Here is a 72,089-nt window from a genome sequence, read left to right as displayed (position 1 = left end):
TTACTACCTCCCATCAAAGATACAGCTGAGGAGGGGTAGGCTGCTCATTCAGGTCCATCACACAGGAACTTTTCTTTCCCTGAGCACACAACTGGTAATCAAATGGTTCTTTGCAATGTTTGGAGTGCAGTTGTCATAAAGCTGGCAGATTACTGCTTCTCCTCTGGGCAGACATACTAGGAAAAAAACCCATAGAAATGTAATGATCACTGTGAGTCAAAAATGTCCCTTAAACACAGGGATTGTAACTTTTATATCTTTGGTTCACCATCTAGCCTCCCTGTAAGACTAGAGTGAAAAGCACAGGTATAAAGTGGTTAAGAATGAACCATTTTTTGACGTAAGATAATTTTTTCATAATTTTGTGGAGAATTCCTCAGATTTTGTAAAGCTCCACAGGATTTTACTATTTACCACACATTATTTTAGTCCATTTCTTTTAAATTCCTTTTTAGCAGTAAAATCCCCCCAACAATAGGTCCCAAATGACCTAGTTCTGTCTGAGTTCCTGACCAACTACCTCCAAATTCTTCTAAGTGTCCGTGCTTGCAAGTTCTCTCATGCCTACAGACATACTACGCATTAGATGGCTGTACAACAGTTGCCATAAGATATGTATTTGGAAAATATTTTTAGACACAGCTTGTTACTAGTCACTAGTTGTTAATCCTATATAAATTATTTATAATTCAAGTAATTTTCAAGGATGCACAGGTTTTACAACATACCATCAATAGGTGAATTTACCAGAACAGATGTTACAAAGTCTCTGTGTCAGAGTTGTATTGCAAGTTATTTGGAAGTTTATGGATCAAACCAGTGGTCAATCTAACCCAGTACTTTGTCTTTGACAGTGCACTTTACTGGTTGTAAGTGCAAAATGCAAGAGGACTTTTTTCTGTCTTGTCCATTACTCAGCTGTTCGTTTATGCTGTGCTATCACATACTCTGTGCATGGGGTCAGACTACCTGCTTTCATCTAATTTAGGAAGCCTACATACTGGTTTTCCTAAGTGCAACTAAGAAAAAGCATTGCAGCAAAGAGGGTGAAAATACAATGGCCACAACCCCCTTTCACTGATTTATAAACTGCTGGCTACCTGAAAGTAAGAGGACTGTTTTCCATTTGCAGCCCTGATTTGACATATAAGAAGAGGAATCTCCTCTATGTTCCCACCTTTCTGCTCCAGCACTGCATCAATATCAGCCACCGACTTTGCTGCTAAAATAAAGCCCAGTCCTTAACAAGAATTATGAGAGGTGAGGTGTTTGGTTTTGTTTTTTTTTCTATCGTGAAAAGTTATGAGACTTTTTTCCCAAGATGACCAGCTCTCTGCAGGAGACTCAAATATTCTGAGTGCTCATCTAAGACAAATAATATTCTTATCTAAAATTGTGCCCTACTACAGGAATTGTACCTTTTTACAGAAAATAATAGATTTATTTTAATGAAAATGTTACAAATAATAATTCTAGTTACAAAATATTTTGTGGATAATAATACTGTTTTCAATACAAAAGCTGCCTTTTGCACTATTCTGGTCTTTAAGGTATTCAGTGGCTCCCCAAGTCCGTGGGCACAACATACCTAAATGTTTAACTGGTTCTGAGGCAAAACACATAAAACTGATTGCACATGCTTATCAAGCAACATCTTACTAATAAATAGAATTCTCTTTAGGAAAAAAATAATTGAATTAGGACTTTAATCAACTGGTCTAACACTATTTATAAAGAAAATAGATGATAGCCATGAAAGCAGTTTGTAACCCTTGAAGGCAATTTGCCATATATCCTTTCCTGAACTGAAGTTACCAGCACATTTAAGACCTAGATCCATTTGCTGCTAAGGCAGAATAATTCCTTGCAGTGTCATCTCCAGCAGTCCCTGCAATCTAGCTATTAACTGTTTGTTTATTTATTTGTTTGTTTGTTTATTCATAATATCGTTTCAGACTATATGAGAAATTATGGCCCCTTTTTCAATAGGAAAATTTAGAGGTTTATTATAACATGGTCATAATTTATAGGAGTTTTCCCCTTTCTATTTTGTGTGTTCATGGGGAATTGTTTCTTTCTGATAAGGCTTAATGAAGAAAATCAAAGCCAAATCCATGGAAGTTAAACATGATGTGACAAATAATCAATAAGTGGTGAACACAAAACCAGGGATAATTACATCAGCTGGAACCTTTAGATGGCTAAATGTTCCTAATGAAAAAGTCCAAAATTATTTTTTTTTCTTTAATTATAGTTATATTAAATTCTGATGTGTGGTACACAAACCAAACCAAATTAATTATGTCTGAAAAATAAAGTCTGAACACAACTGGTCTTGAAAAAAGAGAGCGAGATATCAAAAAAGGATTCATTCTTGTTCAAGTAATGAGAAAGGTCTTTTAAGTGCTTATCAATATAGAAGTTAATTTAGACAGCATATTATCTGCCAAAAATCAGAATATGATTCAAACAAAGGGTTTTGTCTTTAAATAATAGACTTTTAAACATCTTTTTGTGGAAAACTTAATTTTGCAGGGGGGTTTCTTTTTTTGTATTTCAGGAAGGATTCTCAGCTGGTGTACATTAGCTTCATACTATTAATATGAGAGGATCTAAGATGGTTTCCACAGCTTTGAAGAAGAGATTGATCCATACATCTAGGTGAGAAAGTTGATGTTTTTCATCATAATATTCACATACAAACATGCCCTACTTCACATATTATTTTAAAACATTTTTTGCTCTGTAATTTTCCCCAGACCTCCCTGAGACTTTTGCTTCCATCAAAAGAACTGGAGCAGAATGTTAGCACTCCTGAATCAGTATCACCCTACAATGATGTTTAAAGATATAAAGATCAGAGCTTTCTTAGGCACCTTAAATTCCATTAGAAGTCAATAAGAATTTGGAAATTTTCAGCATATTAACAAGAAAACTCAGCACTGCAGAACCTGAACTGAAATGCAGAAACTTTGTCACTGTTATTTATTTTGTATTATTATTATTATTATCTTTTAGAGATTCCACTGTTTCTAAACCAGGGGTGGCATCACACAATTAGATTTATAGTTGTACCAAGTAAAAAGCAGAAAGCAGAACAAATTACCCCTTTTTATGCTTACAAGAATCCTCAAAAATATCAGCTGGGTTACAATGCTCCCATATCTTACCATTTTTCTCTACATTGCTATCAAAATAGATAAAATAAGTTAACCTTATCTTACAGAAAACTTCAAAAATGGGAGTGAAAAAAAGTCAAACCCATTTGTCAGTCTAAAACATCAGGCCTGAGCAACAGGAATCATGACACAGGAAGAAAGCCAGAAGTTCAGAGCCTAAAAATATCTTTCCTTTTCCACTTTGCTGTGGTCCTATTATAACTTAAGCAACAAGCACTGTATTTTTTCCTCTATAGCCTTTAGCTTAATAGCTGTCTGTAAAGGCTTCCTTTAAATGCAAATATACTCTTTACAGTAAAAGTCATGACCCTATACTGTATTACACACTGTAAATCCAGAAGAAAGCTATCAAAACCTATGAAATTTTGTCCGTAAAAAGGTACGGTAAATAAATGAAAAATCCGGCCCAGTATATCTGTAAACTGAGTAATATTTTAATGGTTTACATTTTGCACTATTAATAAAGTGGTAAACACAAAAAATAAAGGTGTTTTTATTCTTCAGTGAAGTCTTAAAAGTTGTGTCAAATTATTGCAATCTCATTGGGAAAGAAAATTTATTTCTTTCTGGTTTCATTTGTCACTGGAGGTATGTGGCAGAGACTACAAACTTTACACAATGCCTAACTTTTTCAGAGGATCTAGTATAACTGAAAAAATGAATTTCTCCTTTACTTATCAGATTTTAAGGATCTGTTTTACTGTGCAGATCTGTAACATGCTTGCAGATTGCTTTGCATGCAGAGATAAATTACAATGTAAACAAAGTAAGCATGGAAGTACCCGCAGAGGTATCCACAGCTGGATATAGTTAGTGGATAGATTTGAAGGGGACATGACTAGGATATAGGAGCATCCTGGACTTCCCCAGTTGTCAGTAGCCTGTAGCTTTTGCTGGCATGAAGCAAAAATGTAAATCCCCCTTTATGTCAAACACAGAGGTAACACAGTGCAAAGGTTATAATTTCTTGTGCTACACATGCCGTTCTCCAGTTACGTTAAATCCTGCTCAGCTGTCATTAACTGTTTGTCCACAGCTGACTCACGTTGAGAAAGAAGGCAGGATAAGTGAAAGCACAAGAGCAACTACAATTTAAACTAAGTATAAGAAAGATGAGTCAAACTACTGTACTTCAGCTGTACTAGTGTGAAAAACATTCTCCTTATTATAATGGGTTTCTGTCAATCCCAAATAAATGGAGCCCCTAATTTCGATTTTTCAAGTCTTAAGTGCAGAGAAAGGGATTAGGCCGTAAATATTCCATTTGGTTGCTTTCAAAATGGGATTTAAAAACAAGGTACAGGCATACAGAGATATGGAAAAGACAATTTTTCAGGCTTAGTAACTCAGTGAGGCTTTCTGAAAGCACAGTGGCCACAATCAGGAGAATTACTGTGGTCTCTCAGATCCCATAAACATCCTGTGAGACTTTCCTCACCCCTTCCCCTGGAATTCATACAGAATTTGAATGCTGAGAAGGTCACATACCTGAGCAGATGCTGCAGTGCTGCATGGCCTGGGCACAGTTGCTGTCCATACTTGCTGCCTCCCAGGAGCTGCATATTTGCTTGCAGAGACAAATACGATGGCTAGCTTGTGGGTTTTCTGCCTCATGCATAGGATGCCTCATAAAAACACATGGTCTTCCCACCAAGTGCTACATTTTCTTTCCATTATGATTACTGTGCATAAGCAATCTAGGAGGTTCCTGTAATTCATTAATAATTAATTAATAACTCATTCTCCAAGTGATAGAGGAGCCAATGAGGAGGTGGACCTCGTTCTCACCAACAAGCAGGGGCTGGTGGTGAGTGTGAAGCTCAAGGGCAGCCTTGGCTGCAGAGATCATGAAATGGTGGAGTTCAAGATCCTTAAGGCAGTGAGGAGGACATGCAGCAAGCTTGCTACCCTGGAGTTCAGGAGAGCAGACTTTGCCCTCTGCAGGGATTTGCTTGGCAGAATAACATGGGATAAAGCCCTGAAGGGAAGAGGAGCCCAAGAAAGCTGGTTGATATTCAAGGATCACCTCCTCCAAGCTCAGGAGTGATACATCCCAACAAAGAGGAAGTCAGGTAAGACCACCAGGAGGCCTGCATGGATGAACAAGATGCTTCTGGACAAGCTCAAACATAAAAAGGAAGCCTACAGATGGTAGAAGCAAGAACAGATAGCCTGGGAGGAATACACAGAAACTGTTGGAGCAGTCAGGGATCAGGTTAGGAAAGCCAAAGCCCTGATAGAATTAAATCTGGCAGGGGACATCAAGGACAACAAAAAAAGTTTTTGCAGGTACATCAGTGATAAAAGGAAGACTAGAGAAAATGTGGACCTTTTCCGGAAAGAAAACTTGGTCACCTGACATATGGAGAAGGCTGAGGTACCTGATGACTTTTTTGCCTCAGTCTTCATTGGCAAGTGCTCCAGCCACACCACCCAAGTCGCAGAAGGCAAGGCAGAGACTAGAAGGAAGAAGCATCCACTGTAAGTGAAGATCAGGTTCAAGAACACCTAAGGAATCTGAAGGTGCACAAGACCATGGGACCTGATGATGTGCATCTATGGGTCCTGAGGGAACTGGTGGATGAAGTGGCTAAGCCACTATCCATCATATTTGAGAAGTCATGGCAGTCTGGAGAAGTTCTCACCGACAGGAAAAGGGGAAATATAGTCCCCATTTTTACAAAAGGGAGGAAAGGAAGACCTGGGGAACTACAAGCAAGTCACCTCTGTGCCCATTAAGATCATGGAGCAGATCCTCCTGGAAAATATGCTAGGGCACATGGAAAATAAGGTGGTGATTTGTGACAGCCAACAAGGCTTCACTAAGGGTAAACCGTGCCTGATAAATTTGGTGGCTTTCTATAACAGGGTTACATTGTTAGTAAACAAGGGAAGAGCAACTGACAGCATCGGCCTGGACTTTCGCAAAACATGTGGCACCGTCCCTCACAACATCCTTGTCCCTAAATTGGAGAGACATGGATTTGATGGAAGGACCACACTGTCGCACTTAGAGTTGCAGTTTATGTCCAAATGGAGAGCAGTGACCAGTGGCATTCCTCAGGGGTCAGTGTTGGGGCCAGGGATGTTTAATATCTTTGCCAGCAACATGGACAGTGGGATTGAGTGCATCCTCAGCAAGTTTGCCAACACCAAGCAGTTGACATGCTGGAGGGAAGGGATGACATCCAGAGAGACCTGGACAGGCTTGAGTGGTGGGCCCCTGAGAACCTCATGAAGTTTAACAAGGTCAAGTGCAAGGTCCTGCACATGGGTCAAGGCAATCCCAAGCACAAACACAGGCTGGGTGATAAGTGGATTGAAAACAGCCCTGCGGAGAAGGATTTGGGAGTACTAGTGGACAGAAATCTGGCTACGAGCCAGCAGTGTGCACTTGCAGCCCAGAAAGCCAGCTGTATCATGGACCGCATCAAGTGTGAGCAGCAGGTAAAGAGAGGTGATTCTCCCCCTCTACTCTGCTCTTGTGAGACCACATCTGCACTACTGCATCCAGCTCTGGGGTCCCCAACATAAGAAAGACATGGACCTGTTGGAGTGGGTCCAGAAGAGGACCACAAAGATGATCAGGATGTTGGAACACCCTCCTTATGAGGACAGGCTGAGAGAGTTGGGATTGTTCAGCCTGGAGAAGAGAAGGCTTCGGGGAGACCTTATAGCAGCCTTCCAGTACTTAAAGGGGGCTACAGAAAAGATGGGGAGGGACTCTTTATCAGGGAGTGTAGGGATAGGACGAGGGGTAATGGATTTAAATTGAAAGAGGGTGGATTTAGATTAGATTTAAGGAAGAAATTCTTCACTGTGAGGGTGGTGAGGCGCTGGCCCAGGGTGCCCAGAGCAGCTGTGGCTGCCCCCTCCCTGGAAGGGTTCCAGGCCAGGTAGGACGGGGCTGGGAGCCCCCTGGGCTGGGGGAAGGGGGCCCTGCCCGGGGCAGGGGGGGTGGAACTAGGTGGTCTTTAAGGTCCCTTCCAACCCAAACCATTCTGTGATTCTATGATTTTTGCACAAGGAGTTATGGCAGCTACACAGCTACAAGAAAAGGGAATCTAAAAGAAAAACGGTTTATTTCTCTTGGTTTTGTGGGGTTTTTTTGCTTTGTTTTTTACAATCCTAAGTAAATCTTTGTCTTTACTGGATGGCAGTGAGGAAAGACTTTGTCAAAATGAACTAGACTAGGAGTTCTACCTGGCCACTAAAGCAACTCAGTCATTATCTTTAACCTTATCAATATCCTGAATGTCAGTTGAACAAGGCAGCTAGAAAATTTTAGTAAACAGAACAGGGAACAACAGGAAGGATGTGGTAATCTAAATCAGAAATCAATCATCCAAGAAGCTTTTTCAAATGGAAAAGAAAAAAAAAAAAAAAAAAAAGATGCAATCAACTGCCAGCCATTCTCCCCCCCATCAAAAAAAAAAGGGGTTTTTTCTGTGTCTCTTTCATGTGCACCACAGTGTTTCTGCAAACAAAAATAATAAGGGCTCTCGGGTCCATCAAACAAAGTGAAACATAATCCCTTCACAGAGAGTGCATCAATAAATGAATGGAGTTCCTCAGTCTGTTTGGAAGAGCAGTATCAGCTATGCTTGGGGATCTTAATAATACTCTTATTAAGAACCAGAGCAGTGGAGTTGATTTGTTTTTCCTGTTACACCTGAAGCAACAGAAGTCCAGTGAGAGGACAAGAAGTGGTTTTTCTTATGTCAGACTTTGAAAATCATTTTCTTTCCTTGGCAGTGCCCTGTCAGTCAAACTCCACAGGAGAGGAAAGGGTCGGCTTGCCAATGTATTTTCTGAGAGGAAAGAAGTGGAGCTGCATGTTACAGAGAAATTAATATGCCATTGAGAGCAACCTTGAAGGAAAAAATAAAATCTTATTAGTTTCTGAAATTACCTTTTTATGATGGGAATTTAATTTTCTTAACAAAGCTACAGCCTGTACTCTATTGGGTGTAAAATCCAGATGCTTGTTTTCTGTATTTTTTAAATCTTTCTTGCTTATCTAGATGTACAGATTTTTAAGGCAGGGATGTTATATAACCAATTGTTTTGAGCTGTTTTCACACAACTGGTATTTTATCGAGCCAACAGACATTCATGCAGTATAAAAACACAGACCAGGCCTCTAGATGATTAAACAAACACATTCATTAAAAACAATTGGTCCTCACTTATATTTAACAGCTAAACAACAGGATCTTGATTTTCCAAACACTGAAAATTATGGTTTTATTAATATCTTCTTCTTTATTTTATTATAGGTAAATTATAATACAAGTTTGTATCTATTTCCAAGCTCCATTCCTTCACAAGTACTTATTTAGACTCAGAGCCCAAGTCCAGTCTTTCACTACAAAATAGTTACACATCAGACCAAATAAACTGGGGAAATCTTACTGCTTGGCATCAGCTCTTGAAAAATGCAAAATCTTGGAAACTGGCTGTAACCTACAGTCAAAAAATATTTGGAAATCTAACTAACTCCTAGAAACTTAAAGGCAATGCTTTAATACCAAGCCATTCAACCCCCCAATAATGTTCCCTCACTCTTCACATATTCTTTCAGTCACTCAACTACTTCAAATATTAGTGCTGCAAATTCAATGTTGAATTAATGCTGATTAAAGGTGTGTCTCTTAGCAAGCAATTCATTGCAATAGAAGCAGGTCAGTAGATCAAACGCATTGTTGAGGCCTCTCCATCTACTCGAGGGATTTATTTCAGATCAGCCTAGTCCTCTGGACTCAATATCCCAATATAATTCAAAGATGTCCAAAAGAGTGATCATTGGTCTAAAATCCTACATCCTATTCAGGATTTGGAAAACACAGGTAGAGCACAAACTAGTGTCTCTTGTTCAGTCTCTTTAAATATGTGCAATATGTAGACTGCTAACAAATTATTTATCTTTCCCTATACTGCAAAATCAACTACTTTATTTTAACATTTGTAAACTGTGGGTTATTTATAAAGATACCTTGATTCAGCCACAAGTGCATGTTATACCTCTGCATGCACAGGTTTCTTTTCCTCCAACAGCTTTGTAAAATCTGAATCTTCACAGCTTGTTCCCAATAGCTTCTTATGCCACTGCTTCACCAGACTGGGGTGATCTGAAGTTTCCAATTCAAGGAGCAATAATTCTGTAAAAGTTATCTGCAATTTGGGTAGTGTGTATAAAGTTATGGTATGCAAGTGTGGAGATCCCATCTGTTTTTTAGTAAATTATTTTCCGAGAAGTTAATTCCCAAAACTACAATTTCCTGAAAGCAATAGATAGACCTCTTCCACAGTCACAGGTAACTCAAGATAACTCTACGCCTATGGTCAGTTTGAAAATCTGCAATGTAATATGTTTCCACAAATAACCGTTTGTCATTATCAATTCAACACTGATAAAGAGGACATCATTAAGATCTAGCTGCTGTTTACTCATCACTGCTACAGCATACATCACTTTTTTTTTAGATTGCAGCTGAGAGTAAATAAGGAAAGCAATAAAATTGGGATGATGTTCATTTTTTTGGAGTAGGTATTTTATGAGTTGCAGTTTGTGAGATCAGTCAGAGAATAAAAGTCAGAGGCAGTTTGGGGAATTTTTTTTATTTTGATTCTTAAATTTCAGAGGAATAAAAAAGAGATTTGGACTTTGATTAAAAACACACCACTCAAATTATTTTAGCAGATAAACTTAGCATAATACCCCCAGACAAAACAACTCTCTTTTACATAAAAATCCTATAAAACCCTCCCAAGCATTTCTATTAAAATAAAAAAGATATAACATAATTCTTATCAATGAGCATTGACAGACATAATTATAGTACAGCACATCTAGCCTTTGGTATATCTGAGAAATCTCACTTAAATTAATGAAATTACATGGATCTCAATTACCACAGAATGTATTCTGTATTTTATATCAGTTGTGCTTTCAGTCCTAAGTTGCTCACCACCACTTGCAAAATTAACAACCAGTTAAAATGTTTGACTCTGAGAAGCTATGGGTCATGAGCATGGTAAATTTTTATCCATGAAGTCTTTGAAAAGAAATCATCACTTAATATAAGTATGCTATATCTTCAGTGAAAACTTGACATCCAAAAAGCCTGTAGCAGTGATATTGCTAAAGGAAAGAAGTTATACACTTATTAATACCTGTCCTACTTTTCTAACGCTATCATTTTGAGCTCTACCAATTGTATATTACAAATTTAACAAGTGAAGAAATCTGCACCACCCTTAGTGTAACTCTTTAGGAATACTTTATACTTTGGTAAGTATACATTATTTCTCAAGCCATCTGTGTCAGCAACACTAAATCTTCTATAATTAGTAGGTTAATTTTGAGTCCAGAGATGTAGTATTTGATTGAGGCATTCCTTCAGTTTATCCATCATTTATGGTTTAATCACATTGCTTCCTCGTTTTGCCGTATGCACACAATGGGCCATAATGTAAAATTAAAAGGCAAGACAAGAACTGCTAATCCAGTAGTAAAATTTGTTCTTCTTTGCATTCCCCACACACGGCCATATGGACACACAAAAGCCTGAAGCAAAAATGATCAACTGCTATTGAAGATCTAACGCTGATTGCTAGCAATAAAAGCACTCCCTGGACAGACAGCAATAATAAAAACAGGCCACCATTCAGGGTCCATCTAGCTATTGCTTTTAAAGGTAATTGCTGCATCTGCTTCTTGAAGTAGTTTAAAACCAGTGTAAAGATCTTGCTTCTCTCCCACTGAATGGCAAGCAGCACTGAGTAAAGAGTGAAAGGGTTTTGAACACAGCTATACTGGAGTGCACTGCCAGGTCAGAAGTGAAGGCAGAAACAGCTGCTTTTTCAATAGACTCATCAGAGCTTCTCCATGCTTTCTGCACTTGCCCACAAGACTCCAGCACAGACTATTGTGTTGTATTTTTTTTGCTGTGGGAACTTCACTCTTAAGAAGCAAATGGACTGGCTTAACTATTAAGTGTCAATCAAATTGACTATAAGGGCGGAGGGGGGAAAAATTTTAAAAATTTGATTAGCTTTCATCCTATCATCGTTGTATGCATTTGCATGGTTCAGATTGCCTCACTTAAGTCAATAAATTCTGATTAGCAGGGGAGATGTATTTTTCCACCTTAGCACCTTATTTATATATTGTAGCAACACTAATAATCTCTGCTTTTGCATGAAGATTTATAGTCTTCTGACAACATCTCCTATATAGAAGGTGATAACTGTTATAATCTGCTGTGCTATATCCATATCCACTGATTTTACATCAAACTACTTGTTCAGAGACTGGATGAAACAATTCTTTCCTTTTTTGTTCAACAATACCAATATTCAGTAACAATAAGAATATAGATCATTGGATAAATAAGAATATAGAACATTGGGTAGTCCTTCATTTTGCCTCTATTATTAAGACAGTAATATTGGTCTTAAATACTTTCTGCTCTGTGTTTATCTCCTTACCTTAATGCTCTGGGAATAAGATTGCCTTACCCAGAGATAGAGGGAACATCCAGGATTCTCACCTATCCATGGAACCTATTTCACATTTCATTGGTTGCGTGAATGAGCTTTGAAAATTGCTTCCTGTTTCTCTAAAGTATCAGGACAGTGGTTTGAATGGGAGAGATTTATTTTGGTTACATGAAATAACACTCATCCACTGAGTTCATTTCAAAGTCTTAAAACTACCATGCTCCTTGTTAAGTTTGAATAAATCTTTTCTGCCCTGTGAATAACTGCTCCAAAATCAGAGATATTTCAGTTATCTCTGGTTTACAGCAAGCTATCTATATAAAGAAAGAAAGATTAATTAAAAAAAAAAAAAAAAAAAAAAAACAAACAACAAAAACCCCCCAAAACCAAACCAAATATAAACAAAAGATTAAAAAACAAACAAACAAACAAGCAAACAAATCAACCAAAACAAAACAGAACCCCCCAAAACCCACAAAACACAACAGGAAAACACACGGCATTATTCTTTTCTGATAAGTGTAGTCCTGGCTTTCCAAAGTTGAGAGGAAGCTGCTTTCAGTGTATCAGGGGACACCCAAACAAGGATAGTGTATTTTAGTAAGAAGCTGGTTTTGTCTAATATTAAGCACACAGAAAAAAAATAGCTTAAATAACAGTGGTGAGAGCCTAATTTTGAAACCTAAGTTAAGCATTTCTCATCCTTTTCTCTACTAACATCCTTCCACCTCACTGAGATATTAATCAGATTTGAAAGCATCAAATAAGCCTGAGAATTTTAAAAACCCTTGAAATGTAAAAGCACAGATTCTATTTAAGTCCATGAAACGGTATCTGTTTCCACTAATACTGGGGTAGATATGGACTGTGTATTTACCTGAGAGTACTGAGGTTCAGGACTTTCAAATTGCTATAAAAAAAAATGAAAACAAAATTTCTTCAAAATAGAGGGTTCGGTTCTGTACAGCTGAGTGTTTGAGAGCAGTGAGATTTGGGAAAATATTTATAGGGAGACCTAGGTTCAATTTAATCCCATAAAAGCCAAAAGAATTCAAAGTAACTGTGAATCTAGTCCTACCTTCAGAAGTGTGTGTGCAGCCCTGAATGACCAAAGCCATACCTGTGGTACGCCTGCAAATCAGTATATACTGTAGCAGCCTTAATGTCTTCTATCTAACTTTAGTTCTGAGCGGATTACTTTTTACTTTATCAGGTGGGTTTGTTGTGGCATTTTTTTTTCCCTGTTGAAGACCAGTTGGTTTTATTTTTGAACAGAATACATTACAGGAAGGAAAGTAAGTGCCAAAATGGTTCATCCTTGTTGGTTATTTTATAGTCTGAGAGAGGGCAAGATAGGTAGAGGAATAATGCTGGAATAACCTTTCCACAGATGAATGTCAGAAATTCTGTAGTTCAGGCTTTGAACTCCTGAACCCTGTAATTTACAATAAAAAGCAGGGGACATCTGAACAATCTGTATCAAAAAAAAAGTTACACCATCTCTCCATGATATGTCACATTGTCAGGAGAGGCTCTAGTTAAAAAGGGAAGAGGAATTTTATTCTATGTCAAATATGAAATTCTGCATCAGAGACAACGTGAATAACAAAACTGTGTTTGAATGTTTTAACCTAATACTGAACAAACTAATGTCTTAACCAATGGGTTAACCAATAATTGGCTGGAAAAAAATCTCAGCTCTACAAAATTAAATTATGGGGTTGAATTTTTTTTTGACCATTCTACCTATCCTTAATTGTCAGTGAGGCACAAATTCTGTGTTTTGATAAATATTTGCCCACTTTTTTCTTCCTTCTTTGTAAACCTAGTTAGAAAAAAACCACTTAAAATACAATAATGATAGGATTCATATTTTTAATAGTAAGAATGAAGGCAATCTGTACATTATACAGGAAGAAAGTAGAGCTTTCGTCTCATGCTACCTAGATCAGCTTTTCCTTGGCATAAAGCCTGGTGCTCATCATCTCAATAGAGCATCGGGAACTAGAGCTAACTTGACTTCAGCCAATTTCCAAACAAAACACCTACCATTATATGCAGTAAAGTTTAGCAACTCAATAACGTTTGACTTTAAGCCTAAAGATCCAATTCTTCAAATGCAACCCATCAAGGAGAAGCTTCCAAAGGAAGGTCTTCCAAAGGTGGCTACTGCAGGAAATGGTCCTGTGAGTAAATCTAATAATAGAGCCAAAAAGTAACATGCTGCTAGTTGCGTGTCTGTAACTGAAAGAGAGAGAGAGATCATGAAGTGCAAGTGTTAGGGAGTGGGAAGGTATTACTCTATTTCTTTAACCGAGGAAAGGAAATCCAACACTCCAATTCTCCAGTGAACAGAGCTCATTTGACTCTAGTGGAAACAACTGAAATTTCAGCAGAGCTACTATTTTTCTTTCATAATTGCTGAGAATATCTAGCAGTGAATAACTCTTAATCAGACTTGTTTATTCATATTAAAAGTCAGTGCAGGTCACATTGTTTGCTTGGTGCCATTTGGTCTGCGCTTAGTCCTTCCTGAACAGGAAGTCCTTAAGATTAAAGATTGTATTTTTATGGTCCCATGCCTGCCTACTCCTAGCTATTACCTGAAGAGCAACGTAACCAGGACTCAGTTTCTATAAAGGATATTAACAACCGTTAGTGTGTGTGTATGTCAGGATGAAAAATAGGAGGAAATCAAAGTAGAGCAACATGGTGAAAGCAAAATTGTAAGAAACAGCAAAGTGATTGTTCGCAATATTGGGAATAAGGTGTACTCAGACAGAGGTATTTTCTATCCAGAGGTCAGCAGAGTGCTAGATCACTAGAATGCATTTAAATTCAAGCATCAAATATGATTTAAATACCCCAAAGCTATTTGCCACTGGACATATATTTACGTACATTTTATAAGGTATGAGAGATGTAAAGTACTTGTTCAGAAAAGCTAGGATTTTTCCCCAACATTGCAGAAATCATGTAGTGGCACAAGAATGAGAAAGAAAACTAAGCAGAGTGGATGGTGTGTCTAGAAAGGTTAGGAAGACTGCTTGCTTTCATAAACTAATCATTCTGTCAGCTCTATTGTTATATGGATGTTCACATTTCAATTTTATAGTTCTCCTTTACTCTCTATAACTTATTCAAAGAGTTAACTTGACAAGATCTTAAAAAAAAAAAAAATGGAATTAGCATTTGAAAGTAAAACAGCTATATACTATTTCAGCAAGAACGTGTTTTGCCATTATACTTTAGGAACAAAATCCAAATTATCTTTCTGAGGAATGATTTTGTGACAAATATTTGCATAAGCACACTGAACTTTAATACCTATGTTCTGTATTGAATCTGTGTATCAGGTGCCATTAACAGACTATCTGAATCAATGGGGCTCTAGAGCAACAGCCTGAGATGCCTAGACAGAACTGCAGGCTGGATGCTTAGCTCTTCTGATGTCTGGTGCGTGCAGTGGGACAGAGGTCACTGCCAGACTGCAGCTCCTGATCTCTGAGCACACTGACTACAAAAAAAGTCTGAGGCTGCAAAATCACCTGTACCAGCCCTGTGCACTGCCAGGTCACATACTGTCTCAGTTTGCCTAGATCAGGGGCAGTTATATGAACTCGCTTCTGTTAAATTAGCTAGCGTATGTTAATACAGAGTCTTATTACACCAGATTTGCTGTGGGAGGACTGCCAGTGTTCAACAAAGAATAAAGCTACATTGTAATTCAACTATCAGTTTCAGCCAGCATTTCCACTGAATTAAGTAGTCCCCACTTCCCATCACCACGGTCACCATTTCTCATTCCCACGCTGTCTTCTTCCTTGTGGTAACACCATGTTTATTCAAGACCCACAGTAAGTCCCAGGTTAAATTGACCTTTCTTTTATTTCTTTCTTTTCTTTCTTTTCTTTCTTTTCTTTCCTTTCTTTTTTTTTTTCTTTCTTTCTTTCTTTTTTTCTTTCTTTCCTTCTTTCTTTTTCTTTCTTTTCTTTCTTTCCTTCCTTCTTTCCTTCTTTCTTTTTCTTTCTTTTCTTTCTTTCTTTCCTTCTTTCTTTTTCTTTCTTTCTTTCTTCTTTCTTTTTCCTTCCTTCCTTCCTCCCTTCCTCCCTCCTTTCTGCTGTACTGTTTTTTACCTAGGCATGTCCTAATGCTCCTGCTTAGAGAAGGGAGAGTGTAGAGGAGGGGATGAGCATCTGTGGAGTGCAAGGCCAACTACTCTGTGAGTGTGGAGCAACCCCAGTTGAGTGGTTCAGGCAGACAACTCATTTAACATGAAATCTGCTGGTATGGAGATGAACTATTGATGAGAAACAAACTGTGTTTGTTGGAAAACTCTGCATGGCAGAGAAATTCTCTGCTAAGATGATCAGGTGGTCTTTTTCCATGTGCTTTTGGAATAGTGCAAATGATAAGAAACAGAATGATTTAGTACTGCTGTATTCGTTTTTTTACAAGCATCTTTCAAAATAATTTCTATTATGGTCCACATTTCAGCTATTAAAATCTCTCTGAAGACAGAACTTAATGCTTTGATGAGTACTGGATTCCCATATTCACATATTAAGAGTATGAATAGGGAAGTCCAGGGGCAAGGTTAAAAATCCCAGTCTTCCCCAGAGAAGACAACATGCTAGGAATAGCAAATAATTTTTCATATATTATGTAGGAATAATCTCCAGCTCCAGTAGTGCCACAGAAATATTACAGACCAAGAGAGAAGAATCCTATCTTTTCTTTAAACATCTCATAAACATCCATTTCAAAACCTTGTTCTTAAATAGATGTAATGGTTTTTTTGCTACAGATATTTACGTGCACTTAAGGATCTCAGACTCCCATTTCTATCAAACTTTTGCAAAGAAATGGTTTCACTAAGTAAATGGACAAGATGAAATGTTAATAAATTAAACTAGCCCGAAATAAAAGGGTGATTTAACTGCAGTAGTTGTTTATGAGGAATAAAAGGTTTTAATCTAACTTGCCATCAACATTTTCAAAAGGAAAAATCATTTTTCAGTTGTGGCTTGGTCAAATTCTTTGAAGTATTACTGTAACCCTGAGAAACTGACTATTCGTCTCAACCAATTGCTAGACATTAGACACAACAAAAACAGGAAAAGTTCAAGAGTCTCTGTTGACTTTCCGCTTGATTGTAACAAACTACTCACTTTTGGGGGTTTCTTTTTTGAAGTGGAACTTTATACAGCAAGGCCAGGCTTTGTTTTGTTGTTTTTTTTTTCTTGATACACAAATTTCCCACCAACCTGTGCTCTCTGTTTTAGTTCAAGCAAGAAGGACTTCTGTTTGTATTTAATTTGCACACTGCCAATTCTTTTAATTCAAAGACACCACTCCAATGTACCTGAAAGGAAAACCTGGAACATCAGTGCATGGGGCAGAAGCAAATCTGGCTAGTAATTACAAGATGTTATGAAATATCATGGCAATTAAATAGTGTCTACCTATTTAGAGACAGAAAAGTAATTTTTATTGTGCAGTACATTGGTGAATGTAAGCACCTAGATAGCCTTAAATAAGGAGCACTCAGATAGCCTTTTCCATTATTGCCAGGGAAAAAAGAGCTGAATAAAATATTGTCCCATACATCTAGAAATGCTAGGGGATAAACCACTAATGTCAGTAATCTTCCACTGAAGAACAGAGAAAAAGGAAGAGAGATGCATTAGCACAAGGGTATTCCATGCTGAGGCAGTCTGACTAAGAAACAACATCCCATAAAGCAGACACACACTTCACACAATATTCATATACTTAGAGGAGTGTTCTTTTATGAGTGCTTTAATACTCTGGGATTATGTGTGTTGTTTTAGAGTTGCATTAGTCACACCCCAGGGAAATGTGAGCTTCCACGCCTGCCCATTCCAGTGCTGTGCTAGCTTGACCCACAGAGTTTATCACATTAAGAGGGGATTTAAATCTTGATTATTTTCACCTGTTCACTTTCGATCTTTTTTTTTTCACCAAAGAGGCCTGCCCTCTTAGCATGGTACAGTTCATAAAACTGGTGACCTTTGTCTGGCTTCTTGATTTAAGCGGAACAGGGGAGCAAAGGGACTGTCATGCACTGGTAAGAGCCTAAAAATATAAAGCAAAACTGTTGGCCGTTCCTATTCAGGTGAAAGGGTTGAGAAAAGCTCTTTCTTTTCCATTCTAAATACGAGGGTGGGCACAACTGTTTCCCATGCTTTCCTGCACCATGCAGCTCCCCACTCCACTCCTGAGAGCTGGTGGAACCAGCCCCCTGCTTGGTCATGCCAGCCTGTTAGGTTTAGGGGTTTGTAGCGAATCTGTGCTGCCCTGCATATTAGAGAAATTTAAGATGTTCCCCTGTTTTCTGTCCAGACACAGAGAAAGGAAACAGAAAAAAACAAACATCTGTTCTACATTTTTGTTCCTAAATGAAACCACCCCTACATTTTCAAGAATGCTTAAAGCTTCAGACAGTTATTTGGGAGAGAAAGTTCATCATCACATCCCACAGAGATCTCCCCAAATCCCTTTGTTATAACTGCATGGTAGGAAAAACTCTGTAGTTCAATTCTGGGAGTAGCTCAATCCACTTGCAACCGTGTAAGATCTGGATTCTGAGCCTTGTAACCTACCAAAAGGTGATACATCACTTCATTTATGTTGGCAGGGAAAACCGAGAGGACATGGAAAAAGAGAAAAGATGTAAAAATAATAGAAGATAAAATAATAAAAATGTGTTAAATTCTTTATCTTAGAAAATTTATCACATTTTCCTGTGACTTTTTCCCTCAACTTTTTTTATTCCTATCAAAATAGTATACATAATTTAAAAAAAAAAAAGTACAACCTTTCTCATTGTTTCCAAACCATATCACCACCACAAAATACAATTTATAATGACTCAAGAACTTTTGAAGATTCACTAACACGAAATGTTCAGGTTCATTATTCACCACCTGACACCGAGAAGAGGTTTAGTGAAATTCAGTCAAAATTAGATCAGGTAGAAATAAACAGGGAAGGAGATTTTGGCAGTAGAAAAGACAGTGAAGTCAGTGGAGAAGGTGAAGGTCAGTGGTCAGAGTAGAGGAGGGTTGGTAATATGAGAGCACAGTAAAGGACAGGATAAATGGTCCTGCTGCAGTGAGGCTGATAATGATGTAGTTAGTGGAAATGGGGAGAGGATATTTAACAATCAGCAGAAATGAATAGATTTTGGAGGGTAATCAAGAATGCAATTGAATTGGGAGGAGTATGAGAGGAAGACAGAAGCCTTAAAGGTTTTGGAGAAGATTTATTTGAACTGAAACTTGAGCTGATTTACATCTCAAGAGGGAACTATAGCTTAATAATTCAAAATATGCCTCTTCTTTAATATTGCAGAATACAGTGACAAATGTTCTTACACAAACTTCTCCTTAAATAACTATCCCAAGATATCTTTAATGTCATTCACAATATTAGATTATCTACATTAAGCAATCATATCCCCAGCTCAGGCCTGTGGTAATGTACAGTGGTAGTCTTCCATTTGAGATCTGTTGGACCTCTGTAATTCAGAACCTATAAGGCAAACAAGTAGTACAAGAGATTTTCTACAACCTTCTTTCTGTTTTTTAACCAAAATAAAGCATCAGCTGTTAAATACAGATATTCAACTAATTTTCTTTTCTTTTTAACCTCTGAAGCGGTGTCTTGACTAAATATGTAATACGGGTTTAACTGAGCATGATACTGTATTCTTTCTATGCCCAACACTTCTTTTTTCTTCTAATGATCTGCTTTTCTCTTTTCATAACTGTTCCCATTTCTTCTTGATGTCATTGCCACTAATGTTATTCTCTCAAGCAAATTTTTATTATTTCTGCTCTCCCAGCTGTCCTTGCTATTGGTCTCCTCCCCCTTGTATTGCTGTCCTGTATCTTATGACCTTATTACTGTGCTACTCCTAACCTTTTCTTCTAGCAACCATTTCCAGGAAGGACATGAAGGTATTGAGCTGACCAGCAATGAGCTAAATGTCTTAACTCTCATTACTGACAGCTGGTGCCTGAACTGTAGGATTTTTATGGTAGAAATGAGGGACAAGCAAGTACAGTAAACAAAGCCTAATGATAAATGACAATGTGTTAGCCTGTAGAGACCTGGCCAGTGGTTTCCTGCAGGGATCACTGTTACACTGAGTTTTATTTAAGGTTTTAAATTATGACCCAGAAGATGACATGCTTATTTCAGCTCACAGATGTAGCATACAGGCTGCCTGAGAATTACTAGACAAGAATGGGATCAAGGTATACCGAAGTCTGATAGCATCAGTGAAGCTGAATGAGAATATGGAGAGAGAATGGAGCCAGACAAGAAAGACAAATAGGTAAGGAAAAAAATAAAGACAGAAAGATTTTGTCTGAAATGTCTTCTCACAGAATTTCCTACAAGCGATAAAGGGTAAACAAAGCACCAAAACAACATTCTCTGTTCTGTTCCATTGGTAGCTCCTTCCTGCTTTTGTGATTTTTGGACAAGTTGTTTCACTCCTGTGGTCCAGAGTCCCTTCAAAACCATGATTCTGTCCCTGGTTAGGAACCATATCACTGAACTCTATCTATTCTGTGATGGCAGAGGAGTAAAACAGGATCTGCAAAATTACGGTCTTTAGAAAGACCATGCCATACACTCCTCTCTAGCAGGCTAAAACAGAAGCTGCTCTGAGAAAGATTTGATTAAATGTAAAAGTGCATAGATAAAGGATCATCTACCCATAGCTGTCATCTACCTTGTAAACGCAAAGTAAAAGTTACTCTGTTTCCTTCTGTATATAAAGGCTTCAGACATGCAGATAGTCCCCTAAATCATGTATTATTTCCAAAAATTTGGAGTCTACATTCAGTACTGGACTCCATATACATAGCAATGGGAAGTGGTAAGTCAACAGGCAGAACTTGTGGTAAAGTACATACCTATACTGCAACGCAAAGATGATGCTGCAATTCACGCAGGCTTAGCTGAAACGGTTCTAAACAAGCTGGGTTGACGAGTAATAAAGGTGGACCAGCATCAGCAATGTTCCAAGGTTGGCACAGAGTCCTGAGTGAGTTTTGCAGATGTTGCCAAAACCCAGGCTTAACAACTACAAACTCAAGCTTTCACAAATAGATTTCTATGACTCACAATCACATCTCTGAGTTTCAAGATGGGCATAGCTGTTTGGGTGAGTATTTATTGAAGAGATGAAAAATGAACAAAACTGATAAAAAGTCCACAGTCTGGACAAATAACAGAAACTTACTCTAGAGAAAACAGCATCTCTTCAGTGGAAACCTATGAGAACAGTAATTTCAGCAATTTTGTGGGTAATGAGGCTTTTTCTTCTTGCACTGTTGTCATGGTTGCATGCTTACACATTCATTAGTTTGTCCTTTGCTAAAAATCACTGATAAAAGACAGAAAATACTCTCCCATCTCGAGAAGGCCTTCAGTCTTTCTTAGACTCGCTTCCTCCTCCCATCAAAAAAAAAAAAAACCCAAACCCATTGGGTTAACCTTGAAGTCACTGAAGTCTAATAAGAAATAAAGAAAAAAAAAAAATCTGTATTTGTTTATTGTTATATTACCCACTTTAATATTCTGATGTTGTTCTATAACAAGTGCACAATTTTATTTCATTCGATTGGTTCATTTAGATTAAGGAAAGTTAGAAAAATCTTTTTGGTAATTATTGCTCAGGCATTTTGCCAAGTCCACTAGCAGTGGCAAAGACAGTTGGGCATCAGGTCCTACATGAAGATAGGGTATTTAGCCTAATTTTTAAAGTTTTTTTTGCTTTGTTTTGTGGTTTGGTTTTTGTGTGTGGGTTTTTTTGGTTTGTTTTTTTTTTTTTTGGTTTTTTTTTTTTAATGGCTACCCTACCATATCACCTTTGGTTGTTTCAGAGCAATGAAGTCTGCTCTTGGAAATCAGTTCAGTGTTTCTCAGTCCAGTGCTGAATGCCCAAGTTATCTGTAACATTCCCAAGCAGGACCCTGAGAGTAATCCAGAATCTAAAGCAAAAGGTCAAAACCCCCTGCTATATAGAGCTGTTTTAAAGTACCCAAGAAGGCAGATCCTGAGTAATTCATAGATGAAGGAAAAAGGTAGTTTTCTGTTGTCATTTGAGCCTACTCATTATCTAAACACCCCGCAGCCGCTCACCCCCCCCCCCCCCCACTCGGGAACGGGGAGGGAATGGGAGGGGCAAAGGGAGACTCAAGGGTTGAGATAAAAACAGTTTAATAACAGTGACAGAACAACACGCTGACAGCAGGATCAGCAGGCAATGTACAATACAGCTGCTCACCTCCCAGCCAGCAATCCCCAACACAAAGGCCCCACAACCACACTCCCGGAAGTGAGAGCCCCTCCTGGCCCACTCCTGCCTTTATATAGTGAGTGCAATGTCACGTGACATGGGATATCGGCCAATCGGGGCCCAGCCCTCCAGCTGTGCTCCCCCCGCCCCCGCACACAGGTGAGGGCACTGGGACCTGGGGAGCCCCTGGGGTCTCAACCAGGACATTTTCACTGGGAAAAGAAGCTGTAGGATAGAGTAAAAAGTAGAAGGAAGGAAGGAAGTGTGAAGGCTTTGAAGTTGAGCCACAACTCAGCAAATGTTGATTTATACACACAGTCTTTCTTACTCTTTCCCACAATAAATCACTATTGCATGACAGGTTCTGGTATCTAATGGCTGCACAAGAGGAATTATCATGCCATTTTGCTTTTGCAATAGGTAAGCCTCCCTTCTAACTCCTCCTTTCCAAATTCCCAGAATTTTGAATCTATATGCAAAGTCTGCAGGCACAAAACAGGCTACAAAAATCCACTCGGAAATACCTCTGCAGAGTGATACTCTGAGTATTACCTCCAGATTATATTTTCTACTTTATTTGCTGAATCAGATCCTTAGCTAGTATACAATTGCCATATTTTAGTTATATTTTAAGGTCTAACTTACCATGTCAATATAGAAAACATAGCCTAGTACCTATTTTGATAGCAGGAACGTAGGGATAAACATCAGTAACTGTAGTTTTGAAGACTTGAAGCCTAAAACAAATATTCAGAGATTATGAGAATCTCCTGCATTCACTGAAATTACTGTAAATTTCTCCACACTGCCAAAAATCAGGCACTCAGAACAGAGTAAATTCAGTAAATAATCACTCTTGTATATGTAACCTGAAAAAATGCTATAATTCAGAACTGAGGCTTGAGGGTATATAGAACATTTGAAGAGTCTTGCTGTCATACACAAACTATTTGATTTTGCTAAATCTTATGTACCACCAGTTACAAGCATTCACTCTCTATAGTAGTTAAGTTAATTTACCTGGGAAATATTGCATTAGGTGAGGTGATTCAACCACAAACTATGTGAAGCCAGCGGTGCGATAGAAGGATCTGAGTGAGACTGTGGAGGAAAGTGTAGCAGTATCAAAAGTGAAAGCTCACTGAGGCAATATCACAACATCTCTGCTTTGCATGTGGGGTATCTGGATTGCTTACAATGCTGTGTTAAGAACCATGTTAGGAAACTCATCTTGTGTCACCTAAACTGTCCCAGAAAGTTTATAGAAATGCACAGGAGCAATTAGACATGAGGGATAAGACACTAGACACTGAAATCCTGAAATCAATAAATTTTCCAGGCAGTCAGGCAAGGATAGAAACAAGATAACCTGACTACTCAGTCCAGTGTTTAATATCAGACAAATAGCCTAGGAAAGCAATCTTTCACTAAAGAAAAAATTTACAATGCTCTTGTCATTGTCAGCCTAGGAGCTAATGATTGCCACAAGTTGGATGTTAAAAAAGTGAAACATCTGATAGCACAAAGAAGCAAAGTGCTTGTGACAGGGAAAACAGTGGGAGAAGATGGTTTATGATACTCTACATACATTTGAGATATCTTTTATCTAGCCACCTGGATAAGTGAGACTCCAAGGGCAGTGTAGGAGAATATGATCTTCTATCAATTTGAGATTTGTTTTCCTAAGTGTGGAAGAACAGTTCAACAAAAACAAAATTAAAGTACAGTTGATCACATATATCTTTTTATATATGCATGTGAGTGTATATATACATAAATGTAGGCAGAGTTTAAATATAGGCAGTTAAATATAGGCACAGCTAGTGTCACTACACTTAGGCTTCACCTATCAAACCCCACAGCATTTCTGATGACTGCAATGCCAAATCCTTCCCCAAACTGGAACAAAAATGCTCATACTTCTTTTTGCTTCTAAGCCTTTCCTCCAACGTTATGACACTTTCATGGGGGTGCCTGCACATTTGGGTAACACTTGCCGTATTCCACCGTACAGACCATTAGTGTAAGTAATGTGACAAGCACAGGCAGCGGCAGCAGCCGGTCACTGCATATGGAGACACTGGTAACGTCCTCAGCTGCAGCCCAGGAGAGAACACAAACTGGGACTTCTCCCTTCCCACATCACCCACGCAGACCGCTGAGCAGGGATGGGCTTCTGCACCAGTTGTTGCTCTGCAGTAACCTAGCTCAGTTCAAATCCTGTCATTCCCTTTCTCATTGTTACTGGTACCTGCAGCAGACACAGGGAAACAAAGAACTTGCTTCAGATGCCTTCTATTAACAGAATTTATTGATTTCCATAGATGATATACTTGTCTTATTTAAAAAAATCTGCACCACTGAAGAATCAATCCCAGCTCTCACTAGCTCTTGCTAGGCATACACAAAAAGTTAGTCCAGATTCACATTATTGCAGTCTTTTGGGGGTAGAGAGGGTCATCGCTCTGGATCCTGCTCCTGTTCACTGGAGGAGATGCTTTCTTTTTGGTCCCATAATGGCTTATTACAGCAGTGAAAATTCAGTGATAAAATCATTGTATTATTTCAATTTAAGATAGGTGAATCAGTTGAATCATAGTAAATCATTACATATTCTCATCTCAGAAATCTGATAAAACATGTTCACTTAGGTTTGTTATCTGAACTTTAAAATAATATTTTCTCTTATTTTGCCTTGGAAGCCACAAATATTTATTCATAAGGCTAAGTCCTTAGTACATAGTCGCATCATGAAAGAATGCACAGCACTCAACATCTTACAAAAATGTACTCATACATGGTGTGAGTAGTATCTTAAAATGCTGTACCTCTACGTAATCAGCACTGCTGCTGATGTAGGTGTGTGCATGGTTTGGACATGATTCTCAACAAAAAGCATTTACTAGGTGTTAGCACATCTGACAAAAGTAAAAGAAAAGTTGTTTTTGTGGAGACAGCACTGCTCTGGAACACCAGGCCTAGTTTTAGTACCCTGGATCAACCACAGAGATTCCCACAGAGTTCCCATTTGACTTCAGGCGAACTACCCTGTGATTCAGTTCCCCAGGCACAAAATAAAGACATTTTCTTATCTCACTGGGATGCTATAATGACAAAACTGAGTAACTGTGATATTCTTACATGTTAGAGCAGACAGCCACGGAAGTACTTAGACTGACAGTAAGACATACAACCCAAAAGTTTAACTCAAATTATCTGATACATTCTAAAGGCTCTTATCTTTAAAGGGAAGCCTTTCCATAAGCAAACCAAATGATCTAGTCTCAAACTAACTAGGCTAAGTGGGATCTTTCTTCTTTCCTTTGAACAGGTTTCAAAGTAAAACAAGATAAGCAGAAGCTCCTCAGAGGACCTCTCTTCACAGAGAGCTGGGATGTGACAAGAAGCTCAAAGTATCTCTAATTTCAGGAGCAAAAGCTTTAGTTTGGAAGGGTGAGATGTAGTGTTTACACCCACAATAGATAAAAGAAAGAAATTCCCCAGTCCTCAGGGGATGTGCCATAGGGAATGCTTTTCCCTTTGTTTTTCCCTTTGTTTTAAGTGTAGACAGATGCCAATCAATGAAATATGTATCCTGCAGGAATTTACTGAAGGATTTCCCTAAGGGACTAAAACATACACCTTTGCTTTCTCTTCAGAGATGGATCCATTCATGCATAATTTATAGCTGCCTTGGAAATGATTTTTTATTAATCAGTTAGCACTAAAAATATACTGCTAGTAAGTTTTTACAAGAGTTGTTTTGACTGAAAAGTGATATTTATTATTCTAATTTAAATGCCTGTCATGGTTTTTTGACAAAATAATGACAATATTGTGAAAACACATTTCTACAAAAAGTATTTTATAAAGTCGGGATTTCTATCATGTTCTTAAATATGACTACTATTTTGTTCAATAATAACCTCATCCTACTCTCCAATAAGTAATGCATGGCTTAACATATGTTTATGCACATTTTCTTTAGAGGCAGATAAACAATTTTCTCAGTAAATTTAGCAAGTTTTTCTGTTCTGAGAATGACTGCAAACTGATTATTCTTTCCTAAAGAAAGGCATTTTCCTTCACTGTAGACTGAGTCTTAATGGTTCTCTCTAAGTATTTGATACTCGATAGCAAGGTAGTTCCCCATCCCAACCAATATTACGTACACCTTCTTCTCTGCAATGACACACAATAATTGAGTGTGTGCTCAAACTCCTGCCTCAGTCAATTAATCATTTTGGTACCAAGGCTCTCTGGAGAGACTTATAGCACCTGCCAGTAGTCCTCTCTATAAAAGCAAACTAATAGCCATCATTGTTCTTCAGCCCACACTGAAGCAAAATAGTTATAACTTAACAGGTCAGACACATTTGTATGTTATCTCACAAGTTCATGTCCCATCAGTACCAACTGTGAATCAGCCTCATTTTCTGACATATTTACTGTTCTGCAGGTACTGATAGGTTGGTTGGTATGTCAACCTACTTCTGCTTTGCCATTTGAGTGGATCTGAAGGGCATCTTTTGAGGTCACAGATCTATTGTCCCAGAACAACAGCATGAAGCAGATTATTCTGATGTAGATGTATTATTAAGACAGGAAGAAATTTCAGCAAGGGATGATACAGTCCAAGTTACAGTGAGTGATGCTGCTTTCTGCTGTTCCTCTTTTTTTTGGAGGGGATGGGGGGCAGGGCAGAGGTGTCAGAGAACCCATTTGCATCAGTATGTTTTGGTAAGATGCTCAGCATCTTTCAGTCTCAAAAAAAAGCTCAACTCTATCTCTGCCCAAAAATTCCAAAAAAAATAATACAGTAGTTGTATAATAGAACATAATGACAATAAAAACATCATCATTTGTAGAATTTAAGTACCTAATCTTGACATACTAAAATAGGAGCATTAGTCTAAATCTGGAATAAAATTTTGCCCAGAATTTACCAAGATCTATAAGTTGTGATACCTCCTGCATTTACCATTTGCAGTGAGGAACATGATATGCAGCACTTGGCTGGTCCAACAATGTGAAAGTTAAACAAACATCAGTATGGTCCAACAGAACTCAGTAATATAACTAAGTAACTCTGATTTAGCATGTGTTATTTAGGAACACTATTACACACTGAATAACATAAATAGGGAATAACATAAAGGGAAAAATATGCTATATCTTTCTTTGTCTATCATTAACACCCTCAGATATCCATATATAAGCGGGGGGGGGGGGGGGTGGTGGTGGTGTGTGTGGTGTGAAACACAAAAAGCCCAAAGAATATTTATTGCAACTGTAAATCTCTTAATTTAATCTCCTAGCATGATTATGCTATCTAAAAATAAATAGGGAAAAGTTCCCTCCACTCTTCCTTCTCTCACATTGCCTGATTATCCTGAAGCAAAAAAATCTCTACTAAAAGACACAGCTTTTCAGATAAATCCTTAGAAATACAGACATTTCTTATAAAATATTTAAATTTAGAGTTCAATAGGGAGCTTTATCCCAGCTATCTAAAACTTCTAAAACTCTGGAGAAAAGTTGCCCTCTCTATTAAAATCTATTAAATTAATTTAAACATAAAACTCCTGTAAATGAATTGCGTCTGCTCTTTTGAGACATTCCCCCCTCTGTCAGGCCGGTGGCCAGAGACATGGGAGTTCAACCAGCTCAGCTTGAATCTACTGCAGAACCTCCTGTAAAAGTGACAGCTGGTAGTGATAGGCCTGACATCCAGGAGGAAATTAGCATCGCCTAAACTGAGTTAGTCTAATGAAACATGATGTAACAATCGCAGGAACGTTTTTTCCGAGGCTGACAAAGTAAGACCCTGAGCTCCTCCACCTTCTCTCACCCCCTAATTGAGCGCCGGTAATGAATATACATGTTAACCAGCTCCATTCTTCCTCCTGGGTTTCGTGGTGGAGCTGCCTGTGGCCTATGCGCCATTGTTTAACGGGAGGGTTCAGGACATAGACTGAAGGATTGCTACCCAGATGTTTCAAGCCACCCACAGAAAGTGATTCAATGGGCTATAAATTTGTGAGGGAAGAGCAAGATTTGCAAAAGAATTGGAGGCAACCACAGGGAGAAGCTTGAATAAAAGGAGCTCTGCTGGTGGTATGGTACCAGTAGATGGACAGGCTGAGGGCTTTCCTGTGGCAGTCTGTTCCCTGCTAGCCATGAATTTTAACCAGCTGTGCGCGAAGTGATTGCTTTACTTGTTTGGACTTCTCACTTTATTGACACACAGCCTTGTAGTTAAACAAAGGTCAGAATTACCGAAATACCATAAACTGCCTACACACAACCATTGAGAAAAGGAAGCGGCTGGCTTTCCGGCATGGGGGGATTTTTAAATCCTTGTGCAATCGTGTTGGGGATTTTCTTTTATTTTATTTTATTTTTTCTTTAAATTCCATATGGTGTTAACTTTCATTAGTGATTACATTTCTCTCTTTACGTAAATAATACATGCTGTATTTTTTACATTTTTTTTTTAGGTATAAATTACCAAGAAGGAGACAATTCTAGTCCTAGACAATTTAGGGGAAAAAAAAAAAAAATTAAGTTCCTGATTCCACCATTTTTCCTCATACTGACTAATAACGCTTTCCCCAACAAAGTTCAGACTGTAGGCTCTCAAATACAAGAAAGGGCAAACACTTTTATTTCATTATAAACCAACCATGGTTAGACTGTACCAGCAAGAGCCACATGTATGTGGATGCCATTGCATCTTGCACCAGCAGAACTAAGATGTCTTCCTTTCCTCAGGCCTCTCAGATCCTCATACTACCTAATTGCCTCCCACTGCAGTCCAGTTTCTCATCTGGGTTATGTTATACATACCCATTAATTATCCACTGATTTCCTATCACTTTTATAGGCAGCAACAATGGGGCAGGAGAAGATCGTTGCTGCCATTTCCTCTGGAGTTGCCTTGAAAAAGGTGAGGCGTGTTCCTGAGCTTATAGTCAAAGCAGGAATAGCCACGCCTGACTCCAATTTTCCTTAGATTTTCTCTAGGGGATTTATTAGATAAGAACAGAGTCTCTCTGGATTTTACTCTGGTGCATCACTTTTCTGTGTATCATATTGCAAGAAACTGTTGCAAAGGAATTTGTCACCAGGATTATCTTTCTGGGGCTTTTCACGCAGAAGATGGCCCTTAGGTTTTAATTTTTAACTCAAGAATCTTGAAAATCATCTGAAACTAAAATCAAGAAAAATCAGCGTGATATTAAAGCTTAAGAAAGTTCCAATATATGAACTAAAATTTTAAATATAATACAATGTATATCAAAGGAAATTACACTGAGAGACAAACCCCTTCCTGCTATAATGTTCTCCAAATGATCAATAAAAGCAAGGTGTTGTATCACAGAAGTTTGACCAAGGTAGTTGCAGAGGAGGCCTGCACAGTTCATAATAAAAGCCCTTTGGGCACAGACATCCTTGTTTCTAAACAGTGTTATTTAGCATCAGAAAGGCAAAAACCTCTTATGAAACACAGTATCTGACATTAGGGCGTATGCATATGCACAAGACTGAAATATCTTAAAACACCTGACTTAAAACTAAGGAAATGCATATTAGAAGTGTTTGTTTAATTTACAAAAAAGAACACAGATTGTTCACTTCATATGAGGTCTCACCCTGAAGCTGCCATACAAGATGACATGACTGCATGACAGAGCACACATGTCATGCCAACAACCAGTGCCCTTTGGCCATAATACTTATAATATGATCAGAAGGTTCATGGCCAAGATGAACATAACCGAAAATCCCAGTTGTATCAGATAAACACACGCTCTTTGAATTTTACAAAGCATCAAGTTAGCTGATATTTAAAGTCAGAAAAGCACAGTCAGCAGTGGCTATGTAAGGTTTACTTTCCTTCTTCAGGGCTAAAAGTCCTTTCATATATGAAACTGAATGTAAACAAACAGACAATGAACAAACCGTTAGACTGGACCTTGAGGACAAGGAATTTATAGTATTTCTGGTCTTCAAGACCAGGACACTGTGATTGTGCTTGATGTTCTCTATCCCATTACATGCGTTCTATAAGCAAATTCAATGGCTGAGGTTGAGTTTTCAGGTTATTTTTAAAACCTGCATTATGCATTCAGGGTAAGATTTTTAAGGACAAGACATTTTGAAGTACATTACATCTGACTCAAGCTAACAATTAATTTCTCTGTGGTCTTAGTGGATGAAAAGGATGTCTTGGGTGAATCTGTTCTCTTTAATCACAGTGAAATAATACTCTTTGATTTTCAGTGCATGTCATTCACAGTTATTTATAGGACAATGCTGTAAGTCAAAACAGTCATCAGGGGTTAGTAGATATTAGACTTAACATCATACGTTTTCATTAATGGGCTTAAATGAACGAGTAAAGAAATACTCCAGTGATTAAGGCTATTAGAAAACTAGTCACTCATATCAGCCACCAAATACAAGTCTCAAATTTCCATTAAAAAAGTATTTTCTGTCTTAATGAATGATTATTCGGTCACAATATGATTTTCTGAAAACAGCTAAATTATGATGCATCACTAAGTACTGATGGCTCAAAAATTTAATTGCCTGTGTCAGACTCTTTTCCTAAAATCAGGCACTAGAATCCAAGCAGCTAAAACTATTATTTCTACAAATATAGCTGGTTTTAAGCAACATTACAGTCTTTTAAAAGCCCATTGCCATCTGCTCTGTCAAAGTAATAAATGAAGAAGTTGGATTTACATGTGGCACACTGTTAAATGAGGTAAAGTTCAGGACAGAGTTTCACTTCCCAGCAGATGGGGATCTCCCAGCAGGGATGGAAGTCAACAAAGAGGGTAGCAGGGGGTTTCCATAAATTCATGTGATCCCTGGGCAGAACTAAATGGATTAAATAACAAGGACTCTAGGAGTTAAGCTGTATCTTGTTATACTAAGATGTCTTTGCATATTAGGTACACAACAGTTATTCAACCTTTCTTGATACAGTAGAGAAAGCATGTTATCCTTTTTCTTTGAATTTTGAGCTTCTTTTGCCTTGTGTCTTCTTTTGGAACTGCAAAGCACAAGACAAACTATAAATCTCTTCTACACAACAAGAAGATACTGAAAAGTCTATATTATCGTAGAAAAAGGCAAAAAGTAACTGTGAGTACTATTCAATAGTTTCACTCAAGTGTCCTAAAACTGCTACAATTCACTGTTCATTGATATTTTCGACACAGGGACTCATTGTTAGAAGTTGTTAAGTCTTTCTCTTATTATTTATCTTTTTCACTGTAAAAGTGGGCTATTTTGCTACAGAAGTTTCCCTTGTTTTGCAGACTTCTATTTATCACCCAGATTCATTGCACTCAAGGAATTTAGTAATTAAACAGTAGTTTTTAAAGAAGGAAAATATACACAGGAAAATGCTTGGATAAGTACCATATATAACCTTAAAGTTATTTCATATGCACGTGGGCAATGAAAACCCTATTAAGAGTTTGGGGTTTTGTTTTAGGACCATTGAGCTTGAACAAAAAAACTGAATAGCCAGTATTATAATGCATTACAGTGAACAGATATGTTTGCCTTTGAATAGACTTTCGTGTTTGCTTTTGACAACATGCCAAAATGTCTCTTGAATTTTTTATGCTTTCTCTGACATGATTTCTGACATTCCTTGTAACAAACACCTGATATGGTGTAAGACTTTTGAGTTTGGGTTGTTTGTTTGTTTGTTTAAATTTACTTTGACTGAAATAATTCAGTTATTTTCATCGTGGGGCTGTATTATCAAGATCATGGTTTCTTTTACAACAGTATGGTACAGCTGGTTTTTTTTTGTTGTTGTTTCATGACACTGTATTTTCAGCAGATAAAAAACAAAATTTGCCTGTTTATGGTTTCTGTAGGTCATATAAACTGGGTATTTGCAGTGCAGCTGATTTGGGATGTTGTATTTCACTTAATTCCATCTCAGACAAACACAAAATAAGAAAAGGTGTTTGCTCCTGTAGCAGAAGTAACAGATGTTTGTTTAGTCTGAATCGTATTTTAATTAAGTAAAATGATTTAAAATTATACTTGGTGTTTATATAGAAAGGTGTATGGATTTAGGCATAATACAGATGCATGCACATCCACACAGATGTATACCTGTACATGAATTTCAGATGGCTTTAATTATAGACATCACTACAGGGCCTATGTCACCTGATTGCCTGACTGCTGAAAAATATTTTTTTCAGTTAGGAATGTTGATTAAATAATATAAAATAATTAATATGAATATTGCAGATATTGAAACATGATTGTTTATGTACTTTTCTGTTATAACAGTCTTTTGTATATTTTCTGAGTCAGAACCTCATGCAGGAGAAACCCTTTCCCAAGGAGGGAACATGTTTCCAAAAGTCTTCTGTTAAGAGGACAGGCTGGTAATTCTACCTCCATTAGCTGTGTTTTTCCTGTATTGTCAAGTCTTAGCATGTAAATGAAGTTTGGGGGAAGGATCTCTTTGTCCAAACGAGTTAACTTCATCATAATCTCAACTAAAATTCTGGCACAAATTTATTTTCATGTTTCCTCTAAAAGTATATGACAATTTGAACAGATGTTAACTTTGAGCTGACTGGCTTTGGGTCTCCTCAGAAGAAAAAAACCATATCCAACAGAAGAGTGTAAACTGATAGAAATAGATTGCCCGGTCTCTGCAGCAGTAGGACAAATTTCCTACTGCAGAAAAACTGTGAGCTGTTCAGTTCCCAAACACACGGTGGGATGATACCGCTAGTTGATTTGTCAATAAGCATCTAAAAACAAAATAATGGTGAGGTGGGTGTAGAGTCAAGCTACAAGCTCTGCACCTCTTGTACATTTTTATTTTCACACTCAGCTGGGTTGTCTTTTATATCTGTCTCCCTGCTTCCTAGCATTGCCCTGGTTATGAGCAGATGCAACAGCAAGTACAGTTTGGTCACTGAAATACATCCTTCTACTCCTATTTTGTTTGCAATATGCATATGTATTTCAAATAACATTTTTGAAGGTCTCAATTTTTTTTTTTTTTTTAAGAAAGCTGTAACAATAGAGATGGGTCTTTCATTTGCTTCCCCTGCAGTCAGCATCCAGCTTCTATTGTTTTCAAAAATGAAGGATCAAGTTCATGACATGTTTACAAGACAGTACAAAGGGAAGGCAAAAAACATAACAAAAGTATAAATATCTCTATACACCTATCTATATATAAAAGTTAAAACTTTTAAAGCAGTCTGTTTGTTCCTATTTCAATAAATACACAAATGGTCCTATTAACATTTGAATACACTGTATGGCCTTGTGTGACTGAAAGGGGAGGGAAAAAAAAGCAACAGAAAGTATGAGAGCACTTGAAAAGTATGATACAAGACTGCGCAGTGCTAGAGAAGGGAATACTGAAAACAGGCTTGAATCCCGAAGTCATTTTGTGAAAGGCTTTTTGTGCGGACTTCTTCAGAGAGCGTGGGGCTGTCTCAGAGCATCTCCCTGACTTCAGAGCATATCTGAGCTGCAGATCTTCACAGGAGCCACAGACATAAACTCACAGAGCAGCTTAATCCCTGCTTGCACTTAAGAGAATACATGTTGAGATCTGTCCAGTTACTTTTTGGAATGTCTTCCTAGTCTGATTGTAACTTTTAGCAGTGTCTTGCTTTTATTAGTCTCAAAACCCCATGCTCCACGATCATGTGATACTCACTGGCATGGACTATTTTGAAGTGACTACCAATTTGTCAAATCTCCATGAGTGCCTGTGGCTGTCAAAAGTGCAAGGAAGTTTAGTTCATGTCTGAGTGTCATAGCATTTACCTCTTCAGGCCCCCTTCTATCTTTTGTAGTTTCTTAGCCCTCACCATATATCATCCAAATGTGTGTTACAGCTCAGAAAAAGAGCAGCCATGGGTTATAGTTGATAGTCCTGGTATTTTTATGCTGCAATGCAGAAAAATTTTACTCTGTCATTTTCCCCTTGGAATAACCACTGATATCATAAGTAAGGACTTCGGCAGTTACTGACTCTCATTTCATCATAACAAAACCTGGTATTTTGTCTAAAAATTATTGAATATTAATAGTGCAATCTAATTATTTTTGTTCAGAAAATAATCCATTTAAATTCTACCTCCTTTATGGAAAAGGGAGAGTTCCAGCTGCATGGAAAAATAGGTTTTGTTTTTATTTTAATCAAGCTATTTTTAAGTGCCTTAGGTTAGACTCAGACAAGGACTCAGGCAATGGTGAGAAATGCAGGTCACATCTTCTAGACACCTTGCCTCTTATTAGGACCCACTGCCCTGAGCCAAATTAAATTAGATGTCTTGTACAGCATACATGCACAAAACATAGTTTCTAAGGAGCCTCCAGAAAAAACTTAGTCATGAGGCTATAGATTACTCAGAGGTGACAGAGTTTGGGAATTAAGCTAGTCGTTTAGATGTTAGGCATCATCAAGACTTAGGTAAATACATTCACAGACACGGGCAGGGCTTCAAGAAGCATCACAGACAGATGCCTACCTATTTTGCTCCCTCAGGCACTGAGACACAGAAAACATATTCTTAAGGTTCTTAAAAGCTTGTGTTAGACCTCCAAATTAGTCAGCAAGGCCTAAAATCTGTCCTAGTCTTTTAACAGAATTAACCTTAAATTGCTTCAAATGTCAATTGTTACTTGAACAGAGGTGAACTGTGCAAACTGATCCAAATACTGCCATTTTAAGGTGGAAGGCTGCTTCAATATTATTTCCAACAGAAGGATTGAAACAAAAAAATCCCACTTTTTAAAGACAGCAGCTACCCAAACAGTTCTTTGGTAGGTTAATTATCCCTTATGATTTTTCCTTAGGGTTAAATTTCCTTTATATAGTACGTAAAGAACTACATTGAGTTTGCTGACAAATGCTATATGCAATGTGACAAAGCTGCAAAACAAAGGAGCTAATGTGATCTTAAATGAGATGTTCATGGAAGACCTTTTACTTTTTAGTTGGCAGATTCCATTGCTTTGACTCAGTGCAAATCTGTAAAACAAGTTTCAGATGTAACCTACATTATGTTGTCAGGTTAGAATAAAAATATCTTATCCAAAACTGTGTGAAGAAAACAATATTTTCCCTCATCTGGCTACTTATGAGCAAGGTGCTGAAAAGTAGAATTATCACTTCCTGGGAGAATCTATTTTTAAATTAGTTTCTAATTCCATGGTGAAATAAAAGCAAGTTTTACTGTTCCGAAAGATAAATTTCATTTAGAAAAATAAAAATCAGAGGTTTTTTATTTATTTATCTTCAAGTATTCTTAGTTACTTTCTGAAACAATAAATGATAACTTTTAAACTTTAACTTTTTACACAGAAATTCTGAGTAAAATTTATTCAGCTTCATACACTGCATATCAAGGACAGAATTGATCCAACAATACTATACAGTGTTCACGATTTTTCATCCAGAGATGGTTATTTATATTTAATGTGAATTTTCACATGCACAATAAAGTGGAAGAAAAACATAAACATTTTCTGAGGTAAGCCTTTCATCATGAACTTTCCACTCAGCATGGGTGACCAGAACCTAGGAAATGTGATTGTTTCATCAACATTGACCACAAATATCCATTTACACAGATCAGAACAAATCTGATAAAACCCATGAACATATTCTGGATTTTCAGCAGCCTAAATGACAGTAGAAGTGTATCCCTGGCTGCCCCTGACAGTGTTTCACTTAAGTGTTATTTAAAACAAATTTCCAGTGTAATAAAGCCTCTCCCCTTTGCAAACGTAAATTATATTTAATATGCCTGGGAACAAGTGAGGCTGCCAAAGTCTGAGGCAAGCCAGCCTTTATGACTTCAGTCCGTTCTCAGCCCTTGATTACAATTTGATTTCCTTTGGCATCAAAAGACAAACTATTTTAGTGAACAATGTTCTTCCTTTACCAAGAGTGAGCTCTAGTTACTTGGCAGAGGGCCTATTTACTTGCAGACAACATGTCCAACCTCCCAGCAATAGCAGACCCATGGACTTTGATTTAAAGCAGCACAAAGTAAGAAAAACAGAACAGAATGTATATTGCTCACTTGAGAGGCTTATTGTTTAAACAGCCTACTTATCATTAGACTGTGCTCCAATCCACAACACTTTCTTTTGTGTACTTTATGTTAGACATATGGCCACGTTGGGAGGCTGACAGCAGTTTTAACACTGCTGCACTATACATACTACTTGCAATTTGTTCTATCTTATAGCTGGGGCTTTCTTCAAAGAAGAAAGTGAATTTTAAATGCTGCTGTTAATAACTGTAACCATCTGACAAGAAGATATAAAAGTGATGTGCTTGGAATGATGGCAGAGTTCATTCATCTACATTGAGAACCTCATAGATGTTAAAGCATTCAAAATGAAGCATCTATTATAGCAAGAAATTAAATCCACAATGGCTCCTGAATTCAGTAACGCAAAATAAAATGTTCCCATACTCTTAACTCCCCACCCCCATCCTCCATGTCACAGGACAAAAAAAAAAAAAAGGAGAAACACATTTCAGACAGACAAAAATTTCACTCAGCCTTTTTGTTTACCTCCACCTTTGGGTAACCATATATCTCCCTCGGGCTTGCAAGAGCATGTTTTTCCTCTTCTCATCACTATCTGAGCACCAAGATTGCCCTTTTACCTCTTTTTCTGTTTGTTTGTTTTACTTACGTACCTTAAATCCGATATAGTGATGAGGAGGGAAGAGCGGGTGAGGCAGCACTCAGGCCCCAGGCAATCCTGCTCTCCCTGTCCAGGCAGGATAGCACCAGGGTTTCCTCGATTTTTCCCCCAAACTCTCCCCTGAGGCCAAGGTGCCTCCTGAATGGATTAGGCTCCTTTTTGATTTCAGCTGCATTCTACACCTTACAAGACCTTATCAGCTCTAGTGTAGAGTAAGAAGCTTCCAACAATTATGGTCTTACATCAGAAAAAGCTGTTTCATATACAGGAAAAAAAAAATGTGAGGAAATATCCTGATTCAAGAACTGTTTTGTTTAAAAAATTCTGATAGAAAATGTTGATAATGTCAGAACTGTATTTAATTTCTAATGACTTTTTTTTAGTCAAAAGTGGAATAAGAAAGTTACAGGTCTGAATCCAAACGCAGTATTTCAGTTGTCTCTAAGCAGAACATATCCATCAGTCTTCCATTCTTTGGCCAAAATTCTATTAATTTGGAATTTTAAAAAAATACAATTGAATCCTATAATTTTCCAATGAATAGGCATTCCAAAGTTTAAAGAGCTTCACTCAAGATCAAAATCCAGCTGACCAGCAGAATGAGATTATATAAATTAACCTCCTTCACTACTATAACAGAGGCACTAGACTGAAACAGAAATGAAAATCACATAATACCCAGTGAAACAATAAAAATTATTAGAAAAATTGCATGATTGTATATTTTATTGAAAAATTCAGAAGTACGTTAGTAAGGAAAAGAAGAAGGGGTGAGACAGGGAATTATATCTGTGTCTGAACTATTATTGATAGCAAAAATGATATTGCATAAGATCATCAAGGTCTTGAGCATTGTGTCATTGTCATAATGAATAAAGAATAAGGTCTGGGAAAAAAAAAAAATGTCTCCTGTGCACGCTGAAGATTGTCACAAGCAATAAAAGAAAAGTGCAGCTGGTTGTGTGTTCTGAGAACATATTCATTGTGAGTCTGCTGGAGTAGAACAAGAAGGTAGGTTATTATATCTCAGCTGGAAAATTCCTGTAATATTTAAGGAAAAATATCAGAAAAAAAAATCTACAGGGATTTTTTAACCGTTCCCAGATTTATTGAGAAATAAAAGCAATATAGGGTAATTCAAAAATACTGAAGCATTATTACTGTGCAGGTTTCAGGATAAATTTTGTAGAAGTTTAATTTATTTTATATGGAATCTTACTGAGCTAACCCAAATGAAATATGACAGATTTGATTTGCTGGCATAACTCTCAAAAATCTCTGGATTGCTTGTTGATTCTGGCAAACAGGGATAATTGGAGAATTGCTACACTATAGCCATAGCCTTTTTTTCCCTTAAACATGGGGATAGTCAGATACCTCAAAAACTAGCTAAGCAGGATTGTGCACAATTTAACAAAGAGTAATATTCAGAGTCAATGCTTATGCCCCTGTCACACAGACATGTTCCATGTGGAGCACTGGGCCGATGTTTCTCTGCAGTGAGACAGACTGTCAGGCATGAATTTACTCTAAGGGCATTTATGTCTAGTTTTACCTATCAGTGAAAAACCACAGAAAGTCAGAGAAACCATCAAGTAGATGCTTTCTTCGATCATTCACCTGTGCTTTAAGAGACTTGAATCTAAATAATCTCTCTTGTAACTTCATGAGGCAGTAATCTGAACTTTATAAGAGATTACCCTCAGCAGTTAATTACTGAATATTATGTTACTGGTCCGTGTCATTCTCCCAGTCAGAAGAATTCCATTTTGCTCACTGGACCACAGACAGAAAACGCTGCTGTCCCCCAGTGTGTAAGACACATACCCAAGATGCTGGTGAGTCTCCGCTCCAATGACTACCTCAGCACTTATGTGAAATAAAACCTTAAAAGCTTGATGGCTGGAGCTCTCACAAGGTTCAGTTTGAAGTCCTGTCATCAAAAGAAAGGACTTGGATACACCTTATTACAGTCAACTTGAACATAATACTGTCAAGGAAAAAAAACAAAAAACAAACCAGGAATCGACAGAAGAGTATGTTGTGCATGTTTTATGCATCAAGCTCACAGAAGACAGAAGTAGATGAATGGTGCGTTTGTGCAGCCATATTTTGGAGGCTGGGAAGTTTTTGTTTCAGTTAGAAAACCTACTGTGGGATGGTCAGCAGGCACAGTGGCTACCTAAGACAACATCCGAGCTGTGTATGCTTAGACGCTCAAACGCTGACAAGGTATTGAAGCGGATCAATGCAGCTGAAGATGACTTTGAGAGTGTCAGTCATGCCTAAAGGTGAATCTTGGCACTTTTCCGGGGGAGGTAGGTGCCTTACATCTGTAAGACTGGATTTCAGCTGGCAACAATTCCTCCACATACAGAATTGCAAAGTTAATAAACAAACTTTAAATAATGATTTGGACAAGGACAATGAGACTTAAGAATGAACTAGATCAATATTCTACTCTGCATCCTCCCTATTTCACTGGCTTCCATCATCCTTAAAAATATTATTTTCTCAGGCTTCCAAAGCTTATTCACATTCTAAGCAAAGAAGAAAATTATGATAACACCACCATTTTAAAACTTCAAATACAAGAGCCAAATTCATCCCTGATGTGATCTCATTAACTTAATGAGATTACACCAGGGATGTAATTGTCCCAAGAACTATATTAAATGAACAGTAATATATGATTTTTGTAAAATTCTGTAATATGCTTTCATTAACTTTGTTCTTCTAACCACATATTTAACCTCTCTTCCTCTCTCTCCACTCATTGTCAGTGTAAATACAGCTCATCACCTAGGTAGGATTAAGCACGTTAACTACATGAAGGAGTCAGCATGCTGAATTTACCTATTAATCTTTTCTCCCACCCTCTTAATTGGAGTGATTTCAACTCCATGAAGCAAAAAGCAAATATTGCTTCTCTCCATAATGAAAAGTTTTAAAAAAAAGCACAAGGTACCAGGTGCATTTTTTATTTTTTTTTTTTTTTCCTTCATTCTCCCTCTCTCTATCTCTTTTAAACTAGCAAAAATCCAGGGACTGTTTTGCTGCAACATGTATGAAATGTTTTGTTTCATTGTAATACCAAGGCTGCAAACCTTTCAAACTGTGACTATTAATATGTATTTCATCCTCTGGCTTTCCTGAGCCAAAGCAAATGAACTGTGGCCTCATTGAAATGATACGGTCTCTTGACCCTTTGTGCAGTTTAAAATGATGTAACCTGAACCATTTTAATCTGAAAGCTGGAACGAGTCAAAAGCTGTAATGAGTTCAGGACTCTTCAAGACATTAGAAGAGCTATCTTGCCATAAAAGATGCATCTTTTACCTACAGAAGCTATAATATCATATACTTCATGAGTGACAGAGACATAAATAAACTACCCAGTAGCAGATTTTTCTACCTCTTCCCAAAGATGACTTCAGAGACCAGATCCTGCACAGAGAATAAAATAATTTATAGTAAAAGTGGCACCAGAGTTAAATGCCTCTGTCAACTTTTCCAACAGAATAAACATTATGGTGAAGGTTTAAACCTATGCAATTTATAAACCGGTAGGCTATTAAAAACTGAGGGAAAATATAGCCTTTCAGTGAGTTGGGTTTGTTACAGATTTTGAGAATAACATGTTTGTCTCGCCAGCCCACTCGGAGATGCCACTTCTGAAAACAACTTTCAGATATGTTTGGAGTTCCTTCCCACTCCCACTGTGGTGACATCCAGAGATCTCATGGACTTCACAGACCTCAGAGAAAAACTTTGACTCCACTGAAGTCAGTGAAAAGTGAATATAATAAAACTTTATATGTTGGTTTGGGTTTTCTTTTTAAGACCTCTAAACACTTTATAAAATGGAAGGAGTCCAGTCTTAAAAGTGGGAAAATTTAAGGATAATGATCCCAGCCTCGAAAGCAATTAAACTAGACACAAAAAATCTGTCCCAAATGTCAAATCCAAAGGATCACCCTATCTTTTTTAACAGTTTAAGGAACAGCTTCTGCTCATACTGTGTAGCAGTGAGTTAGTGCTCTGGGCTCATCTTGAGAGCTAACAATATAATGGCAGAGGAAAAAGGCAAATTAAACAAGGCAGAATGAATTCAGACTGCAGAGTATCCAGCAGAGCTGAACGTAGCAAGCTTGAATTAAATAATTAGAATACCAAGGAAAAAAAACCTTCAGAGAGCAAAGGGTGTTCTTGGTCACTGATTGCTATTTAAATTGGTTTGGCCTCTAACGATTTAGAGATGGTCAAAATGCATAAATTTCCCTGAGTTTTATGTGCTTGGCTGTGATGACTGAAGAAGGGAAAAAGTCCAATTTACATAGCACATTTTTATAGATGGTTAAGCCTTTAAGTGGATTAATAAAGTTTGGTACTTTTAAAGGCATAGGTTTATCTTAAATGACAGGCATTCAAGTTAAAAATAAAATGAAAACAACATGCACACACACTGATTAGAAACATGTACAATACCTATTTACCAAGGTTAAGGTCAGAGAGTTATTATAGTCAGATAACCAAAATATCTGCACAGGAAAAGCTTTCAAATTTCACCAAATTATGTATCAAATCATTTTATGGGTCTCATGGTACTGTTGAAATCCTTGAAGACAGGTGTGTGCTGAAATAACTTGCCAGATTGGAATTCCAGCTAAAACCCGTCTGATAGTTTTTCATTCACTTTCCAAACAGGTTGCTATTCAAACTCTTCACTTTAATTTGCCACCCCAATATTTTTCCATTAAACGATGGAAATTTTTTTTTGTGACATGGTTTGATATCAGAATGAGAGAAATAGAAAAATACTACCTGCCTTCAAAACCAAAAAACTAAAACCCATTGTGCAAATTTCACCCCAAAAAGGATTTTGCCCATACAGAAAATGTGTATTAAAGAACAAATTACGGCTGGACTGGTAGGAGTACTTTTTTTTGGTTTCTAGTTAAAGCAGAGAGAAAATTTGTGATCAATTTATAATTCATTTTTATATATTTTTAACAAAATTAAAAGAAAAAGAAAATACTTTGCAACTGGATGATAGTTTTCACATGGAACAAAGTGGTTTAATTTTAAAAATCAAAAATAAACTGTATACCAAGTTATCATTCTGAAATGAAAAAAGTAAATATTTCAATTGTATGATGCTAAAATGAACGTTACATTATCTTGTCAAAAACATCTATTATTTTAGGATAAAACAACTTCACTAATGGTACCAAATGCACAAGATGTGACACAAAACAATATCTTACAATCTTAAAAAGTGAAAACAAATAGAAGTCTTGTACTACATTGGCAAATGTTGCTTTAGGCTACCTCTGTCAACAGATCAAAACTGTCGTGACATCCTCTTGGCTAAGAAATGCCATGTAAATGCAAATTACGGTTCCATTTTGTAAAACAGTGTAATTAACAAAAAAAAAAAAAAAAAAAAAAAAAGGAAATTACCTGTAGTCTGCCAGTATCTAAATTCATTATATTCATAGTTATGGCAGCAGACATGGTCTCAAATTAGTCTAATATTCCCTACTATTCTTTAGTGCAGTCATTTGAGTGTCTGAATGACAAACTAAATTTTCTCTTTTTTAACTTTTTACCAATAAGTCAAGGAACTTAATATTATTTTTATGTATAGTTTTACTTACAAAAAATTACATTATTCAAGGTCTGACTTTTATAAGAACGCAATGAAAATGGAGCATGCATTTCCGTTCTTAAGGTGCCCATATTATATGCCCAAAACCAGAATGGGTATGCACCACTCAAAAACATATGTTACACAGACTTTTATTTCCAAATAAAAACATTTCACCAGTAATTGGATGTGAATCTTGAAAACATAGGGAAAGAACCCTCAAAAAAGGAGCCATTCAAGAAAAATACAAAGCACAAGGTATGGAGAGGACCAAGGTTTTCCCCAGTGCCTGGAATTTGACGGAATAAGCTTGCTTAATGGGAGCACCATGTCCTCATCCTTTTAAACAATTAAACATCACATCTATATAGAAATGCAAGTATTATAGAATTGGACATAATGATCAGTTTAGCTAATAATACCTCAAAGGGAGCTTTGAAAGACAGCTTTGTAACTAAGCTATTAATCAAAATAATAAAAAGGTATATAAAGTCACTGATTAACAATATTTTGACGGAGCTATTAGGAATTTCAGACTTAGCAGAAGATCTTACAGTAGCAAAATTAAACTCAGGCCTAGGGAGCACTGTTGCTTGGAGAGCACTGCTGGTAATGTCCTTCAGGGAAATCACTGCAGCCAAGGGCCTGACTTGCCTTGGTACCTCTGGTACCAACATCAACACTCCAGCTGTTTCCAGTCGTGTTCAGTGTGTTCACAGTGAGGCTCTAAATTACAACACCAAGCTTTGTTTCATAGCTTGCATTTGGAATGAGATTGCAAAGGGTTAGCCAAATGTTAGTCAGGTGGTGTCTGCTTTGGTTGCATAAGTTACTGTGAAAATCTGGGAATCCCTGAAAAAGTCAAAGGAAACTACTTTGTGGGCGTCGCTTCAAAGGCCTGGGATGGACAGTGTGCTGGATTCTTTTTCCCAACAGCATCTAAATTTATCTCCATTGTTCTTCTTTTTTCTTTTTTTTTTTTCTGCTTAGTACTAAACCTGGATCCCAGCCAGCAAGGGACAACAATATCTTGACAGAGAACCTCATGCATCCCACACGGGTCATCTACATTGTCCGGGATCCATGTGCATCAGAGATTACAACAGTGGAAAACAAAAGAATTACGCAACAGAAAGGTCTTGATGAGAGTAAACAAGAGAAACGTGACTTACTGCTGAAGCACTTTCCTGCCTGTAGTTGAAGCAGAGGGACAAGAGGAGGCCCACCCTTCAAATCTTCTCACACAGTAACACAAAAACGCAGCAAATAAGCAACTGGAGTCTCATGTACTGTTGTCTGGTGTTTCTGTTTAGTCAGTACTGTTCCTTAAATCAGAGATAAAGGACCAAGCCGTATGCAATTTCATAAAAAAAAACATGCATTTGTTTTAAGATCCAGCTGATAACATTGATAAAGTCTTAGGTAAATTAAAAGTGTGTTATTAAAGTCAATGCTGGTTTATTCAAAAGGAAAATCAACCATACCCGTGAGAGAGCTGGACTGAGAAGAATGTGGGACAGTTAAAATCCTGGTCTGTTCTGAAAGAGGCCACCTGACCTCACATTAGCCATCAGAGCAGTGTGGCCAGCCGAAGCTAGCTCAGAGCCCTTGGCACAACCGGCCCTCTAAGCGCCTGCTCTGCAAATAGTTCAGCTTGCCAAGGCTTAGCAGGCTCCCCAGCCCCAGCAACGTGTGCCCATGGCACCACTGCCCTCACTTTTAACCCTGACTTTGTCTCTGCACACTCCAGCAGTGGCCCATCCCAGCTCTGAAGGAAGGGGATTGCAAAGTAGGGAGCATTAAGATGGAGGCTAGCTCCTGCTCACACTTTTCTCTTGCAACTCATCAGCAACAGCACATCACTTCAGTGGGCATGTGTACATCTGCTCCATGTGGAAAGGGGAGATCCAGCCAGAAACAGGCTGAACGTAGGGTTGAATATACACAAAAATTGATGGGGAGCTTGCCATCCAGAAGCGCTTGGAAAGATGCTGCATGTTCACCTAAGAGGTTGGGAAGCGTCAAGGCACACCAAATACTATACTTCTCCTACCTGTTCCTATGTACGAACTGACTATTTGGTACAGTCAGTCTTTAGCCTCTTGCTTTTTTGGGGGAAAGCTTGTTTTGTCTGTGTATGAGCTGTGTTTTGAGATAACCCTAAGGGCAGTGCAAGTATAAAGTAATCAGAGGTAGATCAAGCATTGGATTTAAGCAGAATTTAGGCATATGTGACAAAGATGTAGTATTCTGAACAGCCTTTTTCAGCTGCTGCCTAATCCTGGAGTTACCTAAACTCCTTTGTTAAAAGTCCATGGAGCTTTGTGGTAGTCCAGTATGCATAGAAGTATTTCTGCTTTCACAGGACTAAGTCAACAAATACATTCCTCTTACCTAAACCAGATCAGAACAAAAATATCAGATGCTTCTCTACCCATTTTTACATCATGATCCAATAAGCATTCTCAGAGCATACCTAGCATCCACACACAACATTAGGACCCAAACAAAGAGTGCTACTTCCCTTTAAGATAAAACCTAATGATTGATACATTCAATCAGGATATAGAAAATAGATTCAGCTGTCTCCCTTATTGAACCATTGCAAATCCACAGCTATCATCACTCCTATAGAATGTTATAACCACAAGGATACAGATTGTTCAAAACAAGGGTAATCTCAAACCAGTGCTGTTGAAGCAGTGCCACTGTGCACAACAGTGAATTGTAGCCAGCAGGTCAAAAGAAGTGTTTATTCCCCTTTATTTGACACTTGTGAGGCTGTATCTGCACTCTCCAGTTTTAGGCACCCCTCTGCAAGAAAGCTATTGAGAAACTGGAGCAAGTCCAGAGGAGAGGCAGCAAGATGCGTACATGGCATATGAGGAGAGACTGAGAGAACTGAGTTCGTTCAGCCTTGAGAGGAGAAGGTGAAGGGGAAATCTTACTGCACTCTGCAGCTGCCAAATGGAAGGATGCAGAGGAGACAGAGCCAGGCTCTCCCTGGAGGAAGAGCACTGATGATCTCATGCACTGATGGCATGAAAAATTATGGGAACAAGTTGGAAAATAGGAAATGCTCTTTAGATGTAAGGGGGGAAAATGTACCATGGAGATGATCAGGTGCCTGACCAGGTTGCACAGAAAGGCTGTGGAATCCTTACCGTTGGAGACACTAAAAAATTTGCTGGGCAAGTCTGCCAACAACCTGATCTAACTGAGCCTGGTTTGTGCAGGGGGCTGGAGATAATGACCACAGGAAGTCCCTTCCAACCTCATTTTTTTTCTATGATTCTGTGACTGTATGAAAGAACAGCAGATGAAGGTCTTCTGTAACCTCACATTTGGATCACTTGATTTGCAAGAGGAGATCTGAATTCTGGTCCATAAAACCAAATGTCTACTTATATATGTGTATAACACACACAGGGACAGAGGAGATGTTAAAGCTCTGTTAAAAACAGTTGACAAAAATGAGCCACTCCTTTTAAAAATGCCTATATGCTTCTGGGTCAGAGCTTGCATTCTGGGCTGCAGATTACACATGAAGAAGAGCATCTCTAGGAACTGCAAGTGAGAAAACCAGTGAGTGAGATTTAAGACATATCCCCATCCTTCCAACCGGTTAGACTTAGGCAGAATTATACCTGTTTACTGACCCCAGGTAGCTCCTTCCCTCTATTCCAAGATGACTCATTTTCTCCATGCTTTTGTAGAAGAAGCCTGTACCTCATTCCCACACAAATATTTGCATGCCTTAATTGGACCATCTCCTAGCACTTAGTAGATTTCTTACCAACATACCAATAGTCTTGAAAAGTTTCTGTCTTCTGTGACCTGAATTCAAAACCTTTCAGCTGTTGTATGGTAGATTTTTAATACACTTTACAAAAAGATGTTTTAACATCTTGATCTTCAAGTTAGTAGATGCTATAGTATTTAAATTATCAAAGTGGACACTACCTCATTTAGAGATAGCCTGACCTTTATACATACACGCCTTATTTGATATCATTGTTCTCTTGCAGTGTACCCATAAGTGTGTATTATCTGCTATCGCTTGTCTTGCAATGTATTCTCTTGAGAAACTGTGAAAAGGAAAACTAATTTCCAGTTCTGTGCTTTTTTTTAAAGACCTCACTGCATGAGGTCTTTGTTACGGCTGCAGGCCCCAGGTGCTATAGTTACATGATTTTTTTTTATTATAATCACTGATATTATTATATACTTTGTAAGAAAGAGGGAGGTGTAATTACCAAAATAAGCAGGAAGACGGTATGGTCAGTAAGGACTGAAACATAAGGAAACGGTTTCACAAAAAGGGAAAACTGGTTTTATATCTTATTAAAAATAGGCATCAGCATTTAAATTTCTTGTATGCCCATATAAATAGAATAGACTTCACCTATGCAAAAGCCTGAAAATGAGCTTAGCATTAAAATAATATTTTGTGCATGCAAATATATTGTAAATCATTTAAAAAACATTTTCACCTTTGCTCCATGTAATTAATTATTGAAATAATTCTTTTCTTACTGTTCTTACCATTCTCACTGAGTGTGGAGGTTCTGAACTATATATTGCTCATGAATCAGTACTGAATTTGACACTAGTGATATAAGAAAGTAGAGGTGGATGCTTAAGAGATTTCATGCAGGCAGAAAATGCTGATATGTTACAGAACAAAATAAATTTCCCACCATGATGGGTAGGTTGGAGTCTGTTTGCAAACTATAGCAGAAATCTCCGTCTTAATGTCGCTAATCATATTAGCTAAATATCACAGCAGGTAAAATGAGTTTTCAATAACACTGCTGAGTAATTTTCCAGCTAGTTTCATGCTTGGGATAATCTTATTTTTTTCTTTGTAAGTTTTGCATGGATATACTGGGGCAATTATCTTCAGGCATTTGGAAACTAAGCTAGCACAGCAGCTTGCCAGTCTGCCTTAGTGTGACCCACTGTGGTGTTTATGTTCTGCATGCCAGTTGTTATTAGCTCACATGTGCATGGAATACCATTTTACTCTTTATTGGTTTAACATAATGGTATACCATGGGGAGTGTTTTACAGAAGGGACAGGATCTGAATATAAAGGCCTTCCTTCAAAGCAGGTATTTATTATCCATACACAGGAAATTTCACTCATTCCTCCCATTTTATTTTATTCATGAACACCAAAATAGATACCATGGAGGAGTATAAAGATTAATAGATAATGGAGAAAATTATTGCAGTTATATTCTGAGCAATCACAGTTTACTCAGTGTCGTACAAACCTTTTCCCAGTCTGAGACATTTGTACAATAAAGGCCAGATTAAGACCACAGGAGAGGACAAATTTCACAGTAAATTTCTCAATAAATTCAACAAGTGCAGGCACACAGTTCTCAGTGTCCTCCTCTAACACTGTGGTTACATCCTTCTCAGAGGTAGGGCTGACTTAAGTGTTTCTTTACTTCCCCCCCCATAACGCTGCCTCCAATCTGTTCCTCCAGCTGGGCATGGTGAGTCAGGTCAGAGAACCAGCCAAAAAGGTTTAAAAAAGAAAAACAAATGAAAACACAAACCCACACAAAATAAAAGTTATTTTTCCTTTATCCTAGTCTCGTGCTTACGCTGCCTCATAAACAGTTATCAGAGCAACACAGAGAGCAATGCATGGGAGGAACAAAAAGGCAGGGACGTTAGGGCCTGTTTATATCAAAAAAAACTGCAGAAAAATGTACACGGAAACAGGACACAAAAAGAGAGAAAAGAGAAAGTTGTCTTGTCACCAGATTTGCACAGAATTTTAAGTTTTCATTACAAAGAGAGATAATATCCTAACATGAATGAAGAAACAGGAATCAAACCGCATTCTGCATCAGAGCATACAGCAAGATAACACACCTCAGCCAAGACCAGGGAAGACAGCAAGCCCGTGATAAGGGATTGCAGATGCATAGAGGTGTCCTGCTCTGTCTCCACTCAGCATAGAAGGCAGAATCACCCAGTTCTGGTCCTGCAGCGGAGGAGTGGACAAGTTGCCCAAAGACACCTGCTCCTCTCAAGACACAGACCTGCAGGTATGCAAAGGGGAGCCTGCTCCTTTGGGTCCAGCCATTGGCGACTTCTTACATTAATGCCTCAGCATGTCAAAAAAGTACTGGACAAAAGGAGTAAAGAAGTTGTAACTGCAAGGCTAGAAAATATGTACAGACTTGCTCAAGCAAGTTGTATTATTTTTTAAAAAAAAAAGAAAATAACAACAACAACAAAAAAAAAAAAGATCCACAACTTGAGAAAGAACTAATAATTCAGCAAGAAACAATTTTTTTTTCCAGTCTAATGATACTTTGTCTTTCTCCCCGGAGTCCATGAAGTTTCAGTCTAATCATGCAGTTCATGTCCAAAGTCCTCTGTAGTATCTAGCAAAAATAGGAGGAAAATTGGTTTTGTCTTAATGTCCCACATCGTATGCAAGGATACCCTCACACAGAAGGCCACAACAGTTCAATCAATGCTGATACACTTTGAGATAGGTTATAAATACATATATCTCATTCATTTTATGTTGCAGGTTAAAAGAGAACACAGGGAAAATTCTTGAGGAAGTGATTTGAATAAGGACAAGCAGTTAAACTACTAATGTAAAGAAATTAAGAGGTACTGAAACATGCACGATTATAAACACCCAAGCGTGATTGACTCACGCTTACCTCTTGATCTAATGTGAGACTCCAAACCCCAAAAACCTAGTTTCCAACAGATTTGTATCATGTGGTTCTTTTCTGTTTCAACTGAACTAGAATAAGGCAGCAACTTAATTTTTATGTGTACTTTTTCTATACTGGGTAGTCCATGCAGAAAGACAATTATGTCCTAACTTTGGGGAAAACTTGAGTCAGCATTTGTGCCCTATTAGACATCAGAGGACCAGCCTGTCAGCTGTGAGAAACATCATGTGTAGATTTATTGATCACAAAAAAAAAAAAAAGTACAAACAATGACTAGAAAGATTTTGGTTTGCTTTGCTTTTTTTTTCCCCCTCTCCAGTTAAGCCATTCATAACATACTTCACACAAGTTTCTGATCTTTGCTCGAGTTCATGCCCCATCTCTTATCCTAACTGGGGGCATTAAGCAGGTTCTCTACTTGGCTACTATTTTTGAGAACCACATGAGAAGTCTGTATCTTTCATACACCTACCCTCTCTGTCTGATTTGGAAGCTGGCCAGTGGGTTTCAGAGTTATTAAGAAGACAAAAATGAGAGTGAGCAGAGTGACAGGCAACATGGTGACAGCAGCTTCACTTCTTTTGGAAACCAGACAAAAATAGATGCTTGCATATCCTAAATGCCGAAATTAAGTGGAAGGCAACTTTTCAGGGCTTCCGGTCTAAACGGAAACCAGATGTTCCAGGGTTATTTTCTCTGGTCCTTCAGAGAAGAGTTGCTTTGTCAATAAGTTGCTTCCTTCATCACGGCCTGAGACTTTTTCCGCTGGTATTCAAGTGCACTTAAGGCGGGGGGGGCAGCCAACAAACCTTTCTCCAGAATTTTGGAAACTCATTATAAAAAAACATGTTCAGCACAAATAAGAGTGTGCTCATATTTTTGAATTTTAAATCCACTTTCTTCTTTCAGATAAGAACAGCCAAATCCTCAGCTTGTCTAAATCAGCACAGAATCAGTCAGCAGCACCATGCCAATTTAAACCAGTTGAGAGTCCTTGCATGTAAAACCAGTTGATTTCTCACACATGTCAGGTTTGATAGTTGTGCTGGCAAAACTGTGGAAGCCAATTCTTGTTTGGATGTTGCTACTGAAATAAAGAAGCTGGTCTTATTTCTCCAGCCTACCAATTTGTTCCTACAGGCAATCAGGTGGCAATCCCCAAGGATGGGAGTGTTGGGAAGGTACAGGGGAAGGAAAGCATGTGAAAGGCCAAACTAAAAACAAAAAGTCAGCTAGGTGATGCTTCAAAAGAAATATTATCTAGTTTTATTAAAAAAAAAATAATAATAATAATAATAAAAAGAAATCTAGGATAATAGGCATCCCATCAGACTTTCTTCTGATGGAAAGATAAAAAAAAATTATTGAGGAGGATAAACTTCTTTTAATTCAATTTGTGTTTAACACACTCCAGCTTGGGGAAGATTGATGCAAGAACTCAGTTTTACATGCTGAAAACTATCTAAAGACATTCTCACCATCAAAGAATCAGTCTTCAGAGGTTTACACATGAATTTAACCTTACGTGCTACAGTCATGAGACAAAACAGGATATGTAAAATTTGAGCTAACACCTCTTGCAGGAAAAGGATTGTAGCTGGTAAAACTGAGGACATGTATTCCTTGAATCCAAGTCTTAATGTCAGTTCCAATGTTGATACAAGCAACAATATATCCTTACTCTAATGTGATAGGCTATATCAGTATTTTTTTCTTCAAATACTCTTTTATTTTTCCAGATCAAACATCACTATGAATTACAATTACATATGGAGATTTGGAGGGTCTTTGTTTTGGGGTGGGTTTTTCTTCATTTATTACAAATATTTTCCTTCATTAAGAAGTAACATGCAAACTGAAAGAGGATAACAACATAAATTATATGAAGTGCTAAACTATGAACTATTGCAAAATGTCTACCAGGCTATTAGGGGTACTAGAGTGAGAAAACAAAATATGCTTAGGTAGATTTGACAAAATTTAACAAGCAAGAGAGGAATTTACACACATGGAGGTAATAACAGATACAAGGAAATAATTACTTTTGAATTTTAAATTTTTATTTATAAGGAAGTACATTTCATGTATCCCAGTAGATCCTTTACAAAGATCATCACAAATAGGCAAAAACACAGTGAAAAACAAACACAAGATGAATGAATCCTACTTTAATAAACATGAGGTCCTTCCAAGAATGTATTATTTATTTTGATTTATTCTACAGTGATAGCAGTCTTTTGACATAATTGTTACGTGGCTGAAGAACATCACACTAGGATTTCCTGCTTCAATACACAGAATGCATTGATATTCTAATAATAAGCATTTAAAAATGCCTTATTACTATTCTAGGTCCACTGGTTTCTCAAGTCTCAACCCAGAAATGGAGACACTAATTTTCTTTTCATAAAGACAGAATTTTCATAACTGCCTTTATGTAAAAATCAACAAATCCATTTTTTAAGGCTTCCTTCTATGACTATTATTTCATGTAAAGCTGGCAATTAGCTTACCGACATTCTTATTTCTTGATTTGGGACCTAGCAATAGAAACAATCTTGTGATCTGTATTTTAGTATCCTTTGGGAGAGTCATGGGAAAATGTATTGCACATGCAGGGTCCCTTTTATGACCATGGGCATTCAGTCTGAGTCAGCTGGTTTTGCTTTTTTAAAAATTGAGGCAATGCTATGCCCTATCTTATAGTCATGCTGTACAGCTGCACATATTACTGTTAAAATGAAGTTTGACAAGTGCCATGAATGCAATATTAAATGAGGCAATGGCAAAACTTAAACTGAAGAAACTACAGTTCCTCTGCTTATGTTTTAGTAACCAAATTAAGCAGTCTATAAAGGCTATTGTCATACATGTACCTTCCTTATCAGCTGTCCAAGTTCATTTTTTAGGTGAAATCAGCATTTCAGTAGCACAAATGTCAGTATAATAGGACACTATGTTGCACAAGAGTCATGAAAGGTTTCAATCTTCTAAAACTCCTACAAAATTTTGGAATACCATAGAGTTTCAGAAAGACCGAGAAATTTGGTTATTTTTTTTATCCTGGCAAGTCCCAGGCCATGATATGAAGGCTTTTGGGGTGTTTAAGAGTGCAGATCTTGCCAGGAGTATCAAATAACCAAATTTATTGAAATCTTATCAATTTTACTGTAATGAGGGACCTTCAAAGTGAACTATCCCCCAAACCATAGCTGGGTTTTGTCTGATGCAGAGCTGTTAGCATGCTTCAACAGAAAGCCAGGGAGTGAATGAATACTTTCAGTCTGCACCACTTCAGTTCATTTCACTCTGTGCAGTTTCTTATATGGATGGACAAATCAGTTACACTGCAGCTGTGAGAAGGAACAGGAGTATTTGGGACAGTATGCCAGTCACACATCTGCAGTCAGAACCCTACCGCTGGTCCTTTACCTCCACCCATGTGTCCTTCTTTGGTTCATACCTGAATGAAAAAACAAAGCAGTGTCTAGATGCAAATTACTTCTAAAGGATGCGAATGGGTGCCCTGCTCAAACATTCAGATCTAAGGATATCAGATAGGGGCAATGAGAGAAATAACCTCATAACATTCCTTCAGAAGCTTGTCAGATCAAGTCATAGGGAAGGCATGGATATTTATATATATAAACACAATACCACTAAACAGACATTAGATACTACTATGTAATGCAAATGGATTGAACATGAGCAGCAGTATGCCATGTGAGATTGTGCAATGAAACCACAAATGTAAATATTAAACTTTGCCTAGACAAGCACATCACTGGTACAGGCAAGTTATTACTTCCTTAAATACTATTTACCAATGTCTAACTACAGTAACTAAATGTTTGGTTTGAACATGTATTTTAAAGGTTGCCTTAGCTCAGCTATTCCAGTAGCCCTATCTTGAACAAACCCCCAGCCTAGACAAAACCTGCAGCTGAGATTTGTTAGGGAGGGACTTCATGTATTTGTACAAAGCATCGAGGCTGAAGACCTGACTAGGAGTGCTGGTGGGTGACTGCAGTTTAAGTGATTCTTATAGTTCTGTTTAATTTCACTGTTCAGGTAAGATTTTGTTCTTTACTGGAAAACTCTGTTCATAGCAATTTGTTAAGCATAAAATAACGTCAGTTATTTTTCAAAAATAATTTTCCAAGGTGTGGACTGACTATATTAGTGAATGAAGATTGGAACAAGAAAAAAAAACCCACAACAAAACAAAACGGTGGGGGAGGGGGTGTGTGATTAAAGTTAAAAAGTACATAAATCACTTCAGAAATATAATTTGCAAATTCATTGTGTGAAGTAATTAATCAAAGCATGGCTGAGTTATAGTACTTGAGAGACTTTGATCTGACAACTGGAAGAAATATAAAGAAACTACTGGGTATCGAGCTACAGAGTTAGGATGTAAAATCTTTCTCCATGCTAGTCACAAGTTTAATTACTTCTTTTTTTCCACTGACAGATCCAAATTAAAATAAATGGGCCACATCAAGATAAATTTCAGATGCATGCAGCGCTTAAGAATATATTGTTCCCATAATACAGGAATACCATGGAATTTATTAATAAAACTGTTCAATTGTTTTCTTTCACTGGGAATTGTGTTGGGAAAGTAAAATAGAATACATAACAAGTGCTTAACATTTTCTCTTTTAGATGTTTAATTTAGCTATTTTAAAACACTGGTTTTATTTTTACAAAAATATATATGTCTACCCATACTTACAGCAGCATGTGACAAGAAAAATAGTTATGGTAAAAAACCCATAGACAGTAGTAAAATATTAACTGGACGGCCTTAATACTGTCACTCCTTATTCTCAATGTGAAGAATTTCAGTTTGAGTAACACACACAGATTGTTCTGCTTATCTGTATAGGTTTGACATTGCTGAAAGTGACTTGAGATACTTTTAAAGTAACTAAATGCACTTTTAATTCTTAATTGCAAGAATAAAAATGAAAATACAAAATATTTATTGTAAAATGTATACAAATCTATGTTACAGATTTAAAGTTTTTAGGAAGTAAATAACACTATTGCTAAAGGAAATTATTAAGTCAGTATGTAATGCTACCATGCCCTGTGAAACACAGCTAAGGCTGGTCCATCATACGGGAGCTCATATCAGTAAACATGTAGTCAGAAACCAGAAGTCGGGATCAGCATATCCAGGGTCACCATTTCTAGTCATTTGCCTTAAATGATAAGCCACAAACTTGAAAAGAAGTGTCATTATTACATCAGCTGTGTTATGGCTTTTAAAACCATAGGACAAGTTTATTGCCTAGTCTGTATCCAGTAGTATGGACAATTATTATATATCCAAAAAAGCAGACAAATTAACAGTGATATATAAGAGCATTCCCCCTACCATCCTAAGCCTGGCTGATAGGAAGAGGTCTTGAATTGCTCTTTAATCTCCAGGGTAATGATCTCACTCTTTCCCTTTCCTCCTCATCCTCCCAAAGCTACCTTCCAGTATATTTCTCCCTCTCTTACCTTATTCTCACAGTTTTCTGCCCTGAATTATCTGTAATCTGTACATAGCAATCAGCAGAGACAACACATAACTGCTTATGTTAATGCAGAAGTAGGAAAAAAATCCTCCTTTTTGTCCATTTGAGTGGCCAGCCAACAGACGCTTCATTGGCTGCTGCTGCTGTTATTTAGCCATAACTCCTCTGCATATGCTACACACAGTGGCAGTGAAGGAGACTCACTCTTCTGTCCCCGCCGACTAAACTGCATGAGCGATTATGCAATCTTGCAGCAGTGGGCTCCAGAAAGTGAGCCGGCAGTGCCTGTGGGTAGGCTGCAGTTGTAGGAAAAAGGTGACCTGTGTAAGAGGAGGAGGGTAGTAGTTAATGTACTAGCACTTCCTTTGGGGAACGTACCTAAAATCCAGGCAGCTCAGAGAAGGTGAGCACCTTTTTTTCTGTGCAATTCACTAGTGAAATTATCCTTAAATATGGTCGTTTTAAAGCAGACCCTTCATTCTTATGAGTCGGAGACTTGAAGGTCCCCAGCACCTGGTGTGCACTGGCATCTTCAGAACTTATTTACTTCACTGCCATGAGGGAGCTAGAAACCCACCTTGGTTATCAAGCCTGAAGTATCGGTCCTAAAGCAAAAAAAGTATAATCTTTCTTTCTGCAGACAAAATCGAAACACAATCTTAAAGCAATTAAGCGTCCCAACTGTAGTTCTAGACACAGTGTGCTTTGCAAGCCGCAGCCTCACCGTATCCTTCCTGAGGCCCTGCTTCCTTCCAAACATCGGTGCTGGTTCACAGACGCCCGATCTCAGCTCTCTGACAACGATTTGCTGAGTTCTCATGTCACCAAAATTTTGTTTTGCAACTCACCCATTCTCACAACTTTCCAAAGGTTGCCTTGATCTCTTGAAAGGCTATGAAAGGCAGTAACATCAGGGGTGAACAGGAAAAGCAGAGCCTGTTTGGAGGGGAAAAAAAAAAAGAGAAATTAAACACAACTCTTGACTGCTTCCTTGCTCTACATGAACCCATATAAGCAAACAAGATTAGGGAAGGCCATCCTTCAAATGGGAGGTACTCTTGTTTATACAAGTTTTTTTTAAAATGTATATGTATGTTTAAAATCCTAAGACATAAGTAATGATTTTCTTTTTCAAGATTTACTTGTCTTCCACATAAGTTTAAGGAGAAAAAAATCATGCAAAAAAAAAGCTTGTCTTGTCACTACAATGAGGAACTAAGTGAGTAGTTTTCTAGAAGAACTTCATCAGGGAAAAAAGGATTGCAAGGACGCTTGAATAATGAAATATCAGACAATCCAAAACATCATTAACCCTAGTTATATTTCTTGGAAATTCGTCCTTACAGACTTTCTTCAGTACCTTACACACAAAGGGAAGATTATGTGACTGTAGCTTCCTTCCTCCTGCCTCAATTCAATTTTCTTTCGATAAACGTGTTTACTGTGAGAAAAGAGAATAGAAGTATTTGATTCAGAGGACAAACCTGGAGGAAAGATATAGAAGAGCAGGAAAGGAGTGAAAATCAGGCAGAACAGGGATCTTTGTGAATAAAAGGAAAAGGTAAAGGGATGCAAGAAAGTAAAATACAAAAGAGAAGATATGTCATATCAGATGGTAGAGAATATTTTTTGATAACAACCTAAGTGTTAGATTTAAAGGACAATGTCTAAATGTTGCATTAACTAGTGATCGGAGCTTTATTCTCTCTGCATAAATAAAACTGTCATAAGCACTGGTACCGCTGTAGCCACTATTTTTTTTATTTTCTGATGTTTTCTTTTTGTCTGTCACAGAGATGTAATATTCTTCTCAGTTGGATGAAGCACTTTGAATTTTTGTAAATTTTTATGTTGTCTTACTGCAAGTAATGTGTCACATATGTCTACAGATATTTAATCTTGATTTTCCTTCTATTGACATTCAAACTGCATAACCCTCGTTTCTCACACAAAAGTGAACAATGTTTCACAAAAGCGAGCGTCTGCTTCTTTCATCACTTCACTTTACCAGCAGGTTATTTCCAGAATCTTCTGTCTTCTATCCTCTTTTGCGTGAAGGAAATTAAAAATTACTGACATAACTGCTAGGAATTCTTCTCCTTTAGCAACCTTTGAGGCTCCTTTAAGTTGTTCATTCTCTGTGAGGTATCCAGTGAAATCATGTCACTACAAAGGATGTACACCACCATCCGTACTTTCCCACATTCCGAATAAAGAGCCTATATGATATCAATATCAAGCCTCACAAAAAATATTATTGCTCATTCTTTAAATAAAGTCTTCAGCAAAGACCATCTCTCTGTCTTAGGTAGCTGTGGATGCATTTAGTTTGTTTCTTTTGTTTTCAAAATTGAGTAGTTGTCCACAAAATATGTGTCATTCTATTTCATTACCTGCAGCTCAGAAGATGTCATTCTGTTTGTATATTGTGGAGGTGGCAACAACTCAAAATTTCCAACAGCATGAATCCTATCTCTTTTGATGTCCTTTTCCCTCATAGTCACAGCTTGCTCCTCCTCAATACTCTCTGATTATTTTTTCATGGGGTTCCATGCTGCTCCTAAATCTGGTTGTCTAAGAAATAATTCTATTATTTATTTATTTGTTTGTTTGTTTGTTTAATTAATTAATTAATTAATTAATTAATCTGCAAATTCATGGGAAATTCAAAAAATAAAATTGCCAATTTTTTCTGAAATTCCCTACAGGAGGAAATTTTAAGGCCCTCCTCTTACAGTCAGAAAACAGAAAATGGAAAGTTAATGCCATAAACCCAAAGTCAAACATGCAAAAACTGTGGTTGCATGTGAAATAGTACCTGAAAATTTTGGGCAGCATCCCCTCCTCCCTACCTTCTTAGGTTAGGCTTCCAACTGAAGTTTGTGGAAATGTACTTAACTCGTACTGAAAAGTGTTCTCTGTGCTGGTATATCATACTGCAGAAAATGGAAGACAGAAATCTGTGATTTAGAGATGAAACCTGCAAGCACTTCAGTGCCGAGTGAAACAGGAGGGGGAGCTCTCAGTACACCGGCCAACGAGGAAGGATCGCTCCAGGCTGTTTCCCAAGACAGGAAAGAAGGATCTGCTCTCACCCTGCTTTTCAGCTGGGAAAAGGTACAATTTTCTCACCTTGTTCGTTGGATTACACAGCAAAAACTGAGCTAATTACCTTCTCGCCTTTGCCTTTTTGATAAAATAGGTAAGATCTAACTTGGTTCAGCAAGCAACTACAGCAAACAAGCAGCAAAAGAGCAAGGACAACACCAGTAACAAGTCAGAGATCCAAGAAGTGTTGCACAGCAAGGGAACCATGAACAACTGCTTTCTGTCTCATTTTCTCTCTTAGTTAGGTCTTGACTTCACACATTTGAAGATCAGCACCACAGCCTTCCCCTGCCCTGCAGCCCTATATACCAAATGCAAACCATGCCTTGGTCTGTGACCTACTGATGACAAGATCACCACTAGAAATCACATTTTCTCTTTGCAGCTCTTTCCTCATTTATTGCAAGGTGCTTCACTTTCTCAACTTGAAATCAAGTACAGACACTTGGGAAGTCTGAAAAGGAAACAGCTAATTATAGGGTAGCTACACATGCAAGTAATAGGGCAAAGAAGTTAATTTTCTAAGAAGAAACAAAATATTATTGAAATCAGTCAGGAATATTTCATCCGGCCATTGCCACTTAGCAATTTTATAGAAGGTAACAAGAACATGCAGAAGGATTGGAACAAAGGTTTAATAGACATAGGACAGGCTAGACACAGAAGGTAGACTGTATATATTTTCAATCATAAATTTGCAATAAACCAGGATGATTTCTAGAGTAACAGCTCTAGGCAAGACATGTATGACCCAGAAAAAAAATCTTTAAATGGTTCTAAAATTACCTAATTTTACTCATCTGGTAATTCTGCAAGTATTATACCTTCAAAAGAGAAGACAACAGGACAGTTTCTATCCTTTTATTATGAGTTGGATTCAGCCCACTGAATACTGTAAAATGAATCAATTCTGGGTAATCTACAATAAAAAAGAAGGGCTTAGAAAAAGATTATGCATAAAAACAATACTTTAGACAAATCAACAGTCAATGTTGATTATTAAATACTTACCGACTGTTCAGATTGGTCTCTGAAGTTAGAAAAACTAGTTGAACTACGGCAAATTATAATAAAAGTAAGAAATCTGAATAGATGGAAAAAAGAGTTTCTAGGATGGTCCAGGGAATAGAAAGAAGATTTAGATGAGGCTTGCTTAATTTAACAAACCAGATGCTGAGAAATGAGTATACACTAGAGAAGACAAAGAGCTAGTAAAGCTGAAAAACTAAAGTTCATCCAAGAATGATCAAAAAAAGTAGTCTTGGGTAAGATTAGACTGAAAAATTAGAAGGTTTCTAGTTGCCAGAAAAGTAAAACAGCAGCTTAACTTCTTTTAAGATCAAACTGGAAAAGTTTCTAAAAGGAATTTTATGACATGGTTTCCAGCAACAGCAGAGAGCTGTTACCCAGGAGGTTGTAGCTGTTCCCCATTACCCAGGACGTCCTTTCTTATCTCACGTCCATACCAAACAGAGGTCTGTCAGCACTGATTGGTATTCCACAAACAGAAAAAGAGGCTGAATTTGTCAAATGCACTTCAGAAGTAAATTATCCACTGCAAATTATTCAATAGTTTTATTATTCTATAACTCATGTAGTGAATGAAGTTCATCTAATATTAATGAATTCTCTTAGTGGGACTAAATTAAAGATTTGTGGTTAAGCACTCAAATGACACACATCAGACTCTCAAAGAACGCTGACTACTCTTTACTTTCCTGGCATCAAGTTTTTGCAGTTTTTTGGGTTTGTTTTTTCTTTCTTTTTTTTTTTTTTTTTTTTTTTTTTTTTTTTTTTTTTTTCTGGGACATATATTTTCCATCAAGGATTTATGAAAAACTTCTAAAGTTAAATGTACTCTTAAAGTAAGAACTGCCGGGAGCAAAACCTGTGTGTATTGAAACATACTCAAGGCACTCCACTGACATAGAACCCAGCCTCTCTGATGAAAGCTATCTATATATGATGAAAAGGAGAGAGAGAAAGTTATAGGGAAACATCTAAATTATGATCCCAAAGTTGTAGATACACAAACACAATAGTTTTATTTATCAGTGGAAATGAAGGAGAGATCTTCAGTAATGGAAAACTTTAAATGTTGTGACAAAAGCAGAGACCACAGTAAATCAACTTGGAAACGCCTGCAGACAGATATCAAAAATGAGAAACAGAAGTTCTATATTCTGACTTAAAGAAAGGATGTAGAAAGTTGCTTTGACAAGTGCTCAACCACTACACAAAGAATATCCAAATGTATAGACAAGAATTGGCAGTTTGCTACAAATTTGAGAAAAGGCAAAAGGAATACAAAGCAAACTGATTGTAAAAATTTCAGGTTTGAGCTGGAAAAAACAGAATGTTATTAGTAATACAAGAAAGCAAAATCTGTTCCACAGTGGATGACTTCCATTTTCATCCCCAGCTTTCAAACCAACCTTTTGACCAAAAAATGCATTTATAAGATGATTTTGTTTTCAACCAAATTTTGGGTCAACCACAAATGAGAAAACAGAACAAAACAAAACAAAACAAAACTTATTTTTAGACTATGACTCTTAAGCATCCCTTTGAATGGCATTGATAGCAGAATGGAGGAAGATAAACTGGGATCAGAGAAGGATGCTGAAACTCAATGAAGGATCTGTTTATCATCACACCCAGGGATTTTTCATAGCTTCCTATGAATTTACTAAATAGGGGATTGAGCTATAGGTTTGGCAGTGTGGGTATTGGAGTTCAATGTTTATCTGTACTTTACTGATAGAAGAGCTTTCAAGGGAAAGTTTTATATTTTTTTACTTGCAATTGTTTCTCATTTTCTTTCTGATTTGGATTTGGTTTACTCATTGTGGTATATAGATAAGAAATTACTGGTTTAGTCATGCTGTTGATGGGAATGACATGGCTTCTTGCTTCATTAGCTCCTATCACCAGCAACATGCTTGCTGCCAACACCATTCCTGTATTTTGTTCAAGGATGGTTCAAGATAATAACAGCCCTAGGATATTAACAATATCAAGATATTAACAGCCCTAGGAGCAGGAATAGAGATCGTGTATCAGGTACATGTCCCAAAGCTTCATCCAGTCTGCTGCTCCTTCTTTCCAAGCCAACAGCTATTTCTATTTCTGCAAGGCAGCAGAAATCTGGAAGGCCCCTTACTGAAACAAGTTACAGAACAGCCCTTGGGCAGTAGCTGGAGAGCTCCGAGCTCCTGGAAGCTGGATCTCATGTTTCCTGGGATAACACACACATGTTTTTGCATAGCTTCTCTCTTTTTTTCACAGAGCTCATTATGTGGTGTCCATGATGCAGACCAATCTTCAGGTTATACAGATGTGAATCACTGAAATGAGCCTGGGCATACTATAGTTAGCCAGATTTTCCTCTTGTCCAAATCTTCTGAATCTACACGGTCCAAAAACAGCCAAGTGGAGAAAGTGGAAGAGTCTACCCTTAGCCAGAGATACTTAATTTACAGTCATCTACCTTTAAAATTAATTACCCATTTGCAGATACAGGTCTTTGTGCTCTACTGTTTCCACTTATAAATTAAAAGAATACTTTACCTAGCAAGTTTTGAGTGCTGCTATGGCTCTGTAAGTGGAGCGAGAGATCACAGAAAGAAGGAAATAGAACCTTAACAGCGACATGAGTCCCTTCATTTCCTGCGAGAGACAGGGAAGTTAAGGTGTGGGTCATTTGCAGATTTAGTTTTGAAGCTCGTTGGGAGGTACTCAGCTACAGCTAAAATGGCTGCCATTATAAAATCTTGGGTAGATGAGATGCATAGTAGATAAAGTGGTAACCAGTGTCTCCCTTGGAGCACTTTAACAACTTGGTTTGAATTCATAAGCGGTCTGATTGTACATGTGCAAATGCTTCCCTATAAAGGTTAGGCACCCATTGTTATTGCAGCGTCTGTTAAAAAAGATAGCCATATCGGTTGCTAGGAGATGGTAGACTTCTCCTGGAGAAAAATCACTCCTGATAAAAAAAAAAAAAAAAGATTTTACATAAAGACCCTCTTAAATATAAATATCTTTGACAGCAGCTATTATTATTCACTGAGTTCCTTCACAACTGAATAAATGGCAGAAAAATATATTATTTGAATACCATTATATCCTAAAGTGTTAAATAGATTTTTCTCCCTTTTCTTCCCTCCCTTTTTTTGTTACTCCAAAGTGATATTTGCTTCCAACTAAAATTGCTGCATTCTTTTTTCTACAGACCATTCCATGAAAGAAATATTTGGAGAACTGAGCTCAAAAATTGAACTTGCTTGTCTTCCCTTCCACCGTAAAACCAGCTTCGCTTAAAACTAATTGTAGAGTAGGAAAAAAACTTTGTTGGGAAGGAACATGGATGCAAAAAGACAAAAAAAAAAAAACCTGCAGCAAGTCTTCACAAATGGATGGCTGGGAGAAGGCAGGTGGGAGGCTGTGCCACATGCAAGCAACCAACCATCCAATTTCATTTCAATAATGTTTGTAATTTTCTTCCTACTGGGGTGGCTGGAAGTACAGCTGCCCTATATTCGTGTCCATGTGCCCAGCTTTTGGTGAAAATGACCTTAACAAATAAAACATGAAACAAACGATATACTTGGCTGTTTTAAACTTGTGTAGTCAATAAATGAAACAATAATCTTTCCTAATTTAGTGTGCTCAGACTTGCTATTGTGGACATGAGAACTCCCCAGCTGCAGAACACAAAGGCATGCTGCCTGCACAATATGGGGTTTCAGCAGCTGTGCCTTCCATTGACCGGAGCTGGGAGAAATGCAGATCAAATACTGACAATAAGAGATCGATGTTGTAAATATTAGCATGAGAAAGGGTGCACCAAACTCTGAGTGTGTCCTTTTTTTTGTGTGGTTGTAATAAAGTTTCTCAAGAATTTTGCATGCAGGGGAGCGTGTGTGCGTGTGCATGTGTGTGAAGTGCCTCCGAATCAGGCAGCAGCATGTTTCCTTATACAAATATTGACAGGAATCCTTCGGTTTATTTGAAATTTTCCTGAGAAAGCTGCAACAATACAGTAATACCTCTTCACTACTTTTCACACAGTTGTTTCAACTGTTGGAACCAGGAAATCCTTATTGTTTTAATCAATACCACTTGGAGTGATGACGTTTCTTTTTTTCTTTTAGTGACAGACACGGTGCATTTCCTTGCACAAAGTTCTCATGAGAGACTTTTGTGCTGTGCTCAGTACAACCAACAGCAAATATGTATTTGCCAGAGGGCTGAAAGAAGGGGTCACTATTTTTTCCTCTTCCATTTTTCATCCTGATAATTTATGCTTCATTGCTGTACTTTCAAATTCACAAATGACCCCAGGAAAAGCAATGGGACTGCTGTCAGTGGTTATAATGAAACATCTGAGGAATATTTGGAAGATCAGGAGTTGTTCATTTAGTGAAGCTTTGAATTTAAGCTTGATGCTGCCTTCCTCCTCCATCTCCTTTCTACTGCTTACACTTGAACAAAAAACATACAGTAATGCTTTAAATGCATTCTTTAATGCTTTACATTAATTACAGACTTGATTAAACTTATTAAGGAAATTTGAATGTAATATGTGTATACCCAACTAATACACTATGATGAATATTGTTACAGCACTGTGCTTCCCTCTGCCATCGGGTATAGCACACAGCACAGACAAAAAGGAGAAGGGATAAATGTCTTGTCTTAAGGCATGTGGAGAAGGACTCGGTCTCTATCACTGTGCTGGTGACAGCAAGGAATACTTTGTTTCCACCGCTCAGAGAACAGGCAGGCCCCTCACTCCCTGTTCCCACAGACCCCAGGCAATGAAGGAATTCACCACCCACAGCACTTACGCCAACATTTGGGACAAACAGAGAAAATGCCCTTGTTTGCATAGTGCTCTACGTGTTCATCACCCAGCACGATGAATAACTGTGCAAAATAAACATTTCTGACTTCAAACTTTTACAACTTAACACATGCCCTTTAAAGAGCTTAATTGCAGCAGCTGCATATCTACTGATCTGCTGAAGCTTATGTGTTTTGACATCCTCTCCATTATTTTTTTTTCCTGCCTTGATCAAGTAAATTTGTAGCTTCCAAGCTTCATTCAGTTAAGTATTGCGAAGCAAACATTTTGTGCTTTCTGCGTTTTTTTTTTTTTTTTTTTTCCATTTCTCCTCTCTTTCCATGATTGAGACTTCCTGTTTACCTCTCAAAGACCTTGGCATCATCCTTCAGTCCCCAACTTCCTCTTTCTGCACTATCCTGTACCACTCCAGCCAGCAAAAACTTTGACATCAGCTTTAATGAAGGTGAGATTAAAGCCCAAATTTTATTTGTTTCACAAGGCTCAAGCCTGTAAATTACTGAATGCATTTTCTTCTCATTTGTGCTTGAGTGTAAGTGACTGCATCACAGTCCACGTTTCTGTAGTTAAGGCACAAAAATCCCTAGAACCATCTCATCCTATTTTTCTGGTGAAAAAACATTGTGGGTAACCAAAGGAAGTAGCATTAAAGCATATTTTAGTTTCTGAAAAGATGTAGGTATGACATGGAGCACACAAATTGCTGGATTGCCATTTTTTTCAAACTCTGAACTCTTTTCTCTGTTTTGAACACGACCAGTCTTAAAAGAAGATCTCAAACAGCCAGTTCAAAGAGGAAAAAATCATTATTGACACTTAGACTTTACAGTAAAATAACAAAATGGTACAGTTTTTCCATTCTGCTAAATTATAAGTCAGTCACTAGGTAAATGCCTGAAAATAGTTATTTTTTACAACACTCATAACTAACCATCTGATTTGGGGCAAATGCAGGGCCTTATTCCCTAAAACAATGTTTGAGAGCAAATACCCATACTTGGAAAGTGTAGAGATCATGGTCATTTCCCTGGAAATTCTTCCAAAAGAGAGAACTACATGAGTGGTAAGTTATTACTGATATATTGCAAGATTAATCAGGGCCTTCCTTAAAAGGTTTATAAACTGAAAAAGAATTACAGCATGCATAGCACTTCATAAAAATGTAAGACAAATTCAACAGTAGAAAGCATACAATAAAGGGGAAAAAAGCAATACATCAGGAAAAATCCCTACCTTCACTTTTTATTTTTTTAACGTGCATAAGTTAATTGCTGCTTCATACACAGAAGCAACTTTGGACAATGGGACTGTGACTGTAAAACGTTCTTGAAAGACAACTTGGTGGGACTTGTCCACGTCAAGCTTGAACAACTTTATTCTGAAATTCCTTTAAAAAATAAAGAAAAGAAGAAACAACTCTAGACATGCAAGAAATACCTGGTTTTGTGTTGTAGTCAATCATGAAAATTAGGAAGTACATTTTGAACTGTAATGAACTACAGCCCATCTGACTATGCTAGATATTTGGCTCTTATGTCACTGGTTTTTAAGGCCAATTCTCTGACTAATAAATGCACGTAGCTGGGTAGGACACAGCTGGGTGCACAGCTGAGTACAGCACAAAGCTTTCAAAGTGTTAGGGATGGCAAAATTACCTTTGACTTCAGTGGAATAGGACATACTTCACTTAAACAACTGACTAGCAACACTTTTGACATTTATCCTATCCATCTCTTTAAAAACACATCCAATTAGTTGAACTTGATCCAGACAACTTTTAAAAATTACAGTAAAGATAAATAAATCCCCCAATATGCCCATTCCACTAGCAATAAATAGAGAAAAGTCTGAATTTAAATGCCAGCTTTGACCCTTGCTCCTGGCACAAAGTTAATGTGCAAAAAAAAAAAAAAAAAAAAAAGATAATCCAGTATGTCTTTTATCAAAAGTCAATTCAAAGCTCGATATAAAGTTCAAACCTTTTGCAGCATACATTATCATTAAGATGAAATATTTAGTGGCTCTGTATTCCGGTCATCTTTTGACAATAACCTACAATGTCTCAGAGGTGGCGAGTGCTGGAGAATTCAGTCAATTATTAAATAATATCTCATTTTTCAGGAAGAAGTGTTGAAAACCACTAATTTGTATTAGCATGCTACTGATTAAATTACACCTTCCATTTTAAAGTCCTGAACAAATTCTATAAACATTAAAAATTTTAGCTGCTTTGAATCTTTTACAGTAGCTTTATAAAACCTTGAAACATTGCTTTTTAATGGCCATCTCCATCTCTTGCCCCAGTGAATGGGTATAACTCTTTGTCCTGTGGACAACAGGAAGTCACATTTTTGGACTTCGTGTAATGCTCTTCAGAGATAAGCTTGTCACAAATTACAGCTACTAATAATGTTTCAGGCTTTCATATGTGATAGTTGCAAGGTGAACACAAGGTTGGAGTAAAATAAAGTAGAACTACTCGTACTTTTTTCAGATTAAAACCTAACTAATATTTAATATTTGAATTTAAGAAAATGTTTAAAAAGTAAAGCTCTTGTGATTATTAAATGAGCATTAAAGCAAAATGGAAATTGGATTGCTAAACATCCCACTGCATTCACATGGACACGCACACAGGAGATGTCACATTTTGGAAAGCATTTTCCAAGAAAAAAGGCTTTTAAATGCTTATTTTTCTTTGAAACTCTACTCACAGAGTTAATTCACACCATGCACAGGGCAGGAAAAAAAAAAAATTACTTCGTGGGGTTTCAGAACAGCCCTCCAAGCAAAAACTGCTCTGAGACTTTCGATATCATCATTGTACATTGTGTTAGATTTCCATGAGACTTTACCAAGCAAAGAGGATTAGGCTGATCTGGTACCAAGAGGTCTTTGAGGAACACTACCACATTTCATGCCCACTGTTCTCAGCCATTCTTGCAAAGAGTGGCTTCTCCATGAAGAGTCCCACTCCAACCAGCAGTCTCCATTGGGCCAGACAGCCGTAACTCGAGCGGGTGACAGCATAGTCATGGCGTTGCAGAAGAGAGCAGTGGGGAAGCCTCTGCCTCTGAGAAATACAGCCCAGGTCTCTCTGGCTGTGGAGGAGAACATAACCTTGAACACCTCTGCCAGATCTCCTGAGGAGCATTAAGGGCTTGGGCTGAGCACGGCTCCATTGTCCCATTCATTCCCTTCACCTTTCTTTTCAGTGATGCCACAGAGAACAAGGGAGAAGCCATTTTACACTTGCCTGGTGGAAAGGTCTGGATAACACTCATGCCACATAGGAGAAGGCAACCATAAGTTTTAAGAAAAGATCATTTCTATAAGCATTTCCACCTGGATATATGCAGAGCAAAACATTAACTGAAAAGAATGGAAATGAAGCTAGAGTAAACTTACAAAACCAGCTGCATTAACAATTGAAAGCTCTTTTTTCTTTTTTTTTTTTTTTTTTTTTCATTTTTTTTCCTTTTAATTTCTTCTTCTCTGGCAATAGGATTCCAGACAAACTAACTTCACAGAAAATGAGCAAGTGAACAAGTGTCTAGTGACTAGACCTACACTGGAAATAAGGACTGGTCACATGAGATTTAATGTCATTTTAAGGCTGATTTCACAGAATAAATGAACCCTTTGGTTGATATTTGTCTGACTTTGTTTTCATGTCTTCAGTGATATTTTTTAGTCTGAGAGAGTAAAATCCAGATTGTTATGACAATGGTGAGAACAAATTAGTCAGTATTTATAAATCACTTGGAAGAAAAAGTACTATTGCTGATAATTATGAAATTGGATGAAATCAGCAAAACATGTTGCATGGGAAACCAGTTGTTTCCTCTTTCTTTACGTCTCCACATTGGAAACACAGAACTGCACTAATCTATTGGTGATGCAGTGATGTAGGCTATAGTACTCCACTCAGGACTGTTGAACTCCATACTCCTACACGAGTATTCGCATAATTTTGCCTTTCCAGTTTTGTAGGAACGTGAAGACAACTGACTCGTTTGCAGAAAATGTCAGCAGTCTGAAAACTTTACTGTTTCTCTTTTTGTCGTGGTTTAGGCCTGGTTGGCAGCCAACCACAATGCAGCAGCTCTCTCTCCCTTCCCCTCCGGCAATGAGAAGGGACAGAGAGCCAGGCTTGGGGTCCGAGATAGGACTGGGATGGGGAAAAATTCCCCTTTATGATCAAGAGCAAAAGGCAGACTCGTTAGGGGAAGAAAAAAAAGAACATACATTTATTACAGACACTAACAACACATAACAGAGTAGGACAGTGAGAAGCATTGCCACATCTTGAGAACACCTTCCCCCCACCCCTCCCTTCTTCCCAGGCTCAGCTCTGCTCTCGATATCTCTACCTCCTCCCCCAGTGACGCAGGGGCAGGGAATGGGGGGTGCAGTCAGCGCTGCCACTTCCTTCATCTTCAGTGAGGGGAGTGTCCGGAACTTGTTCCTCCTGCTCCATCGTGGTCCCCCTCTCACAGGAGACAGTCCTCCACAAACTTTCTCTGCCATGTGTTCCTCCCATGGGCCGCAGCGTTCCCCACACTGCTCCATCATGGGTCACTAACTTCCTCCGACTGGATTCTCTCCCACGGCTGCAGCCCTTCCCGAGCTGCTCCGGCGTGGGACACCCCTGCATGCTGCAATCCTCCCAGCATTGAATTACAGAAGTGGGGCTACCTTTTCCCATGAGACCCTGGCCTTCTTCGGGCACAAAACCTTGATTATTCCGAGCAGGAGCAACAGGCCATAAATCAATGTCTGCTCCACCGTAGATCTTCATGGGTGGCAGGGGGGGCCACCCTGCCATCTCCCCACAGGATACAGGGGGGTCTCTGCTCCAGCACACCTCCCCCCTCCTTTCTTCCTCTGTTCCTCCACCGACCTTGGTGTTCACGCAGCTGCAGCAACTCCTCCTCACCAGTCCCACTGCCCGTCACCATGTCCCTTCTTAAATACGTTATCGCAGAGGCGCAGCTGATTGGCTCAATTTCCCAAACAGAAGTGGAGCTGACATGGAGCTGGGGGAGCTTCAAGAAGCTTCTCACAGGGGGCTGCCCCGATAGCCCCCTCCCCTGCCACCAAAAAACTCCACCACTCACTCAACCCAGGACACTTTTGCTCACAATCACCCAAACTGCACAAGAAATAACTATGTATGCTTCGGTCTTCAAAAAATACATCAGATGACTCCTGGCTTCTTAAATGTATAATTCCATTTCAGCTAACCCGTATTCCCTTGAAAATACTGGCACCTGATTGTGTAGAATTGAGGGCAAAAAACTATTGGGGAAGGGAAGCCTCAGGAACCAGCTTCCCCTGGAGCAAGCCAGCCACACCTGCACATATACACGTACATACATACAACTCATGTTTCTCACAGAAGAGTTGTGTTTTGTTTGCATTTTATTTTACTTTATTTTGGTTTTACAGTTAAACTGAGGTTTTCATGCACAAAATTACAATAGTTCCTTCTTAGCTGTGTGATGAAGCCACTGTTTGTATGTTTGGGATAAGTTTTTGGTTTTAAACATCTGTTTTAAAGTGATATGAGGGAGTGAAATTAAATTTAATAATCTCTCTTCCTTCCTCTGCTTTTGAAATCATAAGACAATGTGGTAGGACATGTGTTTCAGATCTAGTGTGGTATTTTCAGATGTAGACATTTCATTATCCGTGGTTCTCTTTTTCTGCATAAACCATGATTTTTCTGAGTACAAAATTGTCTGCTAAATTGTCCCCAGGTTACACAACACAAAACAGCATTTGTGTATAATAAGGCATTACCTCCACCTGCTATAGACAGTGCTTATTTTGCACATTTTGTTTTCTCTGTTGGATTGCAGCCAGTGAACTCAAGAGTTTGTTGCAAAGCAAAGGATCTTACATGTCAAATTGTCCAATTTATTTTACATAAGTTTAATCAACTGTCAGCCCTTTTGCAAGGGAGTAGAAGGGAGGTTCTTCCATGGACATTTCTCTAGTGAAAAATTAATTTTTAATATCTTTGTCATATTCTAACTCACATATGTGTGTGCTAAAATCATGCCACAGGGCGTGAGCCGATTTAGACACGACTTCTGTACTCACATTAATCACGCACTAGAAAATGCTCTTCAGTTGTGCCAACCAACTGCTCGTTCTGATTTACATGATGTTTTACGGACAACTTTGATTATACCTGTGCCCACCTTTATGCCTATAGCTGTATGCCTCAGGTCCCCTTCTTGGACCAGTAGATCAGCCTAATCAGGAGAACTTTACCACACAGAAGCTAAATCTTTTGACTGACTGTCCACTTAAATCAGTCAGTTGAGTACAAAGCAGCAAGTGACATAACATTTTTTCTCTCCCGTGCAGGACAGGACTGTGCTTAATTAGGCATTTAACAGAGACTTAACTTCTACGGTTCTCACCACACATGTTATTTTCAAGCAGCTCAGTGATCTGAAACACCAATTAGTTTCAATCCACACCTATTATCCTCCTTTAGTTCACTGTTAATTCAAAGTCCGAATCCCCCTCCTTGTCAAAAAGTGGTAATTTTCTCTTTTTGTAAGTGTTTCATCTGAACTTCACAGAACTACAGTGCCAAATGCTACTACTTAAAACTTCATACGGAGGCCTTACACCGTTTGCCAAGTTTCCTGTTTTCACAGGTTTTTATGCCCCACATATTCTCTTGCTTTCCCTCCATTAATGAACATATTGTTTCAACTCCCTTGGAATATATTCTCTTCATCATTCTTCTTCCTAAACCAGTTGTAGATTTTTACAGGACACCATAGTTATACTGTCAAAGAGGACTAAGATGACTGTAGTCACATAAAACACTGCAAATAAACGTGCAATAGAAGTTAAAGCAGAAAGGTTGAAATGTCAGGTCTTCCCCTTTCTCACATGTCACAAGCCATTCTGCAGTAACACCAGAAAAACACACAATGCTTAATATGAAAAAAAAAAACCAGAGGGTTTCAAAACCTACATTAGTTAAGGATGACTACAAAAAAAAAAATCTCCATTATTTATCAATTAATTTTCAGATCACTCATATTCACCAGTCAATAGTCCAAAGGGTGAGGAATATTCTTAGCCAGGTTTTTACCATACACGCTTACCAAACCCATAAAATCAGTGATATCTACAGCTCTGTGGGTATAGCTTATGTAGTGCCATATTTGTTCCAAATACTACCATTACTTAATAGCTGAAAGTAAGGTGGGGAGAATAACTTATTCCTTAAATATGTCTTTTGTTTGAATGTCTTTTCAGGAACTGAAATCAGGTCACACTTAGAAGAAGAATCAGAAAAAAAAACAATCAAATATCAACATAAGTACTTTAAAAATGCATTTGTTACTACTATATCCCATTATTTTTTCCTTTTGAAAACTAACGTTCATAAAATCTGATGACTGATTATCGTAATTGCCCTTATTAACTTTTTAAATAGTTTATTCTATATAATAGTAAAATTGTTCAGCTGTTCCTTAGTTTGTGAATGCTTATTTTGAATTTTGTGAGAAATATATGAGGTGGGATGACATTTCAAATCTCCTGCTGATGAGTTGACAGTACAGAATTACTCATCACTACCAAATAACTTTCCCTCCATACACAGTATAAAGTTACTTACCTGTGTACCTGCTGGTGGTACTTCATACACACTGCCTATATAAATTAGAATGTTGAATAGACTGCTTCCAGCTACTGCAAAACAAAAAAATCAGTTGAACATTAATCTTTTCAGTTAAGCTGCCAATGTTGCTCAAAATCTGTTAGAGTGTCTTCTCAGTGCAGCCCACCATCAAATCTCTACACGTCTATCTGACAAGTTTTACATGTGATTATCTTTATTATGGTGACAGACTGCATAAAAATTTATTGTGTTTGTATTGAAAAAAAAAAAAAAAAACAAAAAACCAAAACCGCAGGTTTTTGTCCAAAAAGTGGAGAGAGAGTTCTACATTTGATGATGGGATTTTCAGAAAAATATGACATGAATCTGTTAGTTTGGCTGGAAATCTGGAACTACCTCTGGTATGAACTATGGGCATGTCTTATTTTGGCACAAATGTAAATCTTAGTTTATATGTATGCATGTTATATGCTACTGCCAAACAAAATATCTCCAAGTTCAGTCTTATAAGTCTCCTGCACACTTGCAGTCAAATGTACATACGAAAATCACTTGAAGGAAAAATTGAATTTTCCCTCACATCAGCAGCTGAGAGATCTAGCATATGTACAGGGTCAAAATTTTCAGGTAACTGTGTTGGACACAAGTAACCCCAATGCCAGATGAAATGTAAAAGCCATAATAGAATACATCCAAAATGGACTATCCACTTGAGACAATTTTAATTTAGATTTATAGAACTACCTTCTCATACTAATTTTCCAAAATGGAAAGTCTAGACAGTGCA

The 72,089-nt window shown here is 37.8% G+C and overlaps 2 long non-coding RNA genes across 2 annotated transcripts; both read left to right on the top strand.

Moving 5' to 3' along the window:
• The first annotated feature begins 30,998 nt into the window (after window positions 1-30,998).
• LOC116962629 lies at window positions 30,999-43,851 on the top strand. The gene is made up of 2 exons (XR_004407682.2): window positions 30,999-31,179; window positions 43,409-43,851. It is a non-coding gene; the product is annotated as an uncharacterized LOC116962629 (long non-coding RNA).
• A 9,105-nt stretch (window positions 43,852-52,956) lies between these two features.
• LOC116962650 lies at window positions 52,957-62,382 on the top strand. Its single transcript, XR_004407707.2, has 3 exons — window positions 52,957-53,208; window positions 57,611-57,785; window positions 62,011-62,382. It is a non-coding gene; the product is annotated as an uncharacterized LOC116962650 (long non-coding RNA).
• Window positions 62,383-72,089: the final 9,707 nt, after the last annotated feature.

Source organism: Tyto alba, unplaced genomic scaffold (genome assembly GCF_018691265.1).
Source record: "Tyto alba isolate M040663 unplaced genomic scaffold, T.alba_DEE_v4.0 Super-Scaffold_45, whole genome shotgun sequence".
In the NCBI taxonomy this organism is placed as follows: domain Eukaryota; kingdom Metazoa; phylum Chordata; class Aves; order Strigiformes; family Tytonidae; genus Tyto; species Tyto alba.
The sequence above is the reverse complement of the archived record's forward strand: the minus strand, read 5'-3'. Positions and strand labels throughout refer to the sequence as shown.